We start from the raw sequence: 72,089 nt of genomic DNA, 5'->3' as shown, positions 1-72,089 counted from the left end.
AAATATCGGGACAAAAATATAGGACAGAAAAGACAACCTCATGGAACTAGCGAGAATGTGAGACAATTGAGAGATAGAGGTAAGATCAAACGAACCGCCTTTTATGGTAGCCCAGTAACGTACGTAGCGGAAAAATTACCGGTGGATTTTAACTCTTACGTCGGGCGACCCTCTAGCTAGACCAGGCCGCGTGCCAGACGAATCCAGATGTCCGCTCACCCGTACTGCGTACCCTCAATAGTCTTAAGGACCCGTCATAAATCCCACGAATTTGCTAGCTAAGGTCCTTCAGACCGAACCAATGTCCTTTTTTTTATCGCTTCTTAACGACTATTGTCTACTACGGCTTGACAAGGGAAAGTTGATTTTTCTCACGTATGAGGCCTCCCACTTGCGACTTTATCTCGAGGGCGGTTAGCATCCTTCCTCACCCACCACCATAGCAAATAACCAATTAACACCGAAGCCTATTTCCCTCACTCTCTTAGCCAAAATCGTCACCGACAAATCCGATAGTCCCGTGCGCTAGACACATCCATCCTTAGCTATCCTCCGCCACAGCATCATCACCGAACTTCACTGATCTTCCATCTTTCATGCAGTCAACACCCTTTGACCGGGTTTACACCCGTAGATCAGGCACTTACTTATCTTATACATACGCACCAGCGCAACTATCTTCTTTACAAAGTTGCTGGAATAAACTGCGATTTATAACTAATTATATCACTGTCATATTCAATTAAACCACCTATATTATCCTAATCGAAATAGGGGATCGATCATTTCGTGGCGTCGATTATCTAATCGTAACGGCAATTTACGACTCCCGTTGGCGTGCTTCCTCGCGATCGCGTCTCTCCGCGAGTGATCGAACACGATCAGAAGTGCGGAATCAGTCGAGGCAAACAATTAGTGATTATAGAAGACGTTTCAGTTGTGGCAGTGCGGATCATTTAAATGCTAAGTGTCCGGGGAAAGAAAAAGGTGCTAAGTGCTTTAAATGCTTATTTTTGGCTGCAATACTCAGCATTAATCTAATTGCGTTAAACCGAGCAACGGGACTAAAGGTTTTCTTATAATCTATGCCTTCTTTCTGTGAACACCCTTTTATTAAAAGTCGCGTTTTCTATCGTTCCGAGTTGTCCGAATTTATCTTTACCTTCCTTAAGGTTGGTTGGTTAAAACCAACCTATTACTAACTACCTTCTGATCTTTTGGTTTTCCTACAAGAATCCACGTCTTATTTTCATGGTGCGATTTCATTTCATCATTCATAGCCGTTTTCCATAACTCGTTCTTTTCGGATCTCATCGCTTCGTTAAAATCCACCGCTACGTACGTTACTGGGCTACCATGAACGGGACTAAAGGTTTTCTTATAATCTATGCCTTCTTTCTGTGAACACCCTTTTATTAAAAGTCGCGTTTTCTATCGTTCCGAGTTGTCCGAATTTATCTTTACCTTCCTTAAGGTTGGTTGGTTAAAACCAACCTATTACTAACTACCTTCTGATCTTTTGGTTTTCCAACAAGAATCCACGTCTTATTTTCATGGTGCGATTTCATTTCATCATTCATAGCCGTTTTCCATAACTCGTTCTTTTCGGATCTCATCGCTTCGTTAAAATCCACCGCTACGTACGTTACTGGGCTACCATGAAAGTCGGTTCGTTTGATCTTACCTCTATCTCTCAATTGTCTCACATTCTCGCTAGTTCCATGATGTTGTTTTTTTCCCTATATTTTTGTCCCCATATTTCGAGAAAATATTTATCATTTATATTACATTGATGTACATTTGCATCATTGGGAAACGACAGAATATCGCTAGATTTTACTCGTACAGTAGGTACAGTCGTGTAATTATCATTAATCATTAATTTTCCGTGAGTAATCCACGAAGAGATATTACTTCATCTCATAACCATTTTTAGCAAGAATTATCGACACACTAATGAAGATTGAATTGCCACTCGGCGTCCATTGAATATTTATAAAATCACATAAATTAGCGCAATTACAATAGCTTCTCAGAGAAAAATTGTTCTTTCTGTTAATCACCAATAATAGAGAAACATTTCTCATTGTCTGTAAAGAAAACGCGGTGCATTAAAATTTATCACGGTCGATAAGGATAGCAATACGTTGTCATATTTTTGACGGTTTTCATTTAGCTTAAATAACGTTCATTTATCGTACAGCTGTAAAAAGCAGAAATTTGAAACGCTTGCACAATTCAAAAACTTGACAATTTTCTATTGGAAATAATTGTTGGTTTATAAGAGGTGAAATTTGAAAAAATACTTTTTTATGTGGCAACTGTGACGACAACTATAAAGACTAAAAAAGTAAAAAATAAAATATACGGATTAAACAATTTTTTTTTAAATAATTTTTATTAGAAAATTCACTACAGGGAAGAAACTAAATCTCTTAATTAGGTATCATTATGCAATTGAATGTAATAATAAGATACAGGGAAAGGCTGTACATGTTAAGCTGTAATTACACAATAGGGTATTGTTCGATTTCTGCACTTTATTTATTTCATTTTGTATTTTTAATTTTATTGCCAAAAATAAAAACATCAAAAGCTCGCGGATTAGTTCAATTCCAAGATTTTCAGATTTAAATAGTACGATGCATTTTTAAACGCGATTCGATGCAGTTTTTATTTATCTACAGAAGAGTATACAAGTACTTGATTTGAAAAATGATTACTGCAAAGTATATCATAAATTTAACTTATTTTTTATTCTATTTTGCTTTATTTTTGTTTTTTATTCTTTTTTTTATTTTATTTTCCTTTCTTTATTCTTTTTTTTTTATTTTGCACTTTACAATTTGTCCATCTGAACATTGAATTTAATATTGTATGTGTTGTGTGAATGGGAAGGAAGGATAAGAGAGAGTTAACAAGTTTTTAATCTTTCAGTAGTTTTTATTCACTAAGAGTCCTGACTAAGAATATACAATGCAGTACAAATATATACAGAAATATACAAATATCCACATAAAACTGTACATACAATCATACATACAAAACCATACATACAAAACCATACATACAAAACCATACATACAAAACTATACATACAAAACTATACATACAAAACTATTCATACAAAACTATACATACATTGATTATTATACATAGGAAAAATAGAGTGACAAGAGTATCGATTATTGGGGATCGAGGTATCCCAACTCCAGCCAGTATGCTGCCATATCTCTTGCGGTTTCTCCCGGCTCTCGGTCCAGCAGCAACCTTGCAGTTATTGCTTCTCCCGGAGAAGGATCGATGTTGACTAGGCTCCCTGTCCGTCGCAACATGGTGAATTGGGCCACTCGATGTCTCTTCGCTTGGATCGGTTGTTCTCGTACACCTGGCAGGACGATTTTTCTAGCCCACGGTGCCATTTTTGCCAAATTCCGTGGCAGCAGCCGTATTGAACTGAGACATTGCTCGCTTTCTAACCCCCAATCGATTAGAAACACGATGTAGCCAGTCATGGTCCGTTGTAAAAGGATGGCTCTTTCCCAAGCGCTAGCTTCCTTAAAATCTACTAGCACGGCGACTAGCATGCCTGCTCTTAAAATTTTCGCCTTCGGCAAGTACTGCATGGGATGTTCCATCATCTCCAAATTGAGTGTTTTGGTTATCTTCGGACATCCAACCAAACGAACCCACATGGTGGTAAGTGATTCGACTCGAACTACCCGGACAGGAACTCCTTCTCGGAACCGATCGTTTGTGCGTTGTAAAATCTCCATGTTTTACAAATCTTCGAAAAAATTTCGAATTTTAATGTTCGACTATACTGAGCTGCCTAGTTGACGTGTCTAGCACGGATGATGCTCTGGCTCCGCCGGGAATCGGACCCCCTTTATATACCTGCAGCGCCGACCCTGAAGACTTACTCGGTCACCGCTTGAACTAAACGCACTTTTTCGTTTGTCTTGTTTCACACTTTTCTTGTCCTCGCAATATTTTATAACAATGTTGACAGTATATACAGGCAGAATATATAGTATATTTTTGATACACAAGTGTCAGATATCAATTATTGTTTTCCGTTAAAATAAATATACCATAATTAGATGCTCTTTTTAACATTCCGATCCGCATTCTTACAATATTTTAGAATTTTTAACCTGAAAATGTCGCAGGAAAATAGAAAACGAACAATTTGAAAAGCACTAGCATCTTGAATGTGAAAATTATGACGTGGGTGTATGCGCTTTGCCCTGCTTTAAAATATATAACACTCAATTGTATTATTCATTATTAAGGTAAGTTATTAAAGTTCAAGTGTATGCATCATACCCTTAAGAAACGGTAAACCGATTCTTTGCAAGTTTTCTTCAAAGAGATACGCGATACGACTTGTTGGATTGAAGGGTTTCTTTTCTTCTTTCGTTTCTCCTCCTTTTTTTCTATTTGCTCCTTTGTTTCTCTTTGGTCGTCACTAGTTTTCGTTTTAGTGGCGAAGAGAAATAGTTGGAACGAATTTGATTTGCGGAGTTTAAACTCGGCTCTTCGCTGATATCCGATTCGTAGTTTGGTGATTGACAATTATTGGAGTGGTGAACAACGCGTTGTATTTCATGTATTTTATGGAAGACTGCTTTTTAAATTCAATATATACGAAATTCCCATAACCCCTCGTATCGAATAGATGGAATTTTATATATAGTTTAATTTTCTTACTTGTATAAATACGAAAGTTTTTATTTTGGTACTTTATCTTCTCTGGATTATGAATTAGTCCGAAACTCTTTCCGACAACTTCCTCTCGCGAAATAAAAAATCCTTGCTATAGAAAATCGTAGAAAATAAATTTTCTATATTAATCCTCCTTCGTTATCAATTAAAATTTCGTTATTGATTAAAAATTATTATTTTATTAAATTCCTTAAAAAATCGGTGTTACTTCGGGCGTCCCTCTACCTAGACCAAGCCATAAACCGCGGGCCAGACGGAAACCAAATGTCCACTCGTCCTTACAGCGTACCCTCGATATTCTCAAGCACCCTCCATAAATCCAATGAATTTCCTAGTCTAGGTCCTTCAGACCGAACAAATATCCTATATCTAAATCGCCTTCTAAAGAGTATTGTCTACTACGGCTTGACACGGGAAAGTTGATTTTTCTCACGTATGAGGCCTCCCACTTGCGACTTTATCTCGAGGGCGGTTAGCATCCTTCCTCACCCACCACCATAGCAAATAACCAATTAACAACGAAGCCTATTTCCCTCACTCTCTTAGCCGAAATCGTCACCGACAAATCCGATGGTCCCGTGCGCTAGACACATCCATCCTTAGCTATCCTCCGCCACAGCATCATCACCGAACTTCACTGATCTTCCATCTTTCATGCAGTCAACACCCTTTGACCGGGTTTACACCCGTAGATCAGGCACTTACTTATCTTATACATACGCACCAGCGCAACTATCTTCTTTACAAAGTTGCTGGAATAAACTGCGATTTATAACTAATTATATCAGTGTCATATTCAATTAAACCACCTATATTATCCTAATCGAAATAGGGGATCGATTATTTCGTGGCGTCGATTATCTAATCGTAACGGCAATTTACGACTCCCGTTGGCGTGCTTCCTCGCGATCGCGTCTCTCCGCGAGTGATCGAACACGATCAGAAGTGCGGAATCAGTCGAGGCAAACAATTAGTGATTATAGAAGACGTTTCAGTTGTGGCAGTGCGGATCATTTAAATGCTAAGTGTCCGGGGAAAGAAAAAGGTGCTAAGTGCTTTAAATGCTTATTTTTGGCTGCAATACTCAGCATTAATCTAATTGCGTCAAACCGAGCAACGGGACTAAAGGTTTTCTTATAATCTATGCCTTCTTTCTGTGAACACCCTTTTATTAAAAGTCGCGTTTTCTATCGTTCCGAGTTGTCCGGATTTATCTTTACCTTCCTTAAGGTTGGTTGGTTAAAACCAACCTATTACTAACTACCTTCTTATCTTTTGGTTTTCCTACAAGAATCCACGTCTTATTTTCATGGTGCGATTTCATTTCATCATTCATAGCCGTTTTCCATAACTCGTTCTTTTCGGATCTCATCGCTTCGTTAAAATCCACCGCTACGTACGTTACTGGGCTACCATGAAAGTCGGTTCGTTTGATCTTACCTCTATCTCTCAATTGTCTCACATTCTCGCTAGTTCCATGATGTTGTTTTTTTTCCTATATTTTTGTCCCCATATTTCGAGAAAATATTTATCATTTATATTACATTGATGTACATTTGCATCATTGGGAAACGACAGAATATCGCTAGATTTTACTCGTACAGTAGGTACAGTCGTGTAATTATCATTAATCATTAATTTTCCGTGAGTAATCCACGAAGAGATATTACTTCATCTCATAACCATTTTTAGCAAGAATTATCGACACACTAATGAAGATTGAATTGCCACTCGGCGTCCATTGAATATTTATAAAATCACATAAATTAGCGCAATTACAATAGCTTCTCAGAGAAAAATTGTTCTTTCTGTTAATCACCAATAATAGAGAAACATTTTTCATTGTCTGTAAAGAAAACGCGGTGCATTAAAATTTATCACGGTCGATAAAGATAGCAATACGTTGTCATATTTTTGACGGTTTTCATTTAGCTTAAATAACGTTCATTTATCGTACAGCTGTAAAAGGCAGAAATTTGAAACGCTTGCACAATTAAAAAACTTGACAATTTTCTATTGGAAATAATTGTTGGTTTATAAGAGGTGAAATTTGAAAAAATACTTTTTTATGTGGCAACTGTGACGACAACTATAAAGACTAAAAAAGTAAAAAATAAAATATACGGATTAAACAATTTTTTTTTAAATAATTTTTATTAGAAAATTCACTACAGGGAAGAAACTAATTCTCTTAATTAGGTATCATTATGCAATTGAATGTAATAATAAGATACAGGGAAAGGCTGTACATGTTAAGCTGTAATTACACAATAGGGTATTGTTCGATTTCTGCACTTTATTTATTTCATTTTGTATTTTTAATTTTATTGCCAAAAATAAAAACATCAAAAGCTCGCGGATTAGTTCAATTCCAAGATTTTCAGATTTAAATAGTACGATGCATTTTTAAACGCGATTCGATGCAGTTTTTAATTATCTACAGAAGAGTATACAAGTACTTGATTTGAAAAATGATTACTGCAAAGTATATCTTAAATTTAACTTATTTTTTATACTATTTTGCTTTATTTTTGTTTTTTATTCTTTTTTTTATTTTATTTTCCTTTCTTTATTCTTTTTTTTTTATTTTGCACTTTACAATTTGTCCAGCTGAACATTGAATTTAATATTGTATGTCTTGTGTGAATGGGAAGGAAGGATAAGAGAGAGTTAACAAGTTTTTAATCTTTCAGTAGTTTTTATTCACTAAGAGTCCTGACTAAGAATATACAATTCAGTACAAATATATACAGAAATATACAAATATCCACATAAAACTGTACATACAATCATACATACAAAACCATACATAAAAAACCATACATACAAAACCATACATACAAAACCATACATACAAAACCATACATACAAAACTATACATACAAAACTATACATACAAAACTATTCATACAAAACTGTACATACATTGATTATTATACATAGGAAAAAAAGAGTGACAAGAGTATCGATTATTGGGGATCGAGGTATCCCAACTCCAGCCAGTATGCTGCCATATCTCTTGCGGTTTCTCCCGGCTCTCGGTCCAGCAGCAACCTTGCGGTTATTGCTTCTCCCGGAGAAGGATCGATGTTGACTAGGCTCCCTGTCCGTCGCAACATGGTGAATTGGGCCACTCGATGTCTCTTCGCTTGGATCGGTTGTTCTCGTACACCTGGCAGGACGATTTTTCTAGCCCACGGTGCCATTTTTGCCAAATTCCGTGGCAGCAGCCGTATTGAACTGAGACATTGCTCGCTTTCTAACCCCCAATCGATTAGAAACACGATGTAGCCAGTCATGGTCCGTTGTAAAAGGATGGCTCTTTCCCAAGCGCTAGCTTCCTTAAAATCTACTAGCACGGCGACTAGCATGCCTGCTCTTAAACTTTTCGCCTTCGGCAAGTACTCCATGGGATGTTCCATCACCTCCATATTGAGTGTTTTGGTTATCTTCGGACATCCAACCAAACGAACCCACATGGTGGTAAGTGATTCGACTCGAACTACCCGGACAGGAACTCCTTCTCGGAACCGATCGTTTGTGCGTTGTAAAATCTCCATGTTTTACAAATCTTCGAAAAAATTTCGAATTTTAATGTTCGACTATACTGAGCTGCCTAGTTGACGTGTCTAGCACGGATGATGCTCTGGCTCCGCCGGGAATCGGACCCCCTTTATATACCTGCAGCGCCGACCCTGAAGACTTACTCGGTCACCGCTTGAACTAAACGCACTTTTTCGTTTGTCTTGTTTCACACTTTTCTTGTCCTCGCAATATTTTATAACAATGTTGACAGTATATACAGGCAGAATATATAGTATATTTTTGATACACAAGTGTCAGATATCAATTATTGTTTTCCGTTAAAATAAATATACCATAATTAGATGCTCTTTTTAACATTCCGATCCGCATTCTTACAATATTTTAGAATTTTTAACCTGAAAATGTCGCTGGAAAATAGAAAACGAACAATTTGAAAAGCACTAGCATCTTGAATGTGAAAATTATGACGTGGGTGTATGTGCTTTGCCCTGCTTTAAAATATATAACATTCAATTGTATTATTCATTATTAAGGTAAATTATTAAAGTTCAAGTGTATGCATCATACCCTTAAGAAACGGTAAACCGATTCTTTGCAAGTTTTCGTCAAAGAGATACGCGATACGACATGTTGGATTGAAGGGTTTCTTTCGTTCTTCCGTTTCTCCTCCTTTTTTTCTATTTGCTCCTTTGTTTCTCTTTGGTCGTCACTAGTTTTCGTTTTAGTGGCGAAGAGAAATAGTTGGAACGAATTTGATTTGCGGAGTTTAAACTCGGCTCTTCGCTGATATCCGATTCGTAGTTTGGTGATTGACAATTATTGGAGTGGTGAACAACGCGTTGTATTTCATGTATTTTATGGAAGACTGCTTTTTAAATTCAATATATACGATATGCCCATAACCTCTCGTATCGAATAGATGGAATTTTATATATAGTTCAATTTTCTTACTTGTATAAATACGAAAGTTTTTATTTTGGTACTTTATATTCTCTGGATTATGAATTAGTCCGAAACTATTTCCGACAACTTCCTCTCGCGAAATAAAAAATCCTTGCTATAGAAAATCGTAGAAAATAAATTTTCTATATTAATCCTCTTTCGTTATCAATTAAAGTTTCGTTATTGATTAAAAGTTATTATTTTATTAAATTCCTTAAAAAATCGGTGTTACTTCGGGCGTCCCTCTACCCAGACCAGGCCATACACCGCGGGCCAGACGGAAACCAAATGTCCACTCACCCGTACTGCGTACCCTCAATAGTCTTAAGGACCTGTCATCAATCCCAGCAATTTGCTAGCTAAGGTCCTTCAGACCGTACCAATGTCCTTTTTTTTATCACTTTTTAACGACTATTGTCTACTACAGCTTAACAAGGGAAAGTTAGTTTTTCTCACGTACGATGCTTCCTACTAGTAACTTTCTATTGAGGGCGGCTGGACCTTCCTAATCCATCAATCTTCGTTTATCCAATCAGAAGCAATGTATACTGCCCTCACTTTCCTGACCAAAATATCATAAACAAATCCGATGGTCCCGTGCGCTAGACACACCCATCGCTAGCTTTCCTGCGACACAGCATCGTAACCCAACGTTACTCCTCCTACACCGCTAGAAAGGTCAACTACTTCTCCTGCGACATCATGAGGGTCAAATCAACTTACTTCTTTTACATACTACAACTTCGAAGTCTAACGTCTAAATCTAACGTCTATTAAGTATCTTCTAATGCTACGTCCACTAGCATACCAAATTCAACTATAAAAGACTTGCTCCATTGTGCATATCTATCTTATCTTCGTGCGACAAGTTGTTGTCTACGATTTATACCTACTCAACAGTGTAACTTAAGTGTTGGAAATATATATTTCATACCTCTGTGAATCACAGTGTTATACTAACTGAATCACCCCTACTATTTTAACCGAAATCATAGTTCGTAGTATCCATTGCTTCTTTTACTGTTTTATTAAACAGTGTTTCTCGAGAAACAAAGCCTCAAACGAAAAATTTTTATTCTATTTTTTCGACTGTTCTTTGGCGTAGAATGAGCCCCTTTCCGCTTGAACCACCAGTTACCAACCACCCTGTATATAGATATATCTTATACTATTCTTATTGCATGAACATTTTTCTCCAGGTTACGTTCCTTCGTCTCGCGCAATTTACCACCAACGTTGATAAATCGTTACGGATACACGTCGTTCAACGTCTGTGTAAATAAGAAAATTGATCAAATATATGTATGTCGGGTTTAGATTAGAATCAGAGTTAGGGGCGTGAAACGAATCTCCATTTGAATTATACATTGTCGTTATGCAATAGAGAAGACATTAACTAGTCCATATGCGACTATCATAGAATTGGACAAGCAACCGTGGTAATTAGATACTCGAGAAACTAATGACAATGATCCTAGGTTCAACAACGAATCCGCGGTCAACGGAATGATAGACGTACGTGCTCACAAAATCTAAGTCGGACTCTTTGTTAATAAAACGCGTAATATTCACTGGTCGTAAGGCGTTACTCTTTTCGTCGATGAGATCGGAAGAAAGAATGAATTTCCGTTCCTGTGATGCCACAGAGGAAAACTATGGTGGCTTGTGTCCAAGGACAAGAGATCATTGAATTCATCGAGAATAGCCTTCGTTCAGAAAGTAAGGGAAATTGACGTTGCTGCTAATTGGTCAATCTCCATATCGGTGGTTAGAAAAAGATGCTAGCCGCCCTCGAGGGAAAGTTGCTAGTGGGAGACGCCGTTCATTCAAAGAATAGGTCTCCCCTATCTTCCTGTAGTTGGGATAAAGACTGTCTGTCTGAAGGACTATAGTTAACCAAATCTTATGATTTATAACGGGCCCTCAAGCTAGCTGAACATGTACTGCGGAGATGCATCGACATTTGGCAATTATCTTACTCGAAGAATAGGGTCTGCAAATGGCGAGACACGGGACAGAGACCGTTGGAATGTTTACTGTCGCGTGCCGCCCCAAATATTTCTTTTAAGGAGAGCTATAGAATTACTCTATACCTTTGCTAGACAAAGCGTTCATCCATTGAGCGCGGCTACGTTGGCGACTGACTGTCGTCTCGAGCCCAAACTCACTATCACTGTTAAGGTAAAGAGAGGATTAGGAAATACAAATAGTTTTCTTTATTTCGCACACAACAGCTATACAGTATGTTACACTCTGAAGATCTCGATAGCCCTCTTTCACACACGCCTGTTGTCAACCGACTATCCCAAATACTTCTAACAGCTTCTAACGGTCCTATGTCTCAACTCAGACCAGGACGCCCTCTAACGCTTACACACACATTCACATGTGCAGTGTAAATGTATCATCTCCCTAATACGCCTCCTTACATTTATACCGTACACCTAATTGCATTTACGTGCTTGTCGAATTAATTAACAGAAAACTTAACACATTTTGCTTTATTTACATTTCTCTTATTTTACATTCATTCATGACCTAAACCTTTCGAATTTCTCCTTACACAATACCTTCGAGAAAATATCCGCAGTAGTTTCGTCTGTACTTACTTTAATTATATTTATCTTATTTTCCTTTAACCATTAGTGAACGTAGTGGTAATGGACTTTAATGTGTTTAGAATTTTTTGTGAAATTTTCGTACTTTGCTATACTTATCGCTCCTGAGTTATCCTCATAAATTATTACATTATCGTCTGGATTTACATTGAAATCCTTCATAATTTCTCTACTAGACATTAATTCACTCACCGCTTCCGATAGGGCTATATACTCTGCATATGTGGAGGCTTTTGTCACACACCTTTGTTTTTTAGACTTCCAACTGATTACATTTCCATACAATCTAGTTACATATCCAGAAGTAGATTTCCTATCTATATGATCTCCTACCCAATCAGCGTCCACATAACAATCTATCGCTTCACATTTTTCATTCCTTTTATAACGTAGCCTTAAATCTCTAGTCCGGTACAAATATTTCAATATTCACAAGGCATATTTAAAATGTGTTTCGTTACAACAATCTTGAAATCTACTTAGATAACTTACACTATAACTTATATCGGGTCTAGTATTTGTACTAATATACAGCAATGCACCAATTAAGTCCTTGTATCCAGTATCCTCTCTATTTATCTCGGACTTTTCAATTTTTAAGTTTGTCTCCGTAGGTGTACAGTACAATTTGCTGTCTTGTAATATATATTTCTTTGCTAACGATTCAATGTATTTTGTTTGGCTTAGTGTCATTTCATTTTTGATATAATCATACTCTATATTTATTCCAAGATATACTTTTACTTCACCTAAATCTTTCATATCAAATTTATCAGTTAATAACTTCTTTATCTTTTGTATCTCCCTTTTGTTTTTACTACAAATTATGAAATCATCTACATATATTAGCAAATAAACAACATTTTCTCCCTCTCCATGAATATATAGGCACAATTCTACATTATACTTCTTAAAACCTAATCTCGTCACATACCTATCAAAACACTCACACCAATCCCTCGGACTTTCTTTTAACCCATAAATCGCTCTCGATAATTTAAAGCTCTATTCATTCATTCTGATATCATATTCTTTGCAACATCGCTCTCTTTTCTCTTTTATTTGCAATGTCCTATTTTTTATCTCTTTCCTTTCCTCGCTTCGTTCTACTTTTGTTATATTTTTCGCCCTTCTTCCTCCCAGATACTTCACCTTTCCTGTTTCTATCTTCGTCATTACCCTTCTCCGATTTGCTATTCCTTTTCCTCTTCTTATAATTTTCTTCATTCTTACCATCTTCACCATTTTCACAACAAATCGTCTCCTCGAATATACAAGGGATATCTACTTTACAATAATTTGTGTGAATCACACTGCTGTTTTCTTTTCCTGATCTTTCTTGTTCCTCTTCGCTTTCTGATGGCTTAAGTGGTTTTGGAAGCTTTTTCACAATATATGCTGGTGGCTCGTAATCATCATCTCCATCTGAATATTGTTGTTCTTCTTCATCTTCGTCAGAATCCAATTCAAGTTTGGTTTTATACGTCTGGTTGTAATCCATCTGGTCCCATTCTTTCGCTTGCTTCAATATGTTGTTTTATATGTGTGACATAATCTGCCATATCTCTCTCTCACGTACCCTATCTCTTTCTTTTTCTCTTTCTCTTCCTCTTTCCCTGTCACGGTCTCTATCTCTTTCACGTTCCCTATCTCTTTCTCTTTCTTTTTTACTCATATCACTACATTCGGCACTGTTTACTAAGTGCTCCTTCCCTTTCAATATACTTTTCATTTTATATGTTCCGTCGTCTTTGACCGCTACAGCTGTAAGTTTATTGTGTACATCTATTATTTTCGCAATATTTCCATTTGAAATAACCATATTATTATTATCCGTTAACTTGCCTAAACTAATTAAGTTTGCTGACATTTCCTTCACATAAAAAACTTTACTCATATTTATTTTAGTTCGCTTTCCAGATGCTTCGAAATAGCTTCTAACATTTCCTACTTTTGTTGCATTTATCGATCTATTATCGCCCAAATATATATTTACCGGTTCTTTAAGGTCGATAGATTTATCAAAGTAATTTGCATTATTAATTATGTGATCGGTACAACCGCTATCTAATAGCCACATTTTCTTTTTTTTTTTATTAACGTGGAGGAAATCCGCACGGACACCAGGTCGCTTCTGAGGAAAAGCGACGTGGTAGTGCCGGACTCCAACCGACTAAAACCTCCACTATGACCGTCCCGGCTGCGATCGAAATGGGCCCGGGAACCGGTGTAAGCGATACACCGGGCGCTGAGCTGCGAGCGCCTAAGTTTGCACCCCACCGGGGGACGCGGCAGACCTAGTCCGTCTCACCGAAGCGCGTCCACGGTCTCTGCCGAGCCCTCGCCGGTCAGTCCTCTCAGGGTGAGAGTACCGCACCCTCACCCTCTCCACGGCCTCTTTTCGAAGCATGACTTGCTCACAGATGGAGGTCACGGCCCTCCTCCTTCTCTCGCTTACCAACAATGCCTCGAGAATCGTCGGCAGTGAGAGATCCCAACCGATTTCCACGATGAGGTCGTGGCGCGGCCGCGCCCACGCCGGACTGTATTCCAGCTTGTGCTGAGCCGAATCCACGCTCGCATCGCAGTGGTGGCAGCGCGTGGTCGCCTCCTTCCCGATTCGGTGCACATACTCACCGAAGCAACCGTGTCCGGTGAGCACCCGCGTCACCCTGCAGGTTAGGGGAGGCCCGCCGCCGTCCAACCAAACGTCCCAGTTTGGAAGGACGGCCCCGAGGACCCTTATCCGCGGTGCACCCGCTCTCGTGTCGAGGCTGGCGCGCCATCTGTCGAGCAAAGCTCGCCGAGCCCGAACCCTGACGTCGGGGCCCACGTGGGTACTCGCGCCGAGCAGTCCCTGATGCGATGTCCTTCCGCCCCGCACCGGTGGCAGCGCTCCGACCGGTCGGCCGTCGATGTGCAGTCCCGACGCACGTGACCCGACTCCATGCACCTGAAGCATTGGAGTCGGCGCGCAGGAAGAGGGGAAACCCTCGCCGCAGACCAGCCTATGTTGATCCTACCTCCTGGTCCGGCATCTCTTCCTCTGCTGATTCTCCTGGCCGCTGTCAACGGGCAGCGTAGCCGTACCGACCCGAGGCCCCGAGAAGCGGAACGTATAACTCCCACGTTGACACCGTTGGCGTGGCAGCCCCCGGCCTCAGCAACGGCGGCTGCCACATCCTCCGAGGTGACCGAGTCTTCCAGTCCGGTCACTCTTATTTCGGCCGTCCTTCGCGGGACGGTTACCTTGGCGGGCAAATCCTTCAGCGTGGCCGCCATCCGCTCGGCCAGTCGCGATGCTTTGCATTCAGCGTCCTGGCCTGGGATTTCGAACAGCAGCGCCCCCGTGATCGCACTCCTCGGTCTTAACTCCGCGATTTCGAGTTTGGAGTGCATGACTTCTCTCTTCACCACTGACATCGCATCCCTGTACGTGAAGAACGAGCCGTCCCTCACGGTGAGCGATACCGCTGCACACCGTGGGGGTCGGGGAAGGCCGGGCACTTTCTCGCTGTGCGCGTCCCGCCCGCTAGCGTTGCGTTTCTTTCCTGCCCCGATAGCTCCGAGTCCATTGCCGCTGCCTGCTGCTCGTATGGATTCCCTTCCCGTGCGGGGGCGCACCGGAGGCCGTGCGGCCACCTCCGCGAAAGTCCTTGCCCTCGTTCCGCCGCTTCCGGTCGCCGTCCAGGGCGAAAATGCCCCTATTCGCAATGTCGACGACGGAAGAAATGACGATACCCGTCCCGTGGTTCCTGCGTCCTCGGTCGGCGCATGGACGGTTGGAAGAGGTTGTACCGTGGGCTTCCTGTTCTTTCGCCTCGCTCTTCCGCTTCTTCCTTCTACCACAGTGGTGAATACTGTCTCGTCGACCACGAGGTGTCACTCGCCGACCGCAATCGTGCTTGTACGATTCCTGCGGCGCTTCCTGCATCCGTAGCCGCGGGAATTGCGCCCCCCCCCTGGCATTATTTTTTGCCGACATTTCGTCCACATGCCGATTGATCTTCAGGTCGCTTTCAGAGTGCACTCCTGGGTTGACACTTTTTGACACTTTTTGACACATTTTGACACTTTTGCCGTTAATTTTCATGATCGGTGGTCTCTCCGTGTCCAATTTGCCCTTGACTAGGAGCATCTCCGTCTTTTTCGACGATAGCGAGAGCTTCTTCTTGACGCAACACGTGGATACGCTGGTAACTACTTCTTGTCCACTCTTCTGTAGTTCTGTCCTTGCATGTCCTGCGACTAGTATCACAATATCATTCGTATACGCGATAGGTTCACATTCTATAGCGCTTGTCGTTCAGTTATCAGTCAGCAGGTCATCGAATACTAGATTCCAGAAACATGGACCCAGTACCGATCCCTGCGGGCATCCTTTCGTAACGGGCTTGCTGACTATTTCATTTTTCCCAGTGATTTGTACTGTTCTATCCGAGAAGTAGCTCCTCGTCAGCCGATAGAGGTTGTTGGGGCAGCCTCTTCTCTTTAGCTCGTACATTACGTTTGGCCACTAGACGTTATCGAAGGCTCCTGAAATGTCAAGTGCTATGGCAAGGACGTACTTCTTATCACTCATATGTTCGACCTTCTCTCTGAATTTGATTATCGCATCCACCGTTGATCGCCCAGGGTGAAAGCCGTATTGACGATCCGAAGACATCTTATGGAAGATGGTCGCCATCCTTGTATCCATCATCCTTTCCTGCAATTTGCCCACCATAGATAGTAGGCAAATCGGTCTGTAGGACTTAGGACTGCTTCTATCCCGATCTGGTCCTTTAGGGATGGTAATAACGTTCCCCACTTTCCATATTCTCGGGAAGACTCCCCAAGTGAGGCTGCCATTCATGAGCCTGAGGAGTTCTTGGTGGATCCCCCTCCCCCAGGCACGTTGTATAATCTCCGCTTCGATCGAGACGGGGCCAGGACATTTGCCCTTTTTCAGTCGCTTCACGGCGCAGCCAAGTTCTTCAAATCGGAACTCCGGGGTGTCTTCTTCGGCTGGTGGGGTTGTCATACTCCTCCTGATCTCTGTCTGCTCCGGCGTGTCCGTTTCCTCTTGGTCATCGGGTAAGAGGGCGGACAGCATCGCCGCCGCGGTCGTTCGCCAGTTGGAGGTATCTCCTTGCGGCGTCCGCAGGGTCGACACTGCCACTTCTCCCCTAAGTTTACCCGTGACCGTTCTGTAGGTAATGCCCCAGGGTTCTTTATTACCCTCTTTTGTGACAAACTCTTGCCAGCTCTGGATCCTGGCTTTCGTGATCTTCCTTGTGTATTCTTTTCTAATTTCCCCGTAACGCAGCTTCTCTTCTTCCCTCGTTGCAGGGTCCTTAGCCCCCTGGTACCTTCTTCTTGCTCGGTAGGTGTCTTTCTTTGCTCGTGTGAGCTCGGGCGTCCACCATGGTAACGACCTGTAATGTCATTTCTTCTTGGGAATGGCCGCGTCGCAGGCTCTTATGAGGACAGCCTGCATTTGTTCTGCCATTCTTTCCACGTCTTCAGCTTGCTGGACGGTGGTTCCTCGGAGTGTCTCCCTCTCCTCTATGACGATTCTCTGGAACACCTCCCAGTCGGCTTTTCGTGTGTTATATCGTTTTTCCTGAAGCTGCGGTTCGGTACTTCTTATCCCGAGAACCAGGCACGTCCCCAGAACTCTGTGGTCGCTGGAGGTTCCGTCCTCTTGAACTCTCCATTTTAGCACGAGACGACAAGTGGCAACCGCTAGGGTTTGCTACGAAATCTTTAATACCCGCGCAACAAAAATATAGCGCCTACGACCGCGAACTGCTTGCCATTTACACCGCCATTAAACGCTTCCGACACGCTGTCGAAGGCAGAAAATTCATAATATATTCGGACCATATACCCCTCGTCTATGCATTTCGCCAGAAACTCGAAAAATTTTCGCCTCGACAATTTCGCTACCTTGACTACATAGCTCAGTTCATGACAGATATCCGGTACGTTAAAGGTGTAGAAAATGATGTAGGTGTAGAAAATGTGAAAACGCGGTAGATCATCGAACGTTAGCAGTAGCGCAAGGTAACGACGATGAACTACGCCAAATTCTCAATTCCGATTCTCGCACGCTGCTGCTTGAGAAGATTCGATTCCCTGAAAAAGACACCGAAATATACTGCGACACATCGACCGGAACCTTGCGGCCGTTCGTACCGAAACCGTTACGACATAACGTGTTTCAGTCGTTACACGGACTTTCCCATCCGGGAATACGCGCCACACAAAAACCGGTGAGGACGCGTTTTGTCTGGCCTTCTATAAACAAAGATTGCCGTACGTGGGCGCGGCAATGCATACCGTGCCAACGTAATAAAGTTACCAGGCATGTATCATCACCAGTTGGATCGTTCAGTACTTTAGCAGGCCGATTCGAGCATATACGATATTATCGTAATGCAGTATTCGCAGGGCTTTCGATACTGTCTAACGTGTATTGATCGTTTTTCGCGCTGGCCAGAAGCCGTTCCCATTGCCGACGTGGGAGCGCCAACCGTTGCTGCAGCCCTCTTATCGACTTGGATTTCTCGTTTCGGCGTCCCTTTGAAAATAACAACCGACCAAGGGCGCCAATTAGAATCGCGTCTGTTCGAAGAGTTGTGCCGGTTGCTCGGCGTCACGCACCTACGTACATCGGCCTATCATCCTGCGTCTAATTGGATAGTAAAACGCCTACATAGACAGCTTAAAGCGGCGATCATGTGCCACGACACGAGCAACTGAATCGAAATTCTGCCAATCGTGCTATTAGGCATTAGAACCGCGATAAAGGAGGACCTAAACGCAACGGCAGCCGAAATGATATACGGCACCGGCATTCGTTTGCCGGCGGATTTCTTTCTGCCAACTAAGCAGCGGGCCACCTCGGAATACGCTACCCTACTCAAGAAACAGACGGAGAAAGTCCGACCTCAGCCCGTTACTCAACACGGCGGAATGAAAATATTTATTTTCCGCGAGTTGGTGCCTTCCCCCTATGTATTCTTACGACACGACGCAATTAGAGGCCATTTACAGCCGCCTTACGATGGGCCCTATCGAGTAACGCGAAGAGGCGAGAAAACATATACTATTAATGTCAACAATCGCGATATAACTGTTTCCGTCGACCGGCTAAAGCCAGATTTTGTAGTACCAGAGGATCTCGAAACAAAAACCGCCGAAACTGGTGACATGCTTATTCCAGTGGAACAGACGAACGCCCGCAACGAAAGCGGCGTAAATAGTAATAACGAAAGCAAGGAAGGAAACACTAGTAATAGGAACGTTACGCGGCCTGGGTGAAGAGTCCGTTTTCCCGATTGGCTACAGGCAGGTTTCGGCTAGACATCGTAAATAATCAGACACGGGTTATATCACAAAAAGAAGAACACGGGGACTTTCAAGGGAAATGCAATAAAAACGTTATCACTGGTAGGGGGGTGATGTAGCCGCACATCAGTTACAATTCGATTCAAATCATATTGTTGTTTTGCTTCGGAGTACGAAATTCGTTAGGTTACGTATAATGTAAGAATAAGAAAACTCCGAGCAAAACAACGTCGCCGTTATATGTAACAAGAAAGCAAAACAAATTTGAATATTCCGACTTCTCCCTAGCTACTATAAATAAACGGACGCGATCGCAAACGGATGATAATAAACAACGACCACACGAAGTTACGCACACCGTTTCGAGACTTGTACATTGTACCGACGATTTAAAAAATAATAACGATTTTATCTACTAGTAATCTCGTCATTCAACCTCCTACAGAATAATAAGATTAACGAATAATAAGTTTTACGAATAATAAGATTAACGAATAGTAAGTCTCACGTATAATAAGTTTAACGAATAAAATGATTTACGAAGAATCCACGGTCAACGGGATAACTCTTTACTATGCGTAGAATAATTTTAGGCACAAAATACAATTGCTGAGACGCTCGGTATAAATTGTTCGAGGTGTCACACTCCAAGGCGATCACACGAATAATAATTTGATGGACATTTTTCTCGCTGTAGAGAAAACACTTTTCTCTGTTGAGAAGGTTCCAATCGCCATTGCTAGGCAGTCTCTGCCTAAAGTTTGATATATACTCGTTGGAAGCATCGAGAAAGTTCCAAACGCCGCTGCTAGGCAGTTTCAATCTGGAGTTTGATTGTTAATACAACGTGCGTCCCATTATATTGACGCCTCCAAGATACAATCCCATGTGGCCAGGCCCGTTCTTGAGGTCGTATGCCACCACAACCACATTTCTAGGGAGAATCATACAACCACTCCACACCTCCGTCAGGCAAAACGTTCATCCCGTGACCGTGGCTACGTTCGGCCACCACTTGTCATCTCGTGCCCAATTTCGCTATCACAAATCTCGAGCAATTACAATCAGGTTGAATGACAACAATTGTTTAATTACAGCTATGATAAAATCTAGGCTAATGCATCACAGGACTTCCCCAAAATTGCAAAGAAAGGGCTCCGAGTTTCCTCTCATCTCCGACATATATGTATTGAAGAAGTCAACAAATTATTTAAATGGTTAATTATATTTTGCCGTAATGATTTTGTTTAACGACTTCACATATTGTTTATAGAATAGATCAAATTAAAAGTATATAGAAATATAGCCAAAATTAAAAATATTAAAAATGACTAAAGATAAATAACACGGCCTGAACGTGAAATTAAAAATTCATAATGCATTTTAATAATTTTTTACAGTGTGATATCGTTTGATTATAACTATAGTTAGTCATAACTGATAGTGTAACTTGTTAATTAATTTAAATTGATGCATCTTATTATATACTGTACTTTCTAAAAGCAGAAAAAGTAGCGTATTTAATTCGGAACAATTCCAAATAAACAACAACTGATAATAACAACAAAAGGAAAAAAGAAAACACGTCTCCAAGGACAAAAAGAAAAAGAAAATGTTAACAATATTCTAAAAATTTCTTTCGAGTTTCAAAATTAAATGTTCTTCGCCTTCCATCGTCTCGTTAAACAAACACAGGTGAAACTACCGCTTAATTAGTGCCTCACTTCTGTTTGTTAAATCCACCCCTCGATCATCAGCTGTACAACATACTTAGGACGACCCACAGTAACCCTAAGTAACTGCGACAAAACTAATATTTTCGCTTTACTGCCGTGGCCTTTCATTACTACGAGACGTCAGGTCGATCAATTTCTTCGGGTTATTGTTCACTCAGGTAGAGCTTTTTGACATCCCTTCGAATAAAGTACATTTCAACTTGCTAGTCACTTCTCGTCATTACCTGTTCTCTCTAAAAATGTATATTCTTCGAGGAAATGTTTTTGGAAATAAATTATATGTCGGAGATGAAACGACATCGGAGCCTTCCCTTTAGAACCTCGAAAATCCCTTAACACCGTAATGTAGATTCTATCATAGGCGTAATTAAACAATTGTCGTCATTCGATCCGATTGTAGATGTTCGAGATTTGTGATAATGAGCTTGTGCTCGAGGCGCCAGCCAGTCGACGAACGTAGCCGCGGTCACGGGATGAACGTTTTGTCTAACGAAGGTATGGAGTACTAGTGTAGCTCTTCTTAAAAAGAAATAGTTGTAGCGGCACTCGGCAGAAAATATTTCAATGGTTTCTGTCGCGTGGCTCGCCACACGCAGACCCTATTCTCCGAGTAAGATGATTACCAGATGTCGATGCATCTCCACAGTACATGTGCAGCTAGCCTGACGCTTCGCTATAAATCATAGGATTTAGTTAACTAAAGTCCTTCAAACTAACAAACAGTCTTTGTCCCAACTACGGGAAGATAGGGGAAATCTATTTTTCTCACGAACGACGCTTCCCGCCAGTTTGTTAAGATATATCCTTTATGAGATCTGCTGGGTGTTTCCTTTTTAGTCTTCTTTCTATGCTTGTGTTTATCGTTTCCGCTGCCAGCCAGTTCGGGTGCGTTGCTATTCCTTCTCTGTACCTTCTTGCGCATCTGCTAATCTCTTCCTTGACCGTTGGTATTCCAAGGTCTTTCCGTATGTCCTCGTTTCTAACGTACCATGGGGTGTTTACTATTGTTCTAAGAACTTTTGCTTGGATTGTCTCTATTTTGGTTATGTGGCTCATTGCCGCTGTTCCCCATAGTGGTATTCCGTTTGTCCAGATTGGTTTTATGATCGTATTGTAAATTTTTAATTTGTTTTCTATGCTTAGTTTGGAATTTCGACTTGTTAACCAGTGCATTTGTCTCCTTGCTGCCTGTATTTTGTATATTATTGATTTAATATGCTGTTTCCATGTGAATCGTGTATCTAGGTGGAGTCCTAGGTATTTGACTTGCCTTGTTTGTGTTATGTACGTGCCGTTAAGTATAATGTTTGGTGGTATCTGTTTTCGCGGTGTGAATGTAATGTGGTTGCATTTGTCGGGGTTTGCTATAATTTGTTTATCTTGAAGCCACTTTTCTATTTTTGTGATATGTTCTTGTAGTGTTGTGACTGCTTTTATCGGGTTGGTGTGCCTGACTAGTACAGCTGTGTCATCCGCAAATGTCAGTATTTTGCTATTCTTAGTTGTTGGTATGTTGACCGTGTATAGTGTGTATATAATTGGTCCTAAGACGCTTCCTTTCGGAACCCCTACCTTGATGTCTTTAACATCAGAGTATGTGTCTTTAATTTTTACTACGATGGTTCTGCTGCTTAGGTAAGATTTATTTAAATTTTATATCTGCTCCGGGAATTGTTTTCTGATTGATTGAAGTAGTCTTTCGTGGTTTATTTTGTCAAATGCTTTCTCGATGTCCATAAAGAGGGCTGTGCAGTATTGTTTGTTTTCTAATGCTAGTATTATTTCATTTGTGAGTCTGTGCATTTGCTCTATCGTGGAGAGTTTGTTTCTGAAAATGGTTATGAGATGAAGTAATATCTCTTCGTGGATTACTCACGGTAAATTAATGATTAATGATAATTACACGACTGTATCTACTGCACGAGTAAAAAAATAATAAAAATAAAGGAAAAAAAAACAACATCATGGATTTCTGTAATAACCATAATGGCGCCAAAGTGATTATCTCGTTTAAATTCGTTTTATGACGAAAGGTTTGTTACATAGAAAAAGAGAGCGCTGTATTATTGTAGTATCGTGGACAAAAGGCCTAAAAGATATCGGGCAAAATATAAACAATGTCGCGAGAGCCGAGGCGTCGGTCCTTCAGTTGAATAGATTCGTAGAAAAGGCCTACGTGACCCTGGCAACGAGTGTCTGCGCAACACGTGCGTGGTGGCCCTAAGAAAAGACAAAGGGATGCTAGAACAGTCAGTGTCGATGGAGAAGTCAGGGAGTGCGAGTTGCCTTGTCGAGGTAGTGTTGCTAGCGTCTTCGTGGGAACGTGGTGCACGTGAGAGAGAGAGAGAGAAAGAGAGAGAGAGAGAGAGAGAGAGAGCGTTGGATCCGTTATGACGAGAGTTGCGTGTTAACCATTGAGTTGTCTAGATTATAGCACGTTATTGTGATTAGTTTACGTTAAACAACCCCCGTTCTTCTGTTTAATCAACATCTGTATAATCCATTTATTGTAAATAAATCATCATCATCATTAATTATCGAGAATAATTATAATGTTATTTTCCCGATATTACATTGTACTTCTAATACTCGATATACTTTCGCGTATTGCGCGCAGTCTGTGCGTATTTACATCTTCTAACAATAACGATAATAATATCGAGCGAAGCCGACACTACAGGTAGTTCGTATTGTTCACGTTCGCGCTTCGTTCCGAACAATTTCTTCTCCGGGGAATTACGGCACGGAGAAATGCAACGTCGTGATTGGACGGTCAGCTTGAAGCATCACGGTCGCGGCGGTGGGGTATAGAGCGCGCTCGACCAGATAAAGAGTAGAGCATCTGCATGAGGAGGACAGAGCTGTCTCGGTACTGTGCTATTTTCATCGGCGCGCTACTGCTGGCTCAGATTCGATTCGACCGTCTTGACGTGAACATCCGAGTTGTCCGTGAGTTCGCAGGGACTCCCGGTTCTCTTATATCGTCGTCTACGACTATCCACCAAACATCCAGTTAATAAATCCAATAGTTATTCGCTCTGTCGCTGGTTGACCACGTTGGCCAACCTCTTACGCGTAAATCTTAAAATCTCAAGATCAGTTAAGTGTTTGTAAGCCATGTACATATACGTGTGTGTTTGTATATACATATTGTAATACATATCTCGCGAAGTTAGTGGAAGTTCTTCAAACGTATTGTATTCGCTGGAGTGAGAGAGAGAAAGGCGTGTTTTTACGACCTGTTCTTGCTACGGAATTATTGCGAGGTGAAATCGTGTACAACACGTAGTGTGCATTACACAATGTGTATAAGATGTGACAACCGGCGTGTGTACCGGCACAAGACTGAGATACAGCTGCTCACCGTGAGCAGGCTTGTCGTGTCGTCAGATGACATTAAGGTACGTTTCTCTTGGTTACACTTTTTCTTCCGTTTTCCGATGCTAGAAATGTCATGTGGTCTGATATGTCCATCGGATTATGTATAGTCGATAAAGGAAGAGCGAGTGTTCGTATGAAAATAAGATCCTATGACTTTACAGTGGAAACGTATTTCGCTTTTTTTCTATTTATATTAGGAAAACGTAATACGCTAAAATCTGAAGGGCAATTCTGCCGAAAGTACATGCATCTGTCGTTTAGCTAGACGTATCGTTAAAACGTATTTTTCGTCGCTGCAAGTGAAGCGTAAAGGAAAAACACTATTTGATTAACCATTCGTTTCCTGGAACTTTTCAGTTCAAACAGAAGTTTCCCGAGAACTCGACTTTCCTTATTTATCAATTAATTAGTTAATAACTTCTCGAAATACGCCTCTTGTACTAACTAAATCGTAGAGGAAGAAAACGAGGTACTTGATAATTTTCTGCTTCCAATATTCCCGTTCCAGCATAAGTTACTTGAAAGCTCGATTTTTCTCAAATTGAATCACGCTTTTCGTAGTAAATGATGTACACATTCGATGGCTCATTCACGGCTCGTAATCTGCAAACAGGTCGCACGCATCCCTTGGCATTGCGAGCTCTCATTCGCGTAAGAGAACTTCAAAAGTTCGCGCCGTTTAACTTCTTAAACGACCAAGTCAGAATTGTTATAGGAAATGATCATTTTGCTCTTGTCACTTTCACGTTTAGAGAAATCACAGGAACAGCGTAAAGTTATTTCAAGGTAGAAGGAAGGTATCTTTGTTTTGAACTATATGCAGTTTCCTTAAGATAGATGTTGGATATTCGTTTCAATCGTATTTTATTTTTTACGCTATTCCTTCATGTTAAATTTATGAAAAGAAGCATTTCCTTTTGCGTTATCGAACGCTAATTTCAATAACCGGACAATGCGAATTTAATAACTTTATAAAAGGTGGGATTAATCAATTTGCCCCGTCCGAGGGGCTCGTTTATCGATTGATCGGGCCACGAATTGGTCCACCATCGAAGCACAATCGTTCCGGCGCGGCATTTCCACTATTTTTATCGACAAGTTTTTCTCTAGACACGTTGAACTTACGCGTGACCCGTAAAGGTTCGCTAGTTACGCATCATCGTCTAATCCATACGTATCGTTTCTGATATGTAGACGTAGAACTGGATTCTCCAACTTGTTTGAACAAATCTCAGAATCTTACGGTATAAACGAAATAATTGAAACATATTAACGGAAATTTTTATGGATATTAACGCGATCGGATATTCTGAAGATGTTAGAACATTGGAAGTTGCGATGCTTTTTGGCGATCTTTTTTATCGATAGTGATATATAATGCACTCAAAAATATAATGGGAAGATAGCATTAGAAAAAACGGGATAAAGATATTTCATAAACGGGAAAAGTTTCGGTAAAAAATTACAGACAGTTTATAATAAACAATTATTATATTTTCATGCAATTTGATATCGTGAATCGCTTATGCGTTTTCAACGGTTTTTGCATCTCCTATGCAAAATAAAAAATATGGATTTGGTGACAAGTATGCGCTCGTCGATACATTGTATATCTTCCGTCGGGCAGATAAGACGATTCGTCTGCGACACTGCAGGACCGCGAGCGACGGTTAGAAATATGGCCTATTGTAAACCTCGTGGCGTAACAATATTTAAGCGATTAAAATTATACATATACATATATCGAAACTAATAACAATTCAATTTGATTGCTCAAACCATTTGAAAAATATTAATCAAACGTGCAACCTTTTATCAAAAGAAATATTTATATTTCGATAAGTTATATGTCATTATATATTTAATTTCGTCATTCTGCTTTTACTTATTTTGAAATTTAATGTATTTCTAAAGAATCCTGTTCTTATTAAATATTTCAAATATTTACTGTCCGTATTTAGTCATGTTTAGCCTCGGTATTTAAATTCCATTACAAAAGTTTTTCCTAGAAAATTCTTGATCAATGTTCAACGACCAGGAACGATTCTCCATTTAATTCCACAAAAAGTTACAATTTACATGTAGAAGATTAATTGATTAATTAAGAATCTGCATTTCGACCGATGAAATGAACTAATGGATGGGAAGTCAGAACGGAGAGTAAAAAATTTCAAAACAGAGACTCAATAGAATAATTCGACTTTCCGCTTTAATGGTTATTTTATATTTAATATTCTGGTAGAGATGGACGAACACTTATCTTCTCGCTACCGTTTGTTCCACGCTTTCCACTACGTGCACCGTAATTCCATTTCGCTGTGCATTTTGACCACAAGCTGCAGTTCACGATTATGCACAAACAGGATTGTGTACTAAGCCCCGCGAACCATATTTGTTTGCCAGATTCATCGATATCTAGAGCTTACGTTGCTTGCGATGCGATTCGAAAGGACAATTTGAAATTCGAACGTATTAATTTACATTTGTGTGTGTTTTGCATAAATATCTCGCAATTTTATTTTTTTTTTTTTTTTTTTTTTTTTGATAGGTTCCTATGATCACCCTTAGCTGTCGTAATTTATTGGTGGTCAGAGAAAGTACAATTCATAATCTGCAATACAAATGCACACATATATACACGCAATCATCAAGATATTTGTATAATCTACGGTGTGCAATAATTCGCAGTTATTCAGATGTTTACGACTACCGTCTATATTAATAGTGAAAATTTTCCTCGTTTGTAGGGATTTAGAAATTGGGAAATTAATCGTTCGGAACGAAGCAGGAAATTCCAATAATTGATGCATCATTCATCGCTGCTATTCCGTTCTTACGTACCGTGACAGTCCGACCATAAACCATAGTCCATCAGTCAGGGTGGTCGCTATTTGTGCAATATATTTACTCGGACCCGTAATAATCCTAAGGAACCGTTCTAAAATTGAAACTCTTACTTTTCTGCAAGGCCCTCAATTGCTATAATATTTTTCAACTCGAAACGTTCCTAAGAAGTTAATGCTTATTGTAAAAAACCGATGGTACATGAACAATATTTTATTCTCTTCCAATATGTTATAGTAAAAATGAATTTATTTTATTTCGATATAGGTGATGTAGCACACTACTATGGTAATGTCAAAAAAATAACGTTTTTGACGAATTTAATCGTTTTAGTGCAGGGTTTTTTAAGAATTCGTTTCAGATTGTGTCATGCAGTACGATAGCGCATCGTTCATTTATTTGCGAGAACCCGTGGTGGACAATAAACTTTAGGAAACAATTCAGCGACCCTCCTGATGTAGCAGGAGAAGTAGTTGACTTCACCCTCCTGATGTCGTGGGAGAAGTAAGTTTAAGTGACGATGCTGTATAGGAGGAAAGCTAGTTGTGGGTGCGTCTAACGCGAGGGAACATCGGATTTGTTGATGACAATTTTGGTCAGGAAAGTGAGGGCAGTAGGCATTGCTTCTGATTTTATAAAAGAAGGTTGGTGGACTAGGATGTGCCTTAGCCGCCCTCGATAGAAAGTTGCTAGTGGGAAGCATCATACGTGAGAAAAACCAACTTTCCCGTGTCAAGCTGTAGTAGACAATAGTCGTTAAAAAGTGATAAAAAAAAGGACATTGGTACGGTCTGAAGGACCTTAGCTAGCAAATTGCTGGGATTGATGACAGGTCCTTAAGACTATTGAGGGTACGCAGTACGGGTGAGTGGACATTTGGTTTCCGTCTGGCCCGCGGTGTATGGCCTGGTCTGGGTAGAGGGACGCCCGAAGTAACACCGATTTTTTAAGGAATTTAATAAAATAATAACTTTTAATCAATAACGAAACTTTAATTGATAACGAAAGAGGATTAATATAGAAAATTTATTTTCTACGATTTTCTATAGCAAGGATTTTTTATTTCGCGAGAGGAAGTTGTCGGAAATTGTTTCGGACTAATTCATAATCCAGAGAATATAAAGTACCAAAATAAAAACTTTCGTATTTATACAAGTAAGAAAATTGAACTATATATAAAATTCCATCTATTCGATACGAGAGGTTATGGGCATATCGTATATATTGAATTTAAAAAGCAGTCTTCCATAAAATACATGAAATACAACGCGTTGTTCACCACTCCAATAATTGTCAATCACCAAACTACGAATCGGATATCAGCGAAGAGCCGAGTTTAAACTCCGCAAATCAAATTCGTTCCAACTATTTCTCTTCGCCACTAAAACGAAAACTAGTGACGACCAAAGAGAAACAAAGGAGCAAATAGAAAAAAAGGAGGAGAAACGGAAGAACGAAAGAAACCCTTCAATCCAACATGTCGTATCGCGTATCTCTTTGACGAAAACTTGCAAAGAATCGGTTTACCGTTTCTTAAGGGTATGATGCATACACTTGAACTTTAATAATTTACCTTAATAATGAATAATACAATTGAATGTTATATATTTTAAAGCAGGGCAAAGCACATACACCCACGTCATAATTTTCACATTCAAGATGCTAGTGCTTTTCAAATTGTTCGTTTTCTATTTTCCAGCGACATTTTCAGGTTAAAAATTCTAAAATATTGTAAGAATGCGGATCGGAATGTTAAAAAGAGCATCTAATTATGGTATATTTATTTTAACGGAAAACAATAATTGATATCTGACACTTGTGTATCAAAAATATACTATATATTCTGCCTGTATATACTGTCAACATTGTTATAAAATATTGCGAGGACAAGAAAAGTGTGAAACAAGACAAACGAAAAAGTGCGTTTAGTTCAAGCGGTGACCGAGTAAGTCTTCAGGGTCGGCGCTGCAGGTATATAAAGGGGGTCCGATTCCCGGCGGAGCCAGAGCATCATCCGTGCTAGACACGTCAACTAGGCAGCTCAGTATAGTCGAACATTAAAATTCGAAATTTTTTCGAAGATTTGTAAAACATGGAGATTTTACAACGCACAAACGATCGGTTCCGAGAAGGAGTTCCTGTCCGGGTAGTTCGAGTCGAATCACTTACCACCATGTGGGTTCGTTTGGTTGGATCTCCGAAGATAACCAAAACACTCAATTTGGAGATGATGGAACATCCCATGGAGTACTTGCCGAAGGCGAAAAGTTTAAGAGCAGGCATGCTAGTCGCTGTGCTAGTAGATTTTAAGGAAGCTAGCGCTTGGGAAAGAGCCATCCTTTTACAACGGACCATGATTGGCTACATCGTGTTTCTAATCGATTCGGGGTTAGAAAGCGATCAATGTCTCAGTTCAATACGGCTGCTGCCACGGAATTTGGCAAAAATGGCACCGTGGGCTAGAAAAATCGTCCTGCCAGGTGTACGAGAACAACCGATCCAAGCGAAGAGACATCGAGTGGCCCAATTCACCATGTTGCGACGGACAGGGAGCCTAGTCAACATCGATCCTTCTCCGGGAGAAGCAATAACTGCAAGGTTGCTGCTGGACCGAGAGCCGGGAGAAACCGCAAGAGATATGGCAGCATACTGGCTGGAGTTGGGATACCTCGATCCCCAATAATCGATACTCTCGTCACTCTATTTTTCCTATGTATAATAATCAATGTATGTATAGTTTTGTATGAATAGTTTTGTATGTATAGTTTTGTATGTATAGTTTTGTATGTATGGTTTTGTATGTATGGTTTTGTATGTATGGTTTTTTATGTATGGTTTTGTATGTATGATTGTATGTACAGTTTTATGTGGATATTTGTATATTTCTGTATATATTTGTACTGCATTGTATATTCTTAGTCAGGACTCTTAGTGAATAAAAACTACTGAAAGATTAAAAACTTGTTAACTCTCTCTTATCCTTCCTTCCCATTCACACAAGACATACAATATTAAATTCAATGTTCAGCTGGACAAATTGTAAAGTGCAAAATAAAAAAAAAAGAATAAAGAAAGGAAAATAAAATAAAAAAAAGAATAAAATACAAAAATAAAGCAAAATAGAATAAAAAATAAGTTAAATTTAAGATATACTTTGCAGTAATCATTTTTCAAATCAAGTACTTGTATACTCTTCTGTAGATAAATAAAAACTGCATCGAATCGCGTTTAAAAATGCATCGTACTATTTAAATCTGAAAATCTTGGAATTGAACTAATCCGCGAGCTTTTGATGTTTTTATTTTTGGCAATAAAATTAAAAATACAAAATGAAATAAATAAAGTGCAGAAATCGAACAATTCCCTATTGTGTAATTACAGCTTAACATGTACAGCCTTTCCCTGTATCTTATTATTACATTCAATTGCATAATGATACCTAATTAAGAGAATTAGTTTCTTCCCTGTAGTGAATTTTCTAATAAAAATTATTTTAAAAAAAATTGTTTAATCCGTATATTTTATTTTTTACTTTTTTAGTCTTTATAGTTATCGTCACAGTTGCCACATAAAAAAGTATTTTTTCAAATTTCACCTCTTATAAACCAACAATTATTTCCAATAGAAAATTGTCAAGTTTTTGAATTGTGCAAGCGTTTCAAATTTCTGCTTTTTACAGCTGTACGATAAATGAACGTTATTTAAGCTAAATGAAAACCGTCAAAAATATGGCAACGTATTGCTATCTTTATCGACCGTGATAAATTTTAATGCACCGAGTTTTCTTTACAGACAATGAAAAATGTTTCTCTATTATTGGTGATTAACAGAAAGAACAATTTTTCTCCGAGAAGCTATTGTAATTGCGCTAATTTATGTGATTTTATAAATATTCAATGGACGCCGAGTGGCAATTCAATCTTCATTAGTGTGTCGATAATTCTTGCTAAAAATGCTTATGAGATGAAGTAATATCTCTTCGTGGATTACTCACGGGAAATTAATGATTAATGATAATTACACGACTGTACCTACTGTACGAGTAAAATCTAGCGATATTCTGTCGTTTCCCAATGATGCAAATGTACATCAATGTAATATAAATGATAAATATTTTCTCGAAATATGGGGACAAAAATATAGGAAAAAAAACAACATCATGGAACTAGCGAGAATGTGAGACAATTGAGAGATAGAGGTAAGATCAAACGAACCGACTTTCATGGTAGCCCAGTAACGTACGTAGCGGTGGATTTTAACGAAGCGATGAGATCCGAAAAGAACGAGTTATGGAAAACGGCTATGAATGATGAAATGAAATCGCACCATGAAAATAAGACGTGGATTTTTGTAGGAAAACCAAAAGATAAGAAGGTAGTTAGTAATAGGTTGGTTTTAACCAACCAACCTTAAGGAAGGTAAAGATAAATCCGGACAATTCGGAACGATAGAAAACGCGACTTTTAATAAAAGGGTGTTCACAGAAAGAAGGCATAGATTGTAAGAAAACCTTTAGTCCCGTTGCTCGGTTTGACGCAATTAGATTAATGCTCAGTATTGCAGCCAAAAATAAGCATTTAGAGCACTTAGCACCTTTTTCTTTCCCCGGACACTTAGCATTTAAATGATCCGCACTGCCACAACTGAAACGTCTTCTATAATCACTAATTGTTTGCCCCGACTGATTCCGCACTTCTGATCGTGTTCGATCACTCGCGGAGAGACGCGATCGCGAGGAAGCACGCCAACGGGAGTCGTAAATTGCCGTTACGATTAGATAATCGACGCCACGAAATGATCGATCCCCTATTTCGATTAGGATAATATAGGTGGTTTAATTGAATATGACACTGATATAATTAGTTATAAATCGCAGTTTATTCCAGCAACTTTGTAAAGAAGATAGTTGCGCTGGTGCGTATGTATAATATAAGTAAGTGCCTGATCTACGGGTGTAAACCCGGTCAAAGGGTGTTGACTGCATGAAAGATGGAAGATCAGTGAAGTTCGGTGATGATGCTGTGGCGGAGGATAGCTAAGGATGGATGTGTCTAGCGCACGGGACCATCGGATTTGTCGGTGACGATTTTGGCTAAGAGAGTGAGGGAAATAGGCTTCGTTGTTAATTGGTTATTTGCTATGGTGGTGGGTGAGGAAGGATGCTAACCGCCCTCGAGATAAAGTCGCAAGTGGGAGGCCTCATACGTGAGAAAAATCAACTTTCCCGTGTCAAGCCGTAGTAGACAATACTCTTTAGAAGGCGATTTAGATATAGGATATTTGTTCGGTCTGAAGGATCTCGACTAGGAAATTCTTTGGATTTATGGAGGGTGCTTTAGAATATTGAGGGTACGCAGTAAGGACGAGTGGACATTTGGTTTCCGTCTGGCCCGCGGTTTATGGCTTGGTCTAGGTAGAGGGACGCCCGAAGTAACACCGATTTTTTAAGGAATTTAATAAAATAATAATTTTTAATCAATAACGAAATTTTAATTGATAACGAAGGAGGATTAATATAGAAAATTTATTTTCTACGATTTTCTATAGCAAGGATTTTTTATTTCGCGAGAGGAAGTTGTCGGAAAGAGTTTCGGACTAATTCATAATCCAGAGAAGATAAAGTACCAAAATAAAAACTTTCGTATTTATACAAGTAAGAAAATTGAACTATATATAAAATTCCATCTATTCGATACGAGAGGTTATGGGAATTTCGTATATATTGAATTTAAAAAGCAGTCTTCCATAAAATACATGAAATACAACGCGTTGTTCACCACTCCAATAATTGTCAATCACCAAACTACGAATCGGATATCAGCGAAGAGCCGAGTTTAAACTCCGCAAATCAAATTCGTTCCAACTATTTCTCTTCGCCACTAAAACGAAAACTAGTGACGACCAAAGAGAAACAAAGGAGCAAATAGAAAAAAAGGAGGAGAAACGAAAGAAGAAAAGAAACCCTTCAATCCAACAAGTCGTATCGCGTATCTCTTTGAAGAAAACTTGCAAAGAATCGGTTTACCGTTTCTTAAGGGTATGATGCATACACTTGAACTTTAATAATTTACCTTAATAATGAATAATACAATTGAGTGTTATATATTTTAAAGCAGGGCAAAGCGCATACACCCACGTCATAATTTTCACATTCAAGATGCTAGTGCTTTTCAAATTGTTCGTTTTCTATTTTCCAGCGACATTTTCAGGTTAAAAATTCTAAAATATTGTAAGAATGCGGATCGGAATGTTAAAAAGAGCATCTAATTATGGTATATTTATTTTAACGGAAAACAATAATTGATATCTGACACTTGTGTATCAAAAATATACTATATATTCTGCCTGTATATACTGTCAACATTGTTATAAAATATTGCGAGGACAAGAAAAGTGTGAAACAACACAAACGAAAAAGTGCGTTTAGTTCAAGCGGTGACCGAGTAAGTCTTCAGGGTCGGCGCTGCAGGTATATAAAGGGGGTCCGATTCCCGGCGGAGCCAGAGCATCATCCGTGCTAGACACGTCAACTAGGCAGCTCAGTATAGTCGAACATTAAAATTCGAAATTTTTTCGAAGATTTGTAAAACATGGAGATTTTACAACGCACAAACGATCGGTTCCGAGAAGGAGTTCCTGTCCGGGTAGTTCGAGTCGAATCACTTACCACCATGTGGGTTCGTTTGGTTGGATGTCCGAAGATAACCAAAACACTCAATTTGGAGATGATGGAACATCCCATGCAGTACTTGCCGAAGGCGAAAAGTTTAAGAGCAGGCATGCTAGTCGCCGTGCTAGTAGATTTTAAGGAAGCTAGCGCTTGGGAAAGAGCCATCCTTTTACAACGGACCATGACTGGCTACATCGTGTTTCTAATCGATTGGGGGTTAGAAAGCGAACAATGTCTCAGTTCAATACGGCTGCTGCCACGGAATTTGGCAAAAATGGCACCGTGGGCTAGAAAAATCGTCCTGCCAGGTGTACGAGAACAACCGATCCAAGCGAAGAGACATCGAGTGGCCCAATTCACCATGTTGCGACGGACAGGGAGCCTAGTCAACATCGATCCTTCTCCGGGAGAAGCAATAACTGCAAGGTTGCTGCTGGACCGAGAGCCGGGAGAAACCGCAAGAGATATGGCAGCATACTGGCTGGAGTTGGGATACCTCGATCCCCAATAATCGATACTCTTGTCACTCTATTTTTCCTATGTATAATAATCAATGTATGTATAGTTTTGTATGAATAGTTTTGTATGTATAGTTTTGTATGTATGGTTTTGTATGTATGGTTTTGTATGTATGGTTTTTTATGTATGGTTTTGTATGTATGATTGTATGTACAGTTTTATGTGGATATTTGTATATTTCTGTATATATTTGTACTGCATTGTATATTCTTAGTCAGGACTCTTAGTGAATAAAAACTACTGAAAGATTAAAAACTTGTTAACTCTCTCTTATCCTTCCTTCCCATTCACACAAGACATACAATATTAAATTCAATGTTCAGCTGGACAAATTGTACAGTGCAAAATAAAAAAAACGAGAATAAAGAAAGGAAAATAAAATAAAAAAAAAAATAAAAAACAAAAATAAAGCAAAATAGAATAAAAAATAAGTTAAATTTAAGATATACTTTGCAGTAATCATTTTTCAAATCAAGTACTTGTATACCCTTCTGTAGATAAATAAAAACTGCATCGAATCGCGTTTAAAATTGCATCGTACTATTTAAATCTGAAAATCTTGGAATTGAACTAATCCGCGAGCTTTTGATGTTTTTATTTTTGGCAATAAAATTAAAAATACAAAATGAAATAAATAAAGTGCAGAAATCGAACAATACCCTATTGTGTAATTACAGCTTAACATGTACAGCCTTTCCCTGTATATTATTATTACATTCAATTGCATAATGATACCTAATTAAGAGAATTAGTTTCTTCCCTGTAGTGAATTTTCTAATAAAAATTATTTTAAAAAAAATTGTTTAATCCGTATATTTTATTCTTTACTTTTTTAGTCTTTATAGTTATCGTCACAGTTGCCACATAAAAAAGTATTTTTTCAAATTTCACCTCTTATAAACCAACAATTATTTCCAATAGAAAATTGTCAAGTTTTTGAATTGTGCAAGCGTTTCAAATTTCTGCTTTTTACAGCTGTACGATAAATGAACGTTATTTAAGCTAAATGAAAACCGTCAAAAATATGACAACGTATTGCTATCTTTATCGACCGTGATAAATTTTAATGCACCGCGTTTTCTTTACAGACAATGAAAAATGTTTCTCTATTATTGGTGATTAACAGAAAGAACAATTTTTCTCTGAGAAGCAATTGTAATTGCGCTAATTTATGTGATTTTATAAATATTCAATGGACGCCGAGTGGCAATTCAATCTTCATTAGTGTGTCGATAATTCTTGCTAAAAATGGTTATGAGATGAAGTAATATCTCTTCGTGGATTACTCACGGAAAATTAATGATTAATGATAATTACACTACTGTACCTACTGTACGAGTAAAATCTAGCGATATTCTGTCGTTTCCCAATGATGCAAATGTACATCAATGTAATATAAATGATAAATATTTTCTCGAAATATGGGGACAAAAATATAGGAAAAAAAACAACATCATGGAACTAGCGAGAATGTGAGACAATTGAGAGATAGAGGTAAGATCAAACGAACCGACTTTCATGGTAGCCCAGTAACGTACGTAGCGGTGGATTTTAACGAAGCGATGAGATCCGAAAAGAACGAGTTATGGAAAACGGCTATGAATGATGAAATGAAATCGCACCATGAAAATAAGACGCGGATTCTTGTAGGAAAACCAAAAGATCAGAAGGTAGTTAGTAATAGGTTGGTTTTAACCAACCAACCTTAAGGAAGGTAAAGATAAATCCGGACAACTCGGAACGATAGAAAACGCGACTTTTAATAAAAGGGTGTTCACAGAAAGAAGGCATAGATTATAAGAAAACCTTTAGTCCCGTTGCTCGGTTTGACGCAATTAGATTAATGCTCAGTATTGCAGCCAAAAATAAGCATTTAGAGCACTTAGTACCTTTTTCTTTCCCCGGACACTTAGCATTTAAATGATCCGCACTGCCACAACTGAAACGTCTTCTATAATCACTAATTGTTTGCCCCGACTGATTCCGCACTTCTGATCGTGTTCGATCACTCGCGGAGAGACGCGATCGCGAGGAAGCACGCCAACGGGAGTCGTAAATTGCCGTTACGATTAGATAATCGACGCCACGAAATGATCGATCCCCTATTTCGATTAGGATAATATAGGTGGTTTAATTGAATATGACACTGATATAATTAGTTATAAATCGCAGTTTATTCCAGCAACTTTGTAAAGAAGATAGTTGCGCTGGTGCGTATGTATAAGATAAGTAAGTGCCTGATCTACGGGTGTAAACCCGGTCAAAGGGTGTTGACTGCATGAAAGATGGAAGATCAGTGAAGTTCGGTGATGATGCTGTGGCGGAGGATAGCTAAGGATGGATGTGTCTAGCGCACGGGACCATCGGATTTGTAGGTGACGATTTTGGCTAAGAGAGTGAGGGAAATAGGCTTCGTTGTTAATTGGTTATTTGCTATGGTGGTGGGTGAGGAAGGATGCTAACCGCCCTCGAGATAAAGTCGCAAGTGGGAGGCCTCATACGTGAGAAAAATCAACTTTCCCGTGTCATGCCGTAGTAGACAATAGTCGTTAAGAAGCGATAAAAAAAAGGACATTGGTTCGGTCTGAAGGACCTTAGCTAGCAAATTCGTGGGATTTATGACGGGTCCTTAAGACTATTGAGGGTACGCAGTACGGGTGAGCGGACATCTGGATTCGTCTGGCACGCGGCCTGGTCTAGCTAGAGGGTCGCCCGACGTAAGTGTTAAAATCCACCGGTAATTTTTCCGCTACGTACGTTACTGGGCTACCATAAAAGGCGGTTCGTTTGATCTTACCTCTATCTCTCAATTGTCTCACATTCTCGCTAGTTCCATGAGGTTGTCTTTTCTGTCCTATATTTTTGTCCCGATATTTCGAGAAAATATTTATCATTTATATTACATTGATGTACATTTGTATCACTTGAGAAACGACAGAACATCGCTAGATTTTACTCGTACGGTAGATACAGTCGTGTAATTGTCATTAATCGTTAATTTACCGTGATTAATTCTCGAAGAGATATTACTTCATCTCATAACCATTTTTATCAAGAATTATCGACATACTAATGAAGATTGAATTGCCACTCGACGTCCATTGAATAATTATAAAAGCACATAAATTAGCGCCATTGCAACAGCTTCTCAGAGAAAAATTGTTTTTTCTGTCAGTCACCAATAATTGAGAATCATTTTTCATTGTCTGTAAAGAAAACGCGCAGCATTAAAATTTATCGCGTTCGATGAAGATAGCAATTCGTTGTCATATTTTTGACGGTTCTTATTTAGCTTTTTTTTCTGTTTGCCTGCGCAATACTATTGAAGTTAAATAACGTTCATTTATCGTACAGCTGCAAAAAGCAGAATTTTGAAACGTTTGCTCATTTCAAAAACTTGACAGTTTTCTATTGGAGATAATTGTTGGTTTATCCGAGGTGAAATTTGAAAAAATACTTTTTTATGTGGCAACTGTGACGACAACTATAAAGACTAAAAAAGTAAAAAATAAAACATAAAGATTAAACAAATTTTTTTAAAAATAATTTTTGTTAGAGAATTCACTACAGGGAAGAAACTAATTCTCTTAATCATGTGTCATTATGCAATTGAATGTAATAATAAGATACAGGGAAAAGCTGTACATGTTAAGCTGTAATTACACAATAGGGTATTGTTCGATTGCTGCATTTTATTTATTTCATTTTGTATTTTTTATTTTATTGCCAAAAATAAAAACATCACAATCTCACGGATTAGTTCAATTCCATGATTTTCAGATGTAAATGGTACGATGCATTTTTTAGACGCGATTCGATGCAGTTTTTAATTCCCTATAGATGGGTATACAAGTACTTGATTTGAAAAATGATTAGTTTAAAAGATATCTTAAATTTATCTTTTTTTCTATTTTATTTTGTTTTATTTTTGTTCTTTTGTTCTTTTTTTTTATTTTATTTTCCTTTCTTTATTCTCGTTTTTTTTATTTTGCACTGTACAATTTGTCCAGCTGAACATTAAATTTAATTTTGTATGTTGTAATTTGGACCAATCGCGGGGAGGTGCAATCACGAGGAGAGACGTCAACGGGAGTCGTAAATTCCCGTTACGATTATACTAATCGACACCACGAGTTTATCGATCCCCTGATTTCCGTTAGGATAATAGGGGTGATTAAGTTAATATAACACTGTGATTCACAGAATTATAAAATATATATTTCCAACACTTAAACTACACTGTTGAGTAGATATAAATCGTCGATAACAACTTGTCGCACGAAGATGAGATAGATATGAATAGTAGTGCAAGGTTCGTACAGTCGAATTTCGTATGTTAGTGGACGGGAGAGTTAGATGCTAGACTTCGACGTTGTTTTTCTTACTACCTGTCGCCCTTAGGCTAGCACGGAAGAAAGCTCGGTGTGGGTGTGCCCTTTGCATGAAGAACGCGGATTCGTTATTCACGCTGTTCGTCAGGAAAAGTGAGGGCAACGATCCGCGATGTCGATTGGTTGTGACCCATGCTGATACGCGAAGGAATGAGTCGGAAGCCTCCTACCGACGTGGTTCATGAATGACCTTGTACATGGGAAAACCCAGCCTGTTTTAATAGATAGCTATTCGGTTTTTCCTAATGGGTGCCTACCCGCTTTCTCCGTGTTTTTAATTGCGCCTAATAAACTCAAGGACCTCTCTAAAAACCAGATGTGCGTGGAAAATATTTTTAGCCTTAAGAAATCTTTCAAGACAACGGATCGCCTGAAGACCCATGTTGACACAATACAAAGAAACAGACAAGTTATGGTGGGTCCTTAGGTTTATTGAGGGTCGAAATGACGTTACGCAGGCCGTCGGCTGCACGGTCGCGAGAGCTGCAGCGCCGATGTTTTAGGCGACGTAACATCCTCCCCCCGTTGAGAGGGCACCGATCAAATTCTGGCTGTGGAGTCAGGTGCGTCGTTTGTCCATTTCCTTCGCTCCGGGTGGGTGTTCGGATTCATCTGTTTCTGGTTGAATGGGTAAGGGGACCAATCTTTTGACACCACGGTCCAGGATACTCGTTGCCGTCTGCACGGTAGCGGTCCGTATGATTCCGTCGACTCCTGGATGGACCTTGATTACGCGGCCCAAAGGCCACTGCATAGATGGGACGTTATCCTCCCTGAGGATTACTACGGTGCCTTCACGGATGTCATGTTTTCCCTTGTCCCATTTGTTGCGGCGGGTCAGCTCGTTGAGGTACTCTCGATTCCATCTGCTCCAGAAGTACTGCTTGATCTGGTGGATGCGCTGCCAACTTGATAACCGGCCTGATGGAACTGTCCTGAAATCACGCTCCCGTAAACTCGTTAATGTATCACCGATTAGAAAGTGACCGGGAGTGAGGACAGGGGGATCTTTCGGATCGGATGAGATGGGAGTCAGTGGGCGTGAATTGAGAATTGCTTCAATCTCAATCACAAGGGTGTTAAGGTGCTCAAAGGTCAAGAGCTCCGTGCCGACGACGCGGATGAGATGACGTTTGAACGATTTCACGGCGGCTTCCCATAAACCACCAAAATGTGGTGAGTTTGGGGGGTTGAAACGCCATTGTATCTGTCGGTCGGCGAGAAAATTTTGCACCTTTTCCTTGAGGTCGTCGGACTGCAGTAGGATTCGGAGTTCTTGCAATTCCCGATTAGCTCCGACGAAATTGGTGCCATTGTCGGTTAGGATGGTTGCGCAGTATCCTCGTCGGGAGATGAATCGGCGTAGAGCGGCCAGGAATGCGTCGGTAGTTAGATCGCTGACTAACTCGATGTGGACAGCTTTTGTTGCCAGACAGACGAATATGGCAGCGTATACCTTGACTTTACTGCGGTTGCGATTCCTTCTCTCTTTGATATAGAGCGGACCGCTGTAGTCGATTTCGACGTTCGTAAACGGGCGCGATTCGGTAATACGCGCCTCTGGTAAATCCCCCATCAAGTACTCTACTGGTGGAGGATTAGCTCTGCAGCAACGGACGCACCTTTTGATAGTGCGCCACACTTGGCTGCGGCCGTCGATCGGCCAATAGCGTAGTCTCACGGCGTATAGTGTAGCTTGTGTCCCTGTGTGGTGGTTGTTTCGATGTTCTTGGTTTATAATGATTTCGGTTATTGTCGATTTCGGCAAAATAATTGGATGCTTTTGCCTGAATGGGATAGCGGAGTTGGTTAGTCGTCCTCCGACGCGTAGTATCCCCTCTTCGTCGAGGAATGGATTTAGTGGCTGTAGTTTTCCTCCAACGTCCTTGCCTCGATCTTTCTGCAGTGTCCGAATTTCCGCCGCGAAGTGTCGGGATTGGATTACCTTTATCAATTTATTGTGTGCGGTGGTTAATTCGTCTGTTGTTAGATGGGAGGATCGGTTCTGTTTATATCTCCATCGAAGACACCAAGTGACGACTCTTATTAGTCTTGTCCAGGACGAATATCTATGGAGGAGTGTATTATCGATGGTACTCGTTGTTAGGCATATCGTCTTCTTTCGTTCTGGGAGTTCTCCCAGCGGCGTGGGGATCGAGATCGGCCAGTTTTCCTCTTGTTATTTGAGCCATTCGGGTCCGTTTTTCCAGATGGTCGGGCGCAGAAATTCCTTGGGAGTCTGCCCGCGGGAGATGATATCTGCTGGATTGTCGTTGGTGGGCACATGACGCCAATCGTCGATGTTTGTTTTCGTCTGGATCTCGGCTACGCGGTTCGCCACAAAGGTTTTCAATGTGTGTGGCGAGGACTTGATCCACTGAAGCACTATAGTAGAATCCGTCCAATACACAATGCGAGAAACATTTATAGTAAGGGACTTCTTTATCAAGGACATAAGTGAGGCGAGGAGTAATGCTCCGCTTAACTCGAGTCGTGGGATTGTCAACGATTTCAGTGGCGCGACCTTAGATCGAGCAGTGAGTATCTGAGTTTGTGTGTGTCCCTCCGGATTGGTACTGCGTAGATAGACACATGCTCCGTATGCCTTTTCAATGGCGTCGCAGAAGCCGTGTGACTGTATATGATTAGCTGCCTTGATTATGGTTTTACGAGGGAATCGAATATCATTAAGCAAGGGTAGTTGGATATGATATCGATCCCATTCAGTATGCAACTCTGCTGGTAGGGATTCATCCCAATCAAGTTTTAATGCCCAGACGCGTTGAAGCAATATTTTTGCTTTGACAATCACTGGCGCGAGCAAACCAAGTGGATCATAAATTCGGGCTGTCACGGAACTCATTGATCGTTTAGTGACACGAGTGATGGTCGCTGTGGGTTCAACTGAGTAAAGGATTGCGTTTTCCTGAGAATCCCAATAGATGCCTAAAGTTTTCAACGTCTGTGACTCGCCCAATTGTAGTCTTCTATTGGTATCTCTTTCTGATAGTCCTCGCAATATGTCCTTGTCATTGGATGCCCATTCCCGGATGTGTAAGCCGGCCGATCTGAGAAGGTCTGTGAGTTCGTGTCTTACCGATAGTAATTCTTCCTTTGTGTCGGCTCCGGTGAGGGCGTCGTCGACATAGAAATCGCGCTGCACAACCGCTGCTGCTCGCAGGATTCGATGTCCTTCGTCATCTGCTAATTGTTTGAGGCATCGGAGGGCCAAGTATGGGGCAGCTGATAGTCCGAACGTCATGGTGTTAAGTTGATAGGTATCGACCTCCCCGTTGGAATTACGCCATAGAATCAGTTGATATTTACGATCTTCTGGGCGTACGAGGATTTGTCGATACATCTTCTCAATGTCACCCGTTAGAACATATTGATGGGACCGGAATCTCAATAGAATTTCAATTAGATCTTCCTGTAATTTAGGTCCTGTATGTAGAATGTCGTTGAGGGAGACTCCGATAGTGCTGATTGCTGATTCGTCGAAAACAACTCGGAGTTTCGTAGTATCACTCGATTCCTTTATCACGCCGTGATGAGGCAAATAATAACCGTTGGTTGTGGTAAGGTCAGGCGTGATCTTCGTCATGTGACCCAAGTCTAGATACTCTTGGATCGCCGCACTATACGCGGCTTCGAATTGCTTGTCGCGTTGGAATCGGCGATGGAGCGAGGCGAGTCTACTCATGGCAACGGACCTTGACGTCCCCAGCGTGGGAAGCTTCTCGTTGAATGGCAGGGCGACGACGTATCGCCCTTCCTTGTTGCGTTGGACATGGTTGCGGAAATGCTCCTCACATTGTAATTCCGCCTCTGAGAAATGCGTGGTAGGTGGTCCCTCATCGATTTCCCAAAAACGTGCGAGATCCGCTTGTATGTCGGTGGTGGTGACGTGAAAGGAGTGGATACCCGCGTGAGCTGGCGGGCTCCCCCCGATAACCCAACCGAATCGAGTCTTTTGCAAACACAACTCCGTATCGGTGGATTTGGGATATTTTGATCTGCCCGACGCAAAAGGATGCTAAGGTTGGTCCCGAACTTAATAATATGTCGATCGGGCCTGGTCGATGAAATGCTGGGTCGGTTAATCTTAGATTTTTGGGTAGCTGGATGACAGACCTATCGATTGGTTGATCTGGAACGACTGCCGATATTGTTGGGATTATTAAGAACGTTACTATACGTTCATATTTGCCATCCACAGAAACAATGGTGGCCGTGATCTGGCTCTTGGCAATTGTAGTCAAGTCATCGAGGGTGCCGATTGGAACCGAACATCTCCTTCGTTTCATACCGAGGGATTTTGCGAATTTCTCAGTCATGAAATTCATACTAGATCCGGTATCTAGCAAAGCTCTGGCTCGGATTGGTGAGGCCCTTTTGTCTAGCACATCGATCTGTGCTGTGACCAGTAGATCATGATGTAGTATGCCGTTTGGAGATGTATTTTCCAATACGGTCCACCTTTCTGTAGTCTGTTTAGCTAGTCAGTTTTGCTCTGGTTGGGACTTGGACAAGGTGTGTATGGCGGTGCCCTTGGTCCGTGGGGAGCTTGACTCAGGAACTTTCGAGTCTTTAGGAGCCGAATATGTATGCTTCCGGGAAGATTCGGTTGTCCGTCTCGACTTCCCGCAGGGAGGATTCGCTTTTGCGAGTCTATGGGGGCTGGCAAACCCACGTTCCCGCAGCCAGGGAGGACCGTCGGGACAAGCGTCCCGCTTACGTGAGTCCTCTATGTACACCGCAAGGAAGGTTGCCGTGGTGTAAGACTAAGTCTTCCCCACGGAGCCTTGGGTAGTAGCGCACCCACGATCCTGAAGCGAAGGGCGAGACCGTCGGGAGAGCCGCCGAGGTACATTTCCTCAACTCCCGCTTACGTGAGTCTCATCTGGGTCTGTCGAGGACGGTTAGCAGGATAGCCGTGCAGCAGAGACGTGGCGGTACATCCACAAAGAACAGTCCCACCATTGACTAAGAATGGTACCACGGGCGGCCGAGCGTTAGCCCTGAGGGTGTAGCGAGCCCTCGGCTCGGCCAATTATGGGTATGGACTCGTGGTGGCAGTGGTTGTGGCCAAATGCTGGCAAGAGGGCCGATTTAAGGGGGACATGGTTCCCCCGAAAGGCCTTCGGCGGGTGAGCAGCGTCCCACCTGCTCCGGATACCGTCCCGAGAAGACGGTAGGGCTCGGAAAAAGCCCCGTTTCACCTGAGACGAGTGAAAGCCCCTGCAGGCCTAACTAATCGAGGTAACATAGGTACTCGGTACCATATGCGCTGGTTGGGCGTATCCCAACTCCGATGGCTCTGGGGATGCCCGGGCGCTGTATATGATTCTATATCTCAGGAAAGCACCCGACACCAGGAACCACACTACATGTCCGTCTCGACTTGTGATACGAACGCGACTTCGATGATCCAGGTGGGGATTGTCGCTTAGAAGATCGTTTGTGCGATGAACGACTGCCCGGCGACCGACCGCTCGATGAACGACTGCTCGACTACCGACCGCTCGATGACCGACCGCTAGACGACCGACTGCTTGACGACCGATTGCTGGACGACCGATTGCTGGACGATCGACCGCTAGATGACTGACTACTCGACGAACGTGAAATGATCTGCGTTTGCTCTCGGTGTAGGTAGGTGTTGTATCGTTGCCCGCAGATATGACACGAACTCGCTGTACACTGTGTCAGCGAATGTCCGCTGCCTAGGCAGTTTATACATAACGCTGCCCCTTTTACGATTTGAAAGCGTTCTACAGCCGATTTGGCTTTGAAGACCTTACAATGTCTGAGTACGTGGGGTCCGCTGCAGGTCGGGCACACTAATGTCTTGCTGGTTGTGGCAAAGGTTCGGCCACGCGGTATGTTTTGTCGATGACGATGTTGTTTGTGGGTTGACCTTTTAGTTTCCTTTGATTTAGAAAGGAGCTGATTACCGTTTGCCCGTGTTTTCAGAAAGTCCATCAGATGTTGATAGGAAGGCACGTCTTGGTTTGGCAACGTGCGTTGCAATTTACGCATGCTGGACGAAGGTAATTTCGACGCAAGCAACTCAATAATCACTACATCTGATGTTACAGGCTGTCCTAACTTTTCGAGCGCTTTCAAACTTACGCTGACGGTTTCCAGCAAGTCCTCAATGGCTTCTGGAGTTTCCCTTTTTATTTCGGGATAACTGCGCAGTAATTCCCAATGACGCATACAGATCCGGAGGGCACAATTAAATTTCTCCTTCAGTGTGTTGAGCGCGATGGGATAGTTGGCCTCTGTGAGTTCTAAGGATTGTATGCTCCGTGCGGCCCGTCCAGTTATAGATGAACGTAGATGTTGGAACTTTTGGACGTTTGTTAAGTTTTCATTCCGATCCACTGTGGATGAGAACGTGTCGTAGAAATAAGTCCAGTTCTCGAGGGCACCGTCGAATTGAGGCAAACGGACCTCTGGCAAAGTGATTGGTGTCGTCTCAGGTTTCACGCATGGATCGCGGGTCTTTGTTGGCGAAGGGGTTGTTGATGGTAGTCGGTCGAAGAGGTCCAGGATCTGTACTTCAATCTTATGATGCTCACGCAATAAAGAATCTGCACGAGCGATTTCCCCCTCATCTAACGCTTCTAATTCCTCTTGCACCGCGCTGATTTTTCGCCAATTTTCGTCGAACGAATTACGGCAAGCTATTAGGTAGTATTTGTCTACCCGTCCAGACGCTTCATATTCCTCGAGTTGACGCTTCGTGGTTGCAAATCGGCTGACTAAGGCACTTCGTCTACGCCGCAACGTGCTGATCGGTTCAGCTTGAGCCATATTTGAGTTCAATGGTAGGAACGAGTTTACCTTAATCAAATGGACGTTGATCTAGGAATCGGTAGCTACTCGTTACAGTGCGGTGTCGGCTCGCGTATGTGCTGAGCGAGGAAGGAGTTCCTTTCCGAGGGCAGCTCCTTTGGTTAGTTGCCTAAGTCGTTGGAATGTGGATTTCACGTGACACTGTATAGTCACTCGTCAGTGCACTTTTTAATGGCGCGAAATCCGGCTCGAAGGACCATGTAATTTCGACCAATCGCGGGGAGACGCAATCGCGAGGAGAGACGTCAACGGGAGTCGTAAATTCCCGTTACGATTATACTAGTCGACACCACGAGTTGATCGATCCCCTGATTTCCGTTAGGATAATAGGGGTGATTAAGTTTATATAACACTGTGATTCACAGAATTATAAAATATATATTTCCAACACTTAAACTACACTGTTGAGTAGATATAAATCGTCGATAACAACTTGTCGCACGAAGATGAGATAGATATGAATAGTAGAGCAAGGTTCGTACAGTCGAATTTCGTATGTTAGTGGACGGGAGAGTTGTTTTTCTTACTACCTGTCGCCCTTAGGCTAGCACGGAAGAAAGCTCGGTGTGGGTGTGCCCTTTGCATGAAGAACGCGGATTCGTTATTCACGCTGTTCGTCAGGAAAAGTGAGGGCAACGATCCGCGATGTCGATTGGTTGTGACCCATGCTGATACGCGAAGGAATGAGTCGGAAGCCTCCTACCGACGTGGTTCATGAATGACCTTGTACATGGGAAAACCCAGCCTGTTTTAATAGATAGCTATTTGGCTTTTCCTAATGGGTGCCTACCCGCTTTCTCCGTGTTTTTAATTGCGCCTAATAAACTCAAGGACCTCTCTAAAAACCAGATGTGCGTGGAAAATATTTTTAGCCTTAAGAAATCTTTCAAGACAACGGATCGCCTGAAGACCCATGTTGACACAATACAAAGAAACAGACAAGTTATGGTGGGTCCTTAGGTTTATGGAGGGTCGAAATGACGTTACGCAGGCCGTCGGCTGCACGGTCGCGAGAGCTGCAGCGCCGATGTTTTAGGCGACGTAACATCCTCCCCCCGTTGAGAGGGCACCGATCAAATTCTGGCTGTGGAGTCAGGTGCGTCGTTTGTCCATTTCCTTCGCTCCGGGTGGGTGTTCGGATTCATCTGTTTCTGGTTGAATGGGTAAGGGGACCAATCTTTTGACACCACGGTCCAGGATACTCGTTGCCGTCTGCACGGTAGCGGTCCGTATGATTCCGTCGACTCCTGGATGGACCTTGATTACGCGGCCCAAAGGCCACTGCATAGATGGGACGTTATCCTCCCTGAGGATTACTACGGTGCCTTCACGGATGTCATGTTTTCCCTTGTCCCATTTGTTGCGGCGGGTCAGCTCGTTGAGGTACTCTCGATTCCATCTGCTCCAGAAGTACTGCTTGATCTGGTGGATGCGCTGCCAACTTGATAACCGGCCTGATGGAACTGTCCTGAAATCACGCTCCCGTAAACTCGTTAATGTATCACCGATTAGAAAGTGACCGGGAGTGAGGACAGGGGGATCTTTCGGATCGGATGAGATGGGAGTCAGTGGGCGTGAATTGAGAATTGCTTCAATCTCAATCACAAGGGTGTTAAGGTGCTCAAAGGTCAAGAGCTCCGTGCCGACGACGCGGATGAGATGACGTTTGAACGATTTCACGGCGGCTTCCCATAAACCACCAAAATGTGGTGAGTTTGGGGGGTTGAAACGCCATTGTATCTGTCGGTCGGCGAGAAAATTTTGCACCTTTTCCTTGAGGTCGTCGGACTGCAGTAGGATTCGGAGTTCTTGCAATTCCCGATTAGCTCCGACGAAATTGGTGCCATTGTCGGTTAGGATGGTTGCGCAGTATCCTCGTCGGGAGATGAATCGGCGTAGAGCGGCCAGGAATGCGTCGGTAGTTAGATCGCTGACTAACTCGATGTGGACAGCTTTTGTTGCCAGACAGACGAATATGGCAGCGTATACCTTGACTTTACTGCGGTTGCGATTCCTTCTCTCTTTGATATAGAGCGGACCGCTGTAGTCGATTTCGACGTTCGTAAACGGGCGCGATTCGGTAATACGCGCCTCTGGTAAATCCCCCATCAAGTACTCTACTGGTGGAGGATTAGCTCTGCAGCAACGGACGCACCTTTTGATAGTGCGCCACACTTGGCTGCGGCCGTCGATCGGCCAATAGCGTAGTCTCACGGCGTATAGTGTAGCTTGTGTCCCTGTGTGGTGGTTGTTTCGATGTTCTTGGTTTATAATGATTTCGGTTATTGTCGATTTCGGCAAAATAATTGGATGCTTTTGCCTGAATGGGATAGCGGAGTTGGTTAGTCGTCCTCCGACGCGTAGTATCCCCTCTTCGTCGAGGAATGGATTTAGTGGCTGTAGTTTTCCTCCAACGTCCTTGCCTCGATCTTTCTGCAGTGTCCGAATTTCCGCCGCGAAGTGTCGGGATTGGATTACCTTTATCAATTTATTGTGTGCGGTGGTTAATTCGTCTGTTGTTAGATGGGAGGATCGGTTCTGTTTATATCTCCATCGAAGACACCAAGTGACGACTCTTATTAGTCTTGTCCAGGACGAATATCTATGGAGGAGTGTATTATCGATGGTACTCGTTGTTAGGCATATCGTCTTCTTTCGTTCTGGGAGTTCTCCCAGCGGCGTGGGGATCGAGATCGGCCAGTTTTCCTCTTGTTATTTGAGCCATTCGGGTCCGTTTTTCCAGATGGTCGGGCGCAGAAATTCCTTGGGAGTCTGCCCGCGGGAGATGATATCTGCTGGATTGTCGTTGGTGGGCACATGACGCCAATCGTCGATGTTTGTTTTCGTCTGGATCTCGGCTACGCGGTTCGCCACAAAGGTTTTCAATGTGTGTTGCGAGGACTTGATCCACTGAAGCACTATAGTAGAATCCGTCCAATACACAATGCGAGAAACATTTATAGTAAGGGACTTCTTTATCAAGGACATAAGTGAGGCGAGGAGTAATGCTCCGCTTAACTCGAGTCGTGGGATTGTCAACGATTTCAGTGGCGCGACCTTAGATCGAGCAGTGAGTATCTGAGTTTGTGTGTGTCCCTCCGGATTGGTACTGCGTAGATAGACACATGCTCCGTATGCCTTTTCAATGGCGTCGCAGAAGCCGTGTGACTGTATATGATTAGCTGCCTTGATTATGGTTTTACGAGGGAATCGAATATCATTAAGCAAGGGTAGTTGGATATGATATCGATCCCATTCAGTATGCAACTCTGCTGGTAGGGATTCATCCCAATCAAGTTTTAATGCCCAGACGCGTTGAAGCAATATTTTTGCTTTGACAATCACTGGCGCGAGCAAACCAAGTGGATCATAAATTCGGGCTGTCACGGAACTCATTGATCGTTTAGTGACACGAGTGATGGTCGCTGTGGGTTCAACTGAGTAAAGGATTGCGTTTTCCTGAGAATCCCAATAGATGCCTAAAGTTTTCAACGTCTGTGACTCGCCCAATTGTAGTCTTCTATTGGTATCTCTTTCTGATAGTCCTCGCAATATGTCCTTGTCATTGGATGCCCATTCCCGGATGTGTAAGCCGGCCGATCTGAGAAGGTCTGTGAGTTCGTGTATTACCGATAGTAATTCTTCCTTTGTGTCGGCTCCGGTGAGGGCGTCGTCGACATAGAAATCGCGCTGCACAACCGCTGCTGCTCGCAGGATTCGATGTCCTTCGTCATCTGCTAATTGTTTGAGGCATCGGAGGGCCAAGTATGGGGCAGCTGATAGTCCGAACGTCATGGTGTTAAGTTGATAGGTATCGACCTCCCCGTTGGAATTACGCCATAGAATCAGTTGATATTTACGATCTTCTGGGCGTACGAGGATTTGTCGATACATCTTCTCAATGTCACCCGTTAGAACATATTGATGGGACCGGAATCTCAATAGAATTTCAATTAGATCTTCCTGTAATTTAGGTCCTGTATGTAGAATGTCGTTGAGGGAGACTCCGATAGTGCTGATTGCTGATTCGTCGAAAACAACTCGGAGTTTCGTAGTATCACTCGATTCCTTTATCACGCCGTGATGAGGCAAATAATAACCGTTGGTTGTGGTAAGGTCAGGCGTGATCTTCGTCATGTGACCCAAGTCTAGATACTCTTGGATCGCCGCACTATACGCGGCTTCGAATTGCTTGTCGCGTTGGAATCGGCGATGGAGCGAGGCGAGTCTACTCATGGCAACGGACCTTGACGTCCCCAGCGTGGGAAGCTTCTCGTTGAATGGCAGGGCGACGACGTATCGCCCTTCCTTGTTGCGTTGGACATGGTTGCGGAAATGCTCCTCACATTGTAATTCCGCCTCTGAGAAATGCGTGGTAGGTGGTCCCTCATCGATTTCCCAAAAACGTGCGAGATCCGCTTGTATGTCGGTGGTGGTGACGTGAAAGGAGTGGATACCCGCGTGAGCTGGCGGGCTCCCCCCGATAACCCAACCGAATCGAGTCTTTTGCAAACACAACTCCGTATCGGTGGATTTGGGATATTTTGATCTGCCCGACGCAAAAGGATGCTAAGGTTGGTCCCGAACTTAATAATATGTCGATCGGGCCTGGTCGATGAAATGCTGGGTCGGTTAATCTTAGATTTTTGGGTAGCTGGATGACAGACCTATCGATTGGTTGATCTGGAACGACTGCCGATATTGTTGGGATTATTAAGAACGTTACTATACGTTCATATTTGCCATCCACAGAAACAATGGTGGCCGTGATCTGGCTCTTGGCAATTGTAGTCAAGTCATCGAGGGTGCCGATTGGAACCGAACATCTCCTTCGTTTCATACCGAGGGATTTTGCGAATTTCTCAGTCATGAAATTCATACTAGATCCGGTATCTAGCAAAGCTCTGGCTCGGATTGGTGAGGCCCTTTTGTCTAGCACATCGATCTGTGCTGTGACCAGTAGATCATGATGTAGTATGCCGTTTGGAGATGTATTTTCCAATACGGTCCACCTTTCTGTAGTCTGTTTAGCTAGTCAGTTTTGCTCTGGTTGGGACTTGGACAAGGTGTGTATGGCGGTGCCCTTGGTCCGTGGGGAGCTTGACTCAGGAACTTTCGAGTCTTTAGGAGCCGAATATGTATGCTTCCGGGAAGATTCGGTTGTCCGTCTCGACTTCCCGCAGGGAGGATTCGCTTTTGCGAGTCTATGGGGGCTGGCAAACCCACGTTCCCGCAGCCAGGGAGGACCGTCGGGACAAGCGTCCCGCTTACGTGAGTCCTCTATGTACACCGCAAGGAAGGTTGCCGTGGTGTAAGACTAAGTCTTCCCCACGGAGCCTTGGGTAGTAGCGCACCCACGATCCTGAAGCGAAGGGCGAGACCGTCGGGAGAGCCGCCGAGGTACATTTCCTCAACTCCCGCTTACGTGAGTCTCATCTGGGTCTGTCGAGGACGGTTAGCAGGATAGCCGTGCAGCAGAGACGTGGCGGTACATCCACAAAGAACAGTCCCACCATTGACTAAGAATGGTACCACGGGCGGCCGAGCGTTAGCCCTGAGGGTGTAGCGAGCCCTCGGCTCGGCCAATTATGGGTATGGACTCGTGGTGGCAGTGGTTGTGGCCAAATGCTGGCAAGAGGGCCGATTTAAGGGGGACATGGTTCCCCCGAAAGGCTTTCGGCGGGTGAGCAGCGTCCCACCTGCTCCGGATACCGTCCCGAGAAGACGGTAGGGCTCGGAAAAAGCCCCGTTTCACCTGAGACGAGTGAAAGCCCCTGCAGGCCTAACTAATCGAGGTAACATAGGTACTCGGTACCATATGCGCTGGTTGGGCGTATCCCAACTCCGATGGCTCTGGGGATGCCCGGGCGCTGTATATGATTCTATATCTCAGGAAAGCACCCGACACCAGGAACCACACTACATGTCCGTCTCGACTTGTGATACGAACGCGACTTCGATGATCCAGGTGGGGATTGTCGCTTAGAAGATCGTTTGTGCGATGAACGACTGCCCGGCGACCGACCGCTCGATGAACGATTGCTCGACTACCGACCGCTCGATGACCGACCGCTAGACGACCGACTGCTTGACGACCGATTGCTGGACGACCGATTGCTGGACGATCGACCGCTAGATGACTGACTACTCGACGAACGTGAAATGATCTGCGTTTGCTCTCGGTGTAGGTAGGTGTTGTATCGTTGCCCGCAGATATGACACGATCTCGCTGTACACTGTGTCAGCGAATGTCCGCTGCCTAGGCAGTTTATACATAACGCTGCCCCTTTTACGATTTGAAAGCGTTCTACAGCCGATTTGGCTTTGAAGACCTTACAATGTCTGAGTACGTGGGGTCCGCTGCAGGTCGGGCACACTAATGTCTTGCTGGTTGTGGCAAAGGTTCGGCCACGCGGTATGTTTTGTCGATGACGATGTTGTTTGTGGGTTGACCTTTTAGTTTCCTTTGATTTAGAAAGGAGCTGATTACCGTTTGCCCGTGTTTTCAGAAAGTCCATCAGATGTTGATAGGAAGGCACGTCTTGGTTTGGCAACGTGCGTTGCAATTTACGCATGCTGGACGAAGGTAATTTCGACGCAAGCAACTCAATAATCACTACATCTGATGTTACAGGCTGTCCTAACTTTTCGAGCGCTTTCAAACTTACGCTGACGGTTTCCAGCAAGTCCTCAATGGCTTCTGGAGTTTCCCTTTTTATTTCGGGATAACTGCGCAGTAATTCCCAATGACGCATACAGATTCGGAGGGCACAATTAAATTTCTCCTTCAGTGTGTTGAGCGCGATGGGATAGTTGGCCTCTGTGAGTTCTAAGGATTGTATGCTCCGTGCGGCCCGTCCAGTTATAGATGAACGTAGATGTTGGAACTTTTGGACGTTTGTTAAGTTTTCATTCCGATCCACTGTGGATGAGAACGTGTCGTAGAAATAAGTCCAGTTCTCGAGGGCACCGTCGAATTGAGGCAAACGGACCTCTGGCAAAGTGATTGGTGTCGTCTCAGGTTTCACGCATGGATCGCGGGTCTTTGTTGGCGAAGGGGTTGTTGATGGTAGTCGGTCGAAGAGGTCCAGGATCTGTACTTCAATCTTATGATGCTCACGCAATAAAGAATCTGCACGAGCGATTTCCCCCTCATCTAACGCTTCTAATTCCTCTTGCACCGCGCTGATTTTTCGCCAATTTTCGTCGAACGAATTACGGCAAGCTATTAGGTAGTATTTGTCTACCCGTCCAGACGCTTCATATTCCTCGAGTTGACGCTTCGTGGTTGCAAATCGGCTGACTAAGGCACTTCGTCTACGCCGCAACGTGCTGATCGGTTCAGCTTGAGCCATATTTGAGTTCAATGGTAGGAACGAGTTTACCTTAATCAAATGGACGTTGATCTAGGAATCGGTAGCTACTCGTTACAGTGCGGTGTCGGCTCGCGTATGTGCTGAGCGAGGAAGGAGTTCCTTTCCGAGGGCAGCTCCTTTGGTTAGTTGCCTAAGTCGTTGGAATGTGGATTTCACGTGACACTGTATAGTCACTCGTCAGTGCACTTTTTAATGGCGCGAAATCCGGCTCGAAGGACCATGTAATTTCGACCAATCGCGGGGAGACGCAATCGCGAGGAGAGACGTCAACGGGAGTCGTAAATTCCCGTTACGATTATACTAGTCGACACCACGAGTTGATCGATCCCCTGATTTCCGTTAGGATAATAGGGGTGATTAAGTTTATATAACACTGTGATTCACAGAATTATAAAATATATATTTCCAACACTTAAACTACACTGTTGAGTAGATATAAATCGTCGATAACAACTTGTCGCACGAAGATGAGATAGATATGAATAGTAGAGCAAGGTTCGTACAGTCGAATTTCGTATGTTAGTGGACGGGAGAGTTGTTTTTCTTACTACCTGTCGCCCTTAGGCTAGCACGGAAGAAAGCTCGGTGTGGGTGTGCCCTTTGCATGAAGAACGCGGATTCGTTATTCACGCTGTTCGTCAGGAAAAGTGAGGGCAACGATCCGCGATGTCGATTGGTTGTGACCCATGCTGATACGTGAAGGAATGAGTCGGAAGCCTCCTACCGACGTGGTTCATGAATGACCTTGTACATGGGAAAACCCAGCCTGTTTTAATAGATAGCTATTCGGTTTTTCCTAATGGGTGCGTACCCGCTTTCTCCGTGTTTTTAATTGCGCCTAATAAACTCAAGGACCTCTCTAAAAACCAGATGTGCGTGGAAAATATTTTTAGCCTTAAGAAATCTTTCAAGACAACGGATCGCCTGAAGACCCATGTTGACACAATACAAAGAAACAGACAAGTTATGGTGGGTCCTTAGGTTTATTGAGGGTCGAAATGACGTTACGCAGGCCGTCGGCTGCACGGTCGCGAGAGCTGCAGCGCCGATGTTTTAGGCGACGTAACATCCTCCCCCCGTTGAGAGGGCACCGATCAAATTCTGGCTGTGGAGTCAGGTGCGTCGTTTGTCCATTTCCTTCGCTCCGGGTGGGTGTTCGGATTCATCTGTTTCTGGTTGAATGGGTAAGGGGACCAATCTTTTGACACCACGGTCCAGGATACTCGTTGCCGTCTGCACGGTAGCGGTCCGTATGATTCCGTCGACTCCTGGATGGACCTTGATTACGCGGCCCAAAGGCCACTGCATAGATGGGACGTTATCCTCCCTGAGGATTACTACGGTGCCTTCACGGATGTCATGTTTTCCCTTGTCCCATTTGTTGCGGCGGGTCAGCTCGTTGAGGTACTCTCGATTCCATCTGCTCCAGAAGTACTGCTTGATCTGGTGGATGCGCTGCCAACTTGATAACCGGCCTGATGGAACTGTCCTGAAATCACGCTCCCGTAAACTCGTTAATGTATCACCGATTAGAAAGTGACCGGGAGTGAGGACAGGGGGATCTTTCGGATCGGATGAGATGGGAGTCAGTGGGCGTGAATTGAGAATTGCTTCAATCTCAATCACAAGGGTGTTAAGGTGCTCAAAGGTCAAGAGCTCCGTGCCGACGACGCGGATGAGATGACGTTTGAACGATTTCACGGCGGCTTCCCATAAACCACCAAAATGTGGTGAGTTTGGGGGGTTGAAACGCCATTGTATCTGTCGGTCGGCGAGAAAATTTTGCACCTTTTCCTTGAGGTCGTCGGACTGCAGTAGGATTCGGAGTTCTTGCAATTCCCGATTAGCTCCGACGAAATTGGTGCCATTGTCGGTTAGGATGGTTGCGCAGTATCCTCGTCGGGAGATGAATCGGCGTAGAGCGGCCAGGAATGCGTCGGTAGTTAGATCGCTGACTAACTCGATGTGGACAGCTTTTGTTGCCAGACAGACGAATATGGCAGCGTATACCTTGACTTTACTGCGGTTGCGATTCCTTCTCTCTTTGATATAGAGCGGACCGCTGTAGTCGATTTCGACGTTCGTAAACGGGCGCGATTCGGTAATACGCGCCTCTGGTAAATCCCCCATCAAGTACTCTACTGGTGGAGGATTAGCTCTGCAGCAACGGACGCACCTTTTGATAGTGCGCCACACTTGGCTGCGGCCGTCGATCGGCCAATAGCGTAGTCTCACGGCGTATAGTGTAGCTTGTGTCCCTGTGTGGTGGTTGTTTCGATGTTCTTGGTTTATAATGATTTCGGTTATTGTCGATTTCGGCAAAATAATTGGATGCTTTTGCCTGAATGGGATAGCGGAGTTGGTTAGTCGTCCTCCGACGCGTAGTATCCCCTCTTCGTCGAGGAATGGATTTAGTGGCTGTAGTTTTCCTCCAACGTCCTTGCCTCGATCTTTCTGCAGTGTCCGAATTTCCGCCGCGAAGTGTCGGGATTGGATTACCTTTATCAATTTATTGTGTGCGGTGGTTAATTCGTCTGTTGTTAGATGGGAGGATCGGTTCTGTTTATATCTCCATCGAAGACACCAAGTGACGACACTTATTAGTCTTGTCCAGGACGAATATCTATGGAGGAGTGTATTATCGATGGTACTCGTTGTTAGGCATATCGTCTTCTTTCGTTCTGGGAGTTCTCCCAGCGGCGTGGGGATCGAGATCGGCCAGTTTTCCTCTTGTTATTTGAGCCATTCGGGTCCGTTTTTCCAGATGGTCGGGCGCAGAAATTCCTTGGGAGTCTGCCCGCGGGAGATGATATCTGCTGGATTGTCGTTGGTGGGCACATGACGCCAATCGTCGATGTTTGTTTTCGTCTGGATCTCGGCTACGCGGTTCGCCACAAAGGTTTTCAATGTGTGTGGCGAGGACTTGATCCACTGAAGCACTATAGTAGAATCCGTCCAATACACAATGCGAGAAACATTTATAGTAAGGGACTTCTTTATCAAGGACATAAGTGAGGCGAGGAGTAATGCTCCGCTTAACTCGAGTCGTGGGATTGTCAACGATTTCAGTGGCGCGACCTTAGATCGAGCAGTGAGTATCTGAGTTTGTGTGTGTCCCTCCGGATTGGTACTGCGTAGATAGACACATGCTCCGTATGCCTTTTCAATGGCGTCGCAGAAGCCGTGTGACTGTATATGATTAGCTGCCTTGATTATGGTTTTACGAGGGAATCGAATATCATTAAGCAAGGGTAGTTGGATATGATATCGATCCCATTCAGTATGCAACTCTGCTGGTAGGGATTCATCCCAATCAAGTTTTAATGCCCAGACGCGTTGAAGCAATATTTTTGCTTTGACAATCACTGGCGCGAGCAAACCAAGTGGATCATAAATTCGGGCTGTCACGGAACTCATTGATCGTTTAGTGACACGAGTGATGGTCGCTGTGGGTTCAACTGAGTAAAGGATTGCGTTTTCCTGAGAATCCCAATAGATGCCTAAAGTTTTCAACGTCTGTGACTCGCCCAATTGTAGTCTTCTATTGGTATCTCTTTCTGATAGTCCTCGCAATATGTCCTTGTCATTGGATGCCCATTCCCGGATGTGTAAGCCGGCCGATCTGAGAAGGTCTGTGAGTTCGTGTATTACCGATAGTAATTCTTCCTTTGTGTCGGCTCCGGTGAGGGCGTCGTCGACATAGAAATCGCGCTGCACAACCGCTGCTGCTCGCAGGATTCGATGTCCTTCGTCATCTGCTAATTGTTTGAGGCATCGGAGGGCCAAGTATGGGGCAGCTGATAGTCCGAACGTCATGGTGTTAAGTTGATAGGTATCGACCTCCCCGTTGGAATTACGCCATAGAATCAGTTGATATTTACGATCTTCTGGGCGTACGAGGATTTGTCGATACATCTTCTCAATGTCACCCGTTAGAACATATTGATGGGACCGGAATCTCAATAGAATTTCAATTAGATCTTCCTGTAATTTAGGTCCTGTATGTAGAATGTCGTTGAGGGAGACTCCGATAGTGCTGATTGCTGATTCGTCGAAAACAACTCGGAGTTTCGTAGTATCACTCGATTCCTTTATCACGCCGTGATGAGGCAAATAATAACCGTTGGTTGTGGTAAGGTCAGGCGTGATCTTCGTCATGTGACCCAAGTCTAGATACTCTTGGATCGCCGCACTATACGCGGCTTCGAATTGCTTGTCGCGTTGGAATCGGCGATGGAGCGAGGCGAGTCTACTCATGGCAACGGACCTTGACGTCCCCAGCGTGGGAAGCTTCTCGTTGAATGGCAGGGCGACGACGTATCGCCCTTCCTTGTTGCGTTGGACATGGTTGCGGAAATGCTCCTCACATTGTAATTCCGCCTCTGAGAAATGCGTGGTAGGTGGTCCCTCATCGATTTCCCAAAAACGTGCGAGATCCGCTTGTATGTCGGTGGTGGTGACGTGAAAGGAGTGGATACCCGCGTGAGCTGGCGGGCTCCCCCCGATAACCCAACCGAATCGAGTCTTTTGCAAACACAACTCCGTATCGGTGGATTTGGGATATTTTGATCTGCCCGACGCAAAAGGATGCTAAGGTTGGTCCCGAACTTAATAATATGTCGATCGGGCCTGGTCGATGAAATGCTGGGTCGGTTAATCTTAGATTTTTGGGTAGCTGGATGACAGACCTATCGATTGGTTGATCTGGAACGACTGCCGATATTGTTGGGATTATTAAGAACGTTACTATACGTTCATATTTGCCATCCACAGAAACAATGGTGGCCGTGATCTGGCTCTTGGCAATTGTAGTCAAGTCATCGAGGGTGCCGATTGGAACCGAACATCTCCTTCGTTTCATACCGAGGGATTTTGCGAATTTCTCAGTCATGAAATTCATACTAGATCCGGTATCTAGCAAAGCTCTGGCTCGGATTGGTGAGGCCCTTTTGTCTAGCACATCGATCTGTGCTGTGACCAGTAGATCATGATGTAGTATGCCGTTTGGAGATGTATTTTCCAATACGGTCCACCTTTCTGTAGTCTGTTTAGCTAGTCAGTTTTGCTCTGGTTGGGACTTGGACAAGGTGTGTATGGCGGTGCCCTTGGTCCGTGGGGAGCTTGACTCAGGAACTTTCGAGTCTTTAGGAGCCGAATATGTATGCTTCCGGGAAGATTCGGTTGTCCGTCTCGACTTCCCGCAGGGAGGATTCGCTTTTGCGAGTCTATGGGGGCTGGCAAACCCACGTTCCCGCAGCCAGGGAGGACCGTCGGGACAAGCGTCCCGCTTACGTGAGTCCTCTATGTACACCGCAAGGAAGGTTGCCGTGGTGTAAGACTAAGTCTTCCCCACGGAGCCTTGGGTAGTAGCGCACCCACGATCCTGAAGCGAAGGGCGAGACCGTCGGGAGAGCCGCCGAGGTACATTTCCTCAACTCCCGCTTACGTGAGTCTCATCTGGGTCTGTCGAGGACGGTTAGCAGGATAGCCGTGCAGCAGAGACGTGGCGGTACATCCACAAAGAACAGTCCCACCATTGACTAAGAATGGTACCACGGGCGGCCGAGCGTTAGCCCTGAGGGTGTAGCGAGCCCTCGGCTCGGCCAATTATGGGTATGGACTCGTGGTGGCAGTGGTTGTGGCCAAATGCTGGCAAGAGGGCCGATTTAAGGGGGACATGGTTCCCCCGAAAGGCCTTCGGCGGGTGAGCAGCGTCCCACCTGCTCCGGATACATTCCCGAGAAGACGGTAGGGCTCGGAAAAAGCCCCGTTTCACCTGAGACGAGTGAAAGCCCCTGCAGGCCTAACTAATCGAGGTAACATAGGTACTCGGTACCATATGCGCTGGTTGGGCGTATCCCAACTCCGATGGCTCTGGGGATGCCCGGGCGCTGTATATGATTCTATATCTCAGGAAAGCACCCGACACCAGGAACCACACTACATGTCCGTCTCGACTTGTGATACGAACGCGACTTCGATGATCCAGGTGGGGATTGTCGCTTAGAAGATCGTTTGTGCGATGAACGACTGCCCGGCGACCGACCGCTCGATGAACGATTGCTCGACTACCGACCGCTCGATGACCGACCGCTAGACGACCGACTGCTTGACGACCGATTGCTGGACGACCGATTGCTGGACGATCGACCGCTAGATAACTGACTACTCGACGAACGTGAAATGATCTGCGTTTGCTCTCGGTGTAGGTAGGTGTTGTATCGTTGCCCGCAGATATGACACGAACTCGCTGTACACTGTGTCAGCGAATGTCCGCTGCCTAGGCAGTTTATACATAACGCTGCCCCTTTTACGATTTGAAAGCGTTCTACAGCCGATTTGGCTTTGAAGACCTTACAATGTCTGAGTACGTGGGGTCCGCTGCAGGTCGGGCACACTAATGTCTTGCTGGTTGTGGCAAAGGTTCGGCCACGCGGTATGTTTTGTCGATGACGATGTTGTTTGTGGGTTGACCTTTTAGTTTCCTTTGATTTAGAAAGGAGCTGATTACCGTTTGCCCGTGTTTTCAGAAAGTCCATCAGATGTTGATAGGAAGGCACGTCTTGGTTTGGCAACGTGCGTTGCAATTTACGCATGCTGGACGAAGGTAATTTCGACGCAAGCAACTCAATAATCACTACATCTGATGTTACAGGCTGTCCTAACTTTTCGAGCGCTTTCAAACTTACGCTGACGGTTTCCAGCAAGTCCTCAATGGCTTCTGGAGTTTCCCTTTTTATTTCGGGATAACTGCGCAGTAATTCCCAATGACGCATACAGATCCGGAGGGCACAATTAAATTTCTCCTTCAGTGTGTTGAGCGCGATGGGATAGTTGGCCTCTGTGAGTTCTAAGGATTGTATGCTCCGTGCGGCCCGTCCAGTTATAGATGAACGTAGATGTTGGAACTTTTGGACGTTTGTTAAGTTTTCATTCCGATCCACTGTGGATGAGAACGTGTCGTAGAAATAAGTCCAGTTCTCGAGGGCACCGTCGAATTGAGGCAAACGGACCTCTGGCAAAGTGATTGGTGTCGTCTCAGGTTTCACGCATGGATCGCGGGTCTTTGTTGGCGAAGGGGTTGTTGATGGTAGTCGGTCGAAGAGGTCCAGGATCTGTACTTCAATCTTATGATGCTCACGCAATAAAGAATCTGCACGAGCGATTTCCCCCTCATCTAACGCTTCTAATTCCTCTTGCACCGCGCTGATTTTTCGCCAATTTTCGTCGAACGAATTACGGCAAGCTATTAGGTAGTATTTGTCTACCCGTCCAGACGCTTCATATTCCTCGAGTTGACGCTTCGTGGTTGCAAATCGGCTGACTAAGGCACTTCGTCTACGCCGCAACGTGCTGATCGGTTCAGCTTGAGCCATATTTGAGTTCAATGGTAGGAACGAGTTTACCTTAATCAAATGGACGTTGATCTAGGAATCGGTAGCTACTCGTTACAGTGCGGTGTCGGCTCGCGTATGTGCTGAGCGAGGAAGGAGTTCCTTTCCGAGGGCAGCTCCTTTGGTTAGTTGCCTAAGTCGTTGGAATGTGGATTTCACGTGACACTGTATAGTCACTCGTCAGTGCACTTTTTAATGGCGCGAAATCCGGCTCGAAGGACCATGTAATTTCGACCAATCGCGGGGAGACGCAATCGCGAGGAGAGACGTCAACGGGAGTCGTAAATTCCCGTTACGATTATACTAGTCGACACCACGAGTTGATCGATCCCCTGATTTCCGTTAGGATAATAGGGGTGATTAAGTTTATATAACACTGTGATTCACAGAATTATAAAATATATATTTCCAACACTTAAACTACACTGTTGAGTAGATATAAATCGTCGATAACAACTTGTCGCACGAAGATGAGATAGATATGAATAGTAGAGCAAGGTTCGTACAGTCGAATTTCGTATGTTAGTGGACGGGAGAGTTGTTTTTCTTACTACCTGTCGCCCTTAGGCTAGCACGGAAGAAAGCTCGGTGTGGGTGTGCCCTTTGCATGAAGAACGCGGATTCGTTATTCACGCTGTTCGTCAGGAAAAGTGAGGGCAACGATCCGCGATGTCGATTGGTTGTGACCCATGCTGATACGTGAAGGAATGAGTCGGAAGCCTCCTACCGACGTGGTTCATGAATGACCTTGTACATGGGAAAACCCAGCCTGTTTTAATAGATAGCTATTCGGTTTTTCCTAATGGTTGCGTACCCGCTTTCTCCATGTTTTTAATTGCGCCTAATAAACCCAAGGACCTTTCTAAAAACCAGATGTGCGTCGAAAATATTTTTAGCCTTAAGAAATCTTTCAAGACAACGGATCGCCTGAAGACCCATATTGACACAATACAAAGAAACAGACAAGTTATGGTGGGTCCTTAGGTTTATTGAGGTATGAAATGACGTTACGCAGGCCGTCGGCTGCACGGTCGCGAGAGCTGCAGCGCCGATGTTTTAGGCGACGTAACATATATCTTGTGTGAATTCGAAGGAAGGATAAGAGAGAGTTAACAAGTTTCTAAGCTTTCAGTAGTTTTTATTCACTAACAGTCCTGACTAAGAATATACAATTCAGTACTAATATATACAGAAATATACAAATATCCACATAAAACTGTACATACAATCATGCGAACAAAAACATATATACAAAACCATACATACAAAACTATACATACGTTGATTATTATACATAGGAAAAAAAGAGTGACAAGAGTACCGATTATTGGGGATCGAGGTATCCCAACTCCAGCCAGTATGCTGCCATATCTCTTGCGGATTCTCCCGGCTCTCGGTCCAGCAGCAACCTTGCAGTTATTGCTTCTCCCGGAGAAGGATCGATGTTGACTAGGCTCCCTGTCCGTCGCAACATGGTGAATCGGGTCACTCGATGTCTCTTCGCTTGGATCGGTTGTTATCGTACACCTGGCAGGACGATTTTTCTAGCCCACGGTGCCATTTTTGCCAAATTCCGTGGCAGCAGCCGTATTGAACTGAGACATTGCTCGCTTTCTAACCCCCAATCGATTAGAAACACGATGTAGCCAGTCATGGTCCGTTGTAAAAGGATGGCTCTTTCCCAAGCGCTAGCTTCCTTAAAATCTACTAGCACGGCGACTAGCATCCCTGCTCTTAAACTTTTCGCCTTCGGCAAGTACACCATGGTATGTTCCATCATCTCCAAATTGAGTGTTTTGGTTATCTTCGGACATCCAGCCAAACGAACCCACATGGTGGTAAGTGATTCGACTCGAACCACCCGGACAGGAACTCCTTCTCGGAACCGATCGTTTGTGCGTTGTGAAATCTCCATGTTTTACAAATCTTTGAAAAAATTTCGAATGTTAATGTTCGACTATACTGAGCTGCCTAGTTGACGTGTCTAGCACGGATGATGCTCTGGCTCCGCCGGGAATCGGACCTACTTTATATACCTGCAGCGCCGATCCTGAAGACTTACTCGGTCACCGCTTGAACTAAACGCACTTTTTCGTTTGTCTTGTTTCACACTTTTCTTGTCCTCGCAATATTTTATAACAATGTTAACAGTAAATACAGGCAGAATATATAGTATATTTTTGATACACAAGTGTCAGATATCAATTATTGTTTTCCGTTAAAATAAATATACCATAATTAGATGCTCTTTTTAACATTCCGATCCGCATTCTTACAATATTTTACAATTTTTGACCTGAGAATGTCGCTAGAAAATCGAAAACGAACAATTTGAAAAGCACTAGCACGCTTCAATGTGAAAATTATGACGTGGGTGTATGTGCTTTGCCCTGCTTTAAAATATATCACATTCAATTGTATTATTAATTATTAATGTAAATTATTAATGTTCAAGAATATGCATCATATCCCTAAGAAAAATTATCATTTATTTATCCAATGTGCTTGCGTAGAGAACAGCATTATCCGTCACATATTGCAGTGCTGTATCGTTTACGCGTAATTCGCGTCAAACCCTGCCATACGAAGGAACATCCCTGCTCAAAATTCAATCGTACCTAAGACGGTAAATCGATCCTTTGCAAGTTTTCTTCAAAGAGATACGCGATACGACTTGTTGGATTGAAGGGTTTCTTTTCTTCTTTCATTTCTCCTCCTTTCTTTCTATTTGCTCCTTTGTTTCTCTTTGGTCGTCACTAGTTTTCGTTTTAGTGGCGAAGAGAAATAGTTGGAACGAATTTGATTTGCGGAGTTTAAACTCGGCTATTCGCTGATATCCGATTCGTAGTTTGGTGATTGACAATTATTGGAGTGGTGAACAACGCTTTGTATTTCATGTATTTTACGGAAGACTGCTTTATAAATTCGATATATACGAAATTCCCATAACCCCTCGTATCGAATAGATGGAATTTTATATATAGTTCAATTTTCTTACTTGTATAAATACGAAAGTTTTTATTTTGGTACTTTGTCTTCTCTGGATTATGAATTAGTCCGAAACTCTTTCCGACAACTTCCTCTCGCGAAATAAAATATTCCTTGCTATAGAAAATCGTAGAAAATCAAATTCCTATATTAATCCTCTATCGTTATCAATTTAAATTTCGTTATCGAGTAAAAATTATTATTTTATTAAATTCCTTAAAAAATCGGAACAAACCTTCCGGGCAACTTATATTATATCTAATATATCGATAACGGTTTCGTATTATTCGATCGTGTAATGTAAAAATATAATTGTTACAACCGTTTGCGGAGAGACGCGATCGCGAGGAAAGCGCATCAGCGTGAGGCGTAAATTCTCGCTACGATTTTGACAATCGACGCCGCGAATTAGTCGCACTTCTGTTATCTTAACCGACACAGGGGAACGAAATGAACGGTTGACACCCGTACAAAAATTTCAGTATCTCAGTTCATCCTTGACCGGAAAGGCATAAAATCGTTAGACATTACAAAGGTAAATTATCCAATCGCTATCGACGTTCTAAAAGACAAATTTGACTGTCACCGTCAAGTCCGCATGCGCCACTGGGACTTGATTTTCGATTATCCGAAAATAACTAAGGAGACACCCGAAGCTATAGACGATTTCCTTGAGACGGTCGAAATAAATCTCAAAGCTTTAGATAAATTAGGTGAACCAATCACGTCAAACGTTGTCCTCATCAAATTGTTCACATCGAAGCCGTCATTCGCAAATGGCAACGCACATTACTGGACAAAAAAATGCCGTCATATACACACTTGGTAGATTTTCTTAAAACACCTACGAACGGCGATAGGACAAGTTCAACACCAACCGAGATAAAAAAGGCGCCCGACCAACATAACCGACAGCGACAACACGCGCCGCGAATTCACACTTTCGCCACTACACACAAGACGTTGGCGTGTCCAACTTGTCAAGGACCACACGAAATATGGCATTGCGATGTGTTCAAGGTGAAGTCTGCCAAAAATCTCCTCGAAATCGTCAAAAAGGCTTCACTCTGTACAAATTTCCTAGGTACAGAACACACTCATGCTCAATACTCAGCCGGTTCATGTCGCATATGCAGACAGCGACATCATACATATTTGCATCAACACCAAGGTCACGACAAATCACGATCATCTAGTGGCCAATCGTCGAGCGGTCATTCTTCGAGCGATCGATCTTCTAACGGACGATCATCACCTAGTTCATCGACACCTCCGTCGTCCCACCGTTCGAGACGCGCATCCACGTCTCCCCTGTCGTCGCCCCTATCGTCTACACGAACTTCTCCCCGAGGGTCTCCGCGAACTTCTCCAAAACGCGAGCCTCGGTGTTCTCGAACAAAAGTAGTCGAATTAAACCTACCGTCCAGTTCTCAACGACACGGGAAGGAATGACCGAATCACAGAGAACCGATTCACTGACCTCGCTTCATTCCAAATTCCATCACGATCTCTTGGTCACAGAACAGGTCAACATACTTAACAATAAAAATCAACCATTCCCTTGTAGAGCTCTGCTAGACACCGGCTCTAGCATGAATTTCATAACCGAAAAACTCGCTAGTTCATTAAAACTCAACCAACGGAAATTTTCGGTCCCAATCGGAACTCTCGACGCGTTATCGACGACCTCGAAACGCTATATCGACGGCCACGATCACCTCAATTGACGGCACATACGAACGCACACTGACGTTCCTGGTCATTCCAACTATATCGACTTGGGTCCCAGATCAAACCATAGATCGCTCACTGATACAAATACCGAGGAATCTCCAACTTGCCGATCCAGCATTCCATGGACCTGTTCGGATCGAAATCTTACTGAGCGCCGGCCCAACACTAGCATCACTTTGCGTAAGTCAACTCAATATCAGTCACTCAAACGGGCCCGACTTGCGGCTGCAAAAAACGCGATTCGGATGGGTCATCGGGGGGAGTCCAACCCCACAATGCTCAGCTCGTACATTTCACGCTTCCACGACGGCTTTACAGGCGGACCTCGCCCGTTTTTGGGAAATCGGCGAGGGGCCGCCCACTTCACACAGTTCTGAGGCGGAACGACAATGCGAGGAGCATTTTCGAAATCGACGAAGGGCGATACATTGTCGCTCTTCCATTTATCGAAACAACGCCTTCGCTTGGATCCTCTAAAGCCATGGCGATGAAACGACTCACATCTCTCTGCCGTCGTTTCCAACGAGATAAATAATTCGAAGCTGACTATCACGCCGTAATACGAGAATAATTGGAATTAGGACACGTGTCGAAGATCACCACGGATCACTCCACGGCCGACGGATATTTTCTGCCACATCACGGCGTGAACAAAGAGTCCAGCCAAACAACGAAACTCCGAGTCGTGTTCGACGGATCGGCACCAACCACCACCGGAGTTTCCTTAAACGACTTACTTCACACGGGACCGAAACTACAAGAAGACTTATTTTTTATTCTCCTGAAATTTCGTTCTCATCAATACGTCCTTACAGGCGATATTGAATAAATGTACAGGCAATTTCTTGTGCGTCAAGAGGATCGGAAATTCCAACAAATTTTGTGGCGTAACTCTAATGGAGAAATTGACACCTATCAACTTAACACAGTAACGTTCGGGCTTTCGGCGGCTCCTTATCTAGCCATTCGGTGCCTCAAACAATTTGCGGACGACGAGGGACGTCGATATCCACAAGCGGCGATAGTCTTACAGCGAGATTTCTACGTCGACGATGTTCTCACAGGGGTTGATACAAAGGTCGAGGCACAATCATTGAGAACGGAACTCACAGAACTACTCAAACTAGCCGGTTTAAATATTCGAAAATGGGCATCAAACGACCGAGAGCTGCTACAAGGACATTCCGAACAGGATATAAACGACAAACTACTTTTAGGCGAATCTCAAACATTCAAAACTCTGGGCGTTGTTTGGAACTCCTCTGACGATTCGATCCTATATTCCGTTAAAATCAATCCTACCAGCTCTCGAATCACGAGAAGAATAATCAGCTCCGAAATCGCCAAGATCTACGATCCTCTTGGATTACTTGCACCAGTAATCGTGCGAGCTAAGATGCTACTCCAACGACTTTGGACGTTAAAAATCAATTGAGACGAATCTCTGCCGGCTGATTTACATACAGAATGGAATGAATACTATACGCAGTTACCATTACTAAACCACGTAAGGTTTCCACGCAAAACTGTCATCAAGTCTGCAACCGAAATTGAGCTACACGGGTTCTGTGACGCCAGCGAAAGGGCGTATGGGGCATGTGTTTACCTTCACACCATCACTCCGGAGGGCCATGTCTGGATACGACTCCTCACTGCGAAGTCAAAAGTGGCTCCGCTCAAATCACAAACTATTCCAAGGCTGGAACTGAGTGGAGCACTTCTTCTCACAACATTGACTACTACAGTCCTTCAAGCACTACCAAACAATATTTCTCGGACTGTTTATTGGACTGACTCTACCATTGTCCTTCATTGGATCAACACATCACACCATACGCTGAAAACATTCGTCGCTAATCGTGTGGCAGAAATTCAAAGGAATGACAACCCTGCGGATCTCACATCCCGAGGACAATCGCCCGAAGACTTTCTACGACCAACCATTTGGCAATATGGACCGGAGTGGCTACAACAGCCTGAAGAATATTGGCCGACGTGGAACCCAATACCACTACCAATCGAAATACCGGAGCAAAAGAATGCAACCTGTCTGTCCGTGACTCCCGCCGACCACAGTCTGCTGGAGATATTCTCCTCTTGGCCTAAACTAATCAGAGTTACCGCTCGTTGTCTTCGATGGAGACAAAAACAGGATCGAGAGAGACCTCTAACTGCACATGATTTGACTATTGCGCACAACAAGCTTGTCAAATTATTACAACTTTGCTATTTTTCAGATGAGATCCGTATTCTCCGAGCTGATCGAAATTCTGCAGTGAGGGGGAAGTTACAACGGCTCAATCAATTTCTGGACAAGGACGGGGATGTTGCGAGTCGGAGGCCGACTCAGTCACTCAACAATCCGATTATTCGTCACAAAAACATCCGATTATTTTACCTAAGTCTTCCGTTACAGCACACGTAATCGAGCATGAACACATCTTAACCTTCCACTCCGGAACTCAAGCTACTCTATACGCCATAAGATGATCTTATTGGCCTATCGACGAACGTAGTCAAGTTTGGAGCACTGTGAAGAAGTGCGTCCGTTGCTGCCGTGCCAATCCACCTCCAGTGGATTACGTAATGGGTGACCTCCCAGCCGCACGGATAACTGAATCTCGGCCGTTTACCAACGTCGGAATTGACTATTGCGGACCATTTTACATCAAGGAACGAAAGGACCGCAACCGACGCGAAATTAAGGTATACGTGGCAATCTTTGTATGTCTTGCAGTTAAAGCAGTTCACATCGAGCTGGTCATCGACCTCACAAGCTTTATTTATTGCTCGTCGAGGATTCTGTCTAACAATATACTCTGACAACGGTACCAACTTCGTTAGCGCCAACAATGAATTACGAGAGCTCCGAAACCTCCTGCACTCCGACGATCATAAGGTGAAGGTTCAGTCTTTTTTAGCCGACCGGCGGATCGAATGGCGCTTCATTCCGCCCAACTCACCCCACTTCGGCGGGTTATGGGAGGCTGCAGTGAAATCTTTCAAACGACATTTCAGACGTGTCGTAGGTAACGCGCTTTTAACATTCGAAAACTTAAATACACTCATCATTGAAATTGAGTCTATCCTCAACTCCCGTCCGCTCACTCCAATATCAATAGATCCAAATGATCTCCTTGTCCTCACTCCCGGTCACTTCCTCATCGGAGACTCACCAACAAGTTTTCGAGAACGAGATTTCAGGGATACTCCGTCCAATCGTCTCTCCAGCTGGCAACATCTTTAAAAGCTCAAACAACATTTCTGGCGAATCGAGAGTACCTGAACGAGTTGAATATCCGGAACAAATGGAGCAAGGGCAGTCACGGCATATGAGAAGGCACCATCGTCATTCTCAGAGAGGACAACATTCCCCCAATGCAATGGTCATTGGGCAGAATCATCAAGGTCCAAACCGGCGCAGACGGCATCATACGGACGGCTACCGTCCGAACGGCAACGAGCACCCTGGATCGGAGCATCAAGCGGATGGTACCACTACCGAGCAGATCGACGTCAGATGACTCCGAAGCATTCATTAACAGTAAGGAATTCTAGAAGAGACCCACCTCACAGCACCACATCTTATCAATTGATCGGTACCCTCTCAACGGGGGGAGTATGTTACGACACGAGGCATTCCATAGGCCGTATTCTTAACCGTCGCTCGTGGCACGACAGTGTCGCAGACGGATCGTCTCAATCATCCGACAAATATACAATGTATCGGCTAGCAGCAAACAGAGCGAGTTCCAGAACCTTCGATTCGGTCCGTTATTTTAACTACACACATAAGGTGACACGCGTGCTGATGGCGTGATCGGTGGCGTGACCCGAGCATAGTGGGGATCGCCTCCCAAAGAACACAAAGGGACCATCGAAGGTCAATCAGTATCGATTGAGAAACCGAACGGAATGCGCTAAAAGAGTCTAACGAACAAAATCCAAGTCGCATAGTCTACCAACTATATCAATAAATATTGTAAAGCCGAGTCGATTTATTACATCAAAGTAACTGTATAATCGTTCAATAACTTGTGACGTGCTTATTGTATTCTTATATTTATTGTCGAATATACCATTTTTTGTTAACCTGTTAATTCAGTGTTAACCTCATTTACCTAACTCTGTTATCTTAACCGAAACAGGGGAAAGACTATTTTGCGCCGACGATTATCAAAATCGTAGCGAGAATTTACGCCTCTCGCTGACGCGCTTTCCTCGCGATCGCGTCTCTCCGCGAACGGTTGTAACAATTATATTTTTACATTACACGATCGAATAATACGAAACCGTTATCGATATATTAGATATAATATAAGTTGCCCGGAAAGTTCGTTCCGATTTTTTAAGGAATTTAATAAAATAATAATTTTTACTCCATAACGAAATTTAAAATGATAACGATAGAGGAATAATATAGGAATTTGATTTTCTAAGATTTTCTATAGCAAGGAATTTTTTATTTCGCGAGAGGAAGTTGTCGGAAAGAGTTTAGGACTAATTCATAATCCAGAGAAGACAAAGTACCAAAATAAAAACTTTCGTATTTATACAAGTAAGAAAATTGAACTATATATAAAATTCCATCTATTCGATACGAGAGGTTATGGGAATTTCGTATATATTGAATTTAAAAAGCAGTCTTCCATAAAATACATGAAATACAACGCGTTGTTCACCACTCCAATAATTGTCAATCACCAAACTACGAATCGGATATCAGCGAAGAGCCGAGTTTAAACTCCGCAAATCAAATTCGTTCCAACTATTTCTCTTCGCCACTAAAACGAAAACTAGTGACGACCAAAGAGAAACAAAGGAGCAAATAGAAAAAAAGGAGGAGAAACGAAAGAAGAAAAGAAACCCTTCAATCCAACAAGTCGTATCGCGTATCTCTTTGAAGAAAACTTGCAAAGAATCGGTTTACCGTTTCTTAAGGGTATGATGCATACACTTGAACTTTAATAATTTACCTTAATAATGAATAATACAATTGAGTGTTATATATTTTAAAGCAGGGCAAAGCGCATACACCCACGTCATAATTTTCACATTCAAGATGCTAGTGCTTTTCAAATTGTTCGTTTTCTATTTTCCAGCGACATTTTCAGGTTAAAAATTCTAAAATATTGTAAGAATGCGGATCGGAATGTTAAAAAGAGCATCTAATTATGGTATATTTATTTTAACGGAAAACAATAATTGATATCTGACACTTGTGTATCAAAAATATACTATATATTCTGCCTGTATATACTGTCAACACTGTTATAAAATATTGCGAGGACAAGAAAAGTGTGAAACAAGACAAACGAAAAAGTGCGTTTAGTTCATGCGGTGACTGAGTAAGTCTTCAGGGTCGGCGCTGCAGGTATATAAAGTGGGTCCGATTCCCGGCGGAGCCAGAGCATCATCCGTGCTAGACACGTCAACTAGGCAGCTCAGTATAGTCGAACATTAAAATTCGAAATTTTTTCGAAGATTTGTAAAACATGGAGATTTTACAACGCACAAACGATCGGTTCCGAGTAGGAGTTCCTGTCCGGGTAGTTCGAGTCGAATCACTTACCACCATGTGGGTTCGTTTGGTTGGATGTCCGAAGATAACCAAAACACTCAATTTGGAGATGATGGAACATCCCATGGAGTACTTGCCGAAGGCGAAAAGTTTAAGAGCAGGCATGCTAGTCGCCGTGCTAGTAGATTTTAAGGAAGCTAGCGCTTGGGAAAGAGCCATCCTTTTAAAACGGACCATGACTGGCTACATCGTGTTTCTAATCGATTGGGGGTTAGAAAGCGAGCAATGTCTCAGTTCAATACGGCTACTGCCACGGAATTTGGCAAAAATGGCACCGTGGGCTAGAAAAATCGTCCTGCCAGGTATACGAGAACAACCGATCCAAGCGAAGAGACATCGAGTGGCCCAATTCACCATGTTGCGACGGACAGGGAGCCTAGTCAACATCGATCCTTCTCCGGGAGAAGCAATAACCGCAAGGTTGCTGCTGGACCGAGAGCCGGGAGAAACCGCAAGAGATATGGCAGCATACTGGCTGGAGTTGGGATACCTCGATCCCCAATAATCGATACTCTTGTCACTCTATTTTTCCTATGTATAATAATCAATGTATGTATAGTTTTGTATGAATAGTTTTGTATGTATAGTTTTGTATGTATAGTTTTGTATGTATGGTTTTGTATGTATGGTTTTTTATGTATGGTTTTGTATGTATGATTGTATGTACAGTTTTATGTGGATATTTGTATATTTCTGTATATATTTGTACTGCATTGTATATTCTTAGTCAGGTCTCTTAGTGAATAAAAACTACTGAAAGATTAAAAACTTGTTAACTCTCTCTTATCCTTCAGTCCCATTCACACAAGACATACAATATTAAATTCAATGTTCAGCTGGACAAATTGTAAAGTGCAACATAAAAAAAAAGAATGAAGAAAGGAAAATAAGATAAAAAAAAAGAATAAAAAACAAAAATAAAGCAAAATAGAATAAAAAATAAGTTAAATTTAAGATATACTTTGCAGTAATCATTTTTCAAATCAAGTACTTGTATACTCTTCTGTAGATAATTAAAAACTGCATCGAATCGCGTTTAAAAATGCATCGTACTATTTAAATCTGAAAATCTTGGTATTGAACTAATCCGCGAGCTTTTGATGTTTTTATTTTTGGCAATAAAATAAAAAATACAAAATGAAATAAATAAAATGCAGCAATCGAACAATACCCTATTGTGTAATTGCAGCTTAACATGTACAGCTTTTCCCTGTATCTTATTATTACATTCAATTGCATAATGATACCTGATTAAGAGAATTAGTTTCTTCCCTGTAGTGAATTCTCTAATAAAAATTATTTTTAAAAAAATTTGTTTAATCCGTATGTTTTATTTTTTACTTTTTTAGTCTTTATAGTTGTCGTCACCGTTGCCACATAAAAAAGTATTTTTTCAAATTTCACCTCGGATAAACCAACAATTATCTCCAACAGAAAATTGT

General features: G+C 42.9%; 6 protein-coding genes across 6 annotated transcripts; all 6 read right to left on the bottom strand.

Annotated features, from left to right (window-relative positions):
* Positions 1-39,269: 39,269 nt before the first annotated feature.
* LOC138189215 (uncharacterized) lies at positions 39,270-40,286 on the bottom strand. Its single transcript, XM_069131347.1, has one exon. It carries the CDS (start codon positions 40,284-40,286, stop codon positions 39,270-39,272), a length of 1,017 nt encoding a protein of 338 aa, XP_068987448.1.
* Positions 40,287-40,889: 603 nt separating this feature from the next.
* Positions 40,890-45,532, bottom strand: LOC138189214 (uncharacterized). The gene is made up of 3 exons (XM_069131346.1): positions 44,515-45,532; positions 42,845-43,127; positions 40,890-42,726 (listed from the first exon to the last, which is right to left on the bottom strand). Exons 1-3 carry the CDS (start codon positions 45,530-45,532, stop codon positions 40,890-40,892), a joined length of 3,138 nt encoding a protein of 1,045 aa, XP_068987447.1.
* Positions 45,533-46,666: 1,134 nt separating this feature from the next.
* Positions 46,667-47,683, bottom strand: LOC138189213 (uncharacterized). The gene has a single exon (XM_069131345.1). It carries the CDS (start codon positions 47,681-47,683, stop codon positions 46,667-46,669), a length of 1,017 nt encoding a protein of 338 aa, XP_068987446.1.
* Positions 47,684-48,286: 603 nt separating this feature from the next.
* LOC138189212 (uncharacterized) lies at positions 48,287-52,929 on the bottom strand. The gene is made up of 3 exons (XM_069131344.1): positions 51,912-52,929; positions 50,242-50,524; positions 48,287-50,123 (listed from the first exon to the last, which is right to left on the bottom strand). Exons 1-3 carry the CDS (start codon positions 52,927-52,929, stop codon positions 48,287-48,289), a joined length of 3,138 nt encoding a protein of 1,045 aa, XP_068987445.1.
* Positions 52,930-54,063: 1,134 nt separating this feature from the next.
* On the bottom strand, positions 54,064-55,080 carry LOC138189211 (uncharacterized). Its single transcript, XM_069131343.1, has one exon. The coding sequence runs from the start codon at positions 55,078-55,080 to the stop codon at positions 54,064-54,066; it is 1,017 nt and encodes a 338-aa protein (XP_068987444.1).
* Positions 55,081-55,683: 603 nt separating this feature from the next.
* LOC138189210 (uncharacterized) lies at positions 55,684-60,326 on the bottom strand. Its single transcript, XM_069131342.1, has 3 exons — positions 59,309-60,326; positions 57,639-57,921; positions 55,684-57,520 (listed from the first exon to the last, which is right to left on the bottom strand). The coding sequence occupies exons 1-3, from the start codon at positions 60,324-60,326 to the stop codon at positions 55,684-55,686; spliced, it is 3,138 nt and encodes a 1,045-aa protein (XP_068987443.1).
* Positions 60,327-72,089: the final 11,763 nt, after the last annotated feature.

This window comes from Bombus flavifrons, unplaced genomic scaffold (genome assembly GCF_040668555.2).
Source record: "Bombus flavifrons isolate JBK064 unplaced genomic scaffold, iyBomFlav1_principal scaffold0019, whole genome shotgun sequence".
In the NCBI taxonomy this organism is placed as follows: domain Eukaryota; kingdom Metazoa; phylum Arthropoda; class Insecta; order Hymenoptera; family Apidae; genus Bombus; species Bombus flavifrons.
Note: the sequence above shows the minus strand (reverse complement) of the source record. Positions and strands in the feature narration are given on the sequence as shown.

Bases quoted from the DNA above. Each gene is read 5' to 3' on its own strand.
- LOC138189215 (XM_069131347.1), bottom strand. From the start codon at position 40,286: ATGGGGGATTTACCAGAGGCGCGTATTACCGAATCGCGCCCGTTTACG.
- LOC138189214 (XM_069131346.1), bottom strand. From the start codon at position 45,532: ATGGCTCAAGCTGAACCGATCAGCACGTTGCGGCGTAGACGAAGTGCC. The intron at 43,128-44,514 runs GTAAGGTCTTCA...TACTGGTCACAG, and splicing joins ACCCCACGTACTCAGACATT to CACAGATCGATGTGCTAGAC. The intron at 42,727-42,844 runs GTCTGTCATCCA...TGCGTCGGGCAG, and splicing joins CCAGATCAACCAATCGATAG to ATCAAAATATCCCAAATCCA.
- LOC138189213 (XM_069131345.1), bottom strand. From the start codon at position 47,683: ATGGGGGATTTACCAGAGGCGCGTATTACCGAATCGCGCCCGTTTACG.
- LOC138189212 (XM_069131344.1), bottom strand. From the start codon at position 52,929: ATGGCTCAAGCTGAACCGATCAGCACGTTGCGGCGTAGACGAAGTGCC. The intron at 50,525-51,911 runs GTAAGGTCTTCA...TACTGGTCACAG, and splicing joins ACCCCACGTACTCAGACATT to CACAGATCGATGTGCTAGAC. The intron at 50,124-50,241 runs GTCTGTCATCCA...TGCGTCGGGCAG, and splicing joins CCAGATCAACCAATCGATAG to ATCAAAATATCCCAAATCCA.
- LOC138189211 (XM_069131343.1), bottom strand. From the start codon at position 55,080: ATGGGGGATTTACCAGAGGCGCGTATTACCGAATCGCGCCCGTTTACG.
- LOC138189210 (XM_069131342.1), bottom strand. From the start codon at position 60,326: ATGGCTCAAGCTGAACCGATCAGCACGTTGCGGCGTAGACGAAGTGCC. The intron at 57,922-59,308 runs GTAAGGTCTTCA...TACTGGTCACAG, and splicing joins ACCCCACGTACTCAGACATT to CACAGATCGATGTGCTAGAC. The intron at 57,521-57,638 runs GTCTGTCATCCA...TGCGTCGGGCAG, and splicing joins CCAGATCAACCAATCGATAG to ATCAAAATATCCCAAATCCA.